The sequence below is a fragment of the Callospermophilus lateralis genome, chromosome 6 (assembly GCF_048772815.1).
Source record: "Callospermophilus lateralis isolate mCalLat2 chromosome 6, mCalLat2.hap1, whole genome shotgun sequence".
Classification (NCBI taxonomy): domain Eukaryota; kingdom Metazoa; phylum Chordata; class Mammalia; order Rodentia; family Sciuridae; genus Callospermophilus; species Callospermophilus lateralis.
The window spans coordinates 366,149-435,005 of NC_135310.1; the positions used below are offsets into that span (position 1 = coordinate 366,149).

General features: G+C 46.0%; 1 protein-coding gene across 5 annotated transcripts; it reads right to left on the reverse strand.

Moving 5' to 3' along the window:
* Positions 1 to 5,929: 5,929 nt before the first annotated feature.
* On the reverse strand, positions 5,930 to 58,975 carry Fam120b (family with sequence similarity 120 member B). 5 transcript variants are annotated; one of them, XM_076858002.1, is made up of 10 exons: positions 58,924 to 58,975; positions 50,521 to 51,990; positions 48,224 to 48,404; positions 38,925 to 39,026; positions 35,872 to 36,044; positions 33,001 to 33,093; positions 19,646 to 19,852; positions 18,368 to 18,476; positions 15,286 to 15,378; positions 5,930 to 7,713 (listed from the first exon to the last, which is right to left on the reverse strand). In XM_076858002.1, exons 2-10 carry the CDS (start codon positions 51,967 to 51,969, stop codon positions 7,673 to 7,675), a joined length of 2,448 nt encoding a protein of 815 aa, XP_076714117.1. In that variant the 5' UTR covers positions 51,970 to 51,990; positions 58,924 to 58,975; the 3' UTR covers positions 5,930 to 7,672. The 5 variants fall into 5 exon arrangements, with proteins under 5 accessions (XP_076714117.1, XP_076714116.1, XP_076714119.1 ...); XM_076858001.1 differs by lacking the exon at positions 58,924 to 58,975 and adding an exon at positions 58,848 to 58,867; XM_076858004.1 differs by lacking the exon at positions 58,924 to 58,975 and adding an exon at positions 57,399 to 57,432.
* Between the last annotated feature and the right edge of the window lie 9,882 nt (positions 58,976 to 68,857).

Below are 68,857 nucleotides of genomic sequence, written 5' to 3' on the forward strand. Positions count from 1 at the left end.
TGGTGAGCCACCAGTCTGGGAACTTGGGAGCTGGGCACTGCTGGCTCTCTTCACTTACCAGGCAGCTGCACGGACCCTGCCTTCCTTTGGCTGCAGGTGGCTGCAGCAGAGGACAACTTGGGGTCTATGTTCACCTGGGGCCTCAAGACAGCAGTGCAGTGCCAGCCAGAGGCAGGCTGCTCAGGACACAGGCTGGGCAGCTGTGGCTGGATGCTCCAACAAGTGGCTGGATGTGTGAGGGGGACGATAGCCCTGGTCCAGATGGCCTTACCTGGTCCACCTCCTGCATTCTTGAGCTGCCCACAGACTAATCTCCATCACCCTTGGCAGAGCTGCCAGTCCCACTGACTGCCCACCAGAGGGTTGTCACCACAGCTGGGAGACAGCAGGCCACACGTGGGACCTCTCTGCACACTGGGAGCCTGTGGTAACATGGGACTAGATACAGCCCATGGTTGCAGCTGAGACCAAGCAGCCTACAAGAGGCCACGCAGCCTGAAGGTAGGGTCAGAGACACCCCCTCTGGGACCCACTGGCTGTGCCAGGGCTCCACAGCCTGAGGCTACCTCTTTTTATCCACCCCACGTCCTGCAGGGTAAGGATTTCTGGGTTTAAATTTTTGGTGGACCCAGTTGGCCAAAGGGGAAGAGCAAAACAGCTGTCAGGGCCTGGCACACTGGCCGGAACCTCACGGCAGAATTCAAGCCAGGATGGCACATCTGGAGTCAGCCCTGGGGCAGGAGAGGTGGGGTTCAGGCTGCCTCCCAACTCCTGTGCTGCAACACAGTGCTTAAACTGGGTGACTTAGGGCCTGGTGCCATCTCAACTCTGGCAGGCAGTGGAGGGCAGGCAGCAGCTGTGTGCCTCAGGGCAGCTGCTCCTCATGACCAGGAGAATGAACCTGGGTCAGGTGAAGGGCTCAGAGAAGCACCTGCCATCCTGGAGCTCCCACGCAGCAGCCTCACTGCCTCCACGCAGGACAGGGCCTCAGGTGTGTCCTGAGTCTAGGAGGGAGTGAGCCTCTGGCTCAGCAACCCCAGACACCACGGCAGTGTCTCCAAGGGTCCAGACAGCACACGGCACTGCCGTGAGTACATTCTTCATTGCAAAAACATATTCACATTATTTTTTACTGATTTGTTTTAAAGAGTTGTGAGATTGTTTAAAAAAGAGAGAGAGAGAGAGAGAGAGAGAGAGAGAGAGAGAGAGAGCGTGACGCAGGTAAGAGCTGAGCCCAGCTCCCTCCGAAGGTGCAGTGCACATTCGGGAAAAGCCAGCCCGATTCTGAAGTTGTGGTGGTGGTCTCCAGCCTGCCTCCCTGCCTCCTGTTGCCCGCCGGGGTGTGCTGCTGCCTGGCCCCCTTCAGCTGTGGCTCCAGCTAGCGGGGCCACCAGCCACTGCAGCCCAGAATGCCAGCCTCATGAGGCAAGGCTAAGGGCAGAGACCACTCTGCATTGTGAGGGCTGCATCTTCCTCACTCACCTGGTATGCTGTCCCCTGCCAGGAAACCCGAGTGGGAGAGTTCTCCAAGGAAAGAGGGAGCCCAGCTGTGCTAAGGACGCCAGAGACAAGAGACATATGGAAGTCAGCCCACCAAAGGCCTGTGAGCTGGAGTGAGGTGAAGCGGAAAGGAAGACTGGGGCAGGAGACTTGCTGGAGGGCACCTTTGGAGAAACAGCGACCCCTCTTCCTGCGGCCTCCACAGGGTGCCCCCACGGCTACCTGCCCCCCCACGTTTCCTGCAGTCCTCCTGCACCGCTGCCTGTGACCCCTCCTCTCCCCACCTCTCTCCTCCCACCACACCACACTCCCCTCAGTGCAGTGTGGGAGGTGCCTGGAGTCCTGACCCCCAGCTTCCATGGACAGAGCGTGAGGCCAGCCCTGCTGAGTGGGACAGCGCAAGCCTAGCTTGCTTGGTGCCTGGGAGGAAGCCTGGCCAGCTTCCAGCAGACGCCTCATGGGCACACCACCCCTGCCAGCCTGGGCTCCGTCTGGCAGCCCAAGGTGTAGAGCACACCTTTGTGATGAATGAGGGAGTGACAGATGCTGGCCCCCGACCTGTGACTCTGACCAGCACCCTTGTGTCCCACTGGCTCCTGAATCCACCTTTCTCAGGGGCCAGACCTTCTTTCTGGCTTCAGCCTCCCCAAGTGCACACTCAGGCACACAACATGGTGGGCAGATGCCAGTGGCCCACAACTGGCACAGCCCTTGTCATCAGAGGCAGCATCAGACTCCAAGCTAGGCTTGCCCAGCACTGTCCCCTTCAGGTGCCTCAGGGGCCTGGGGGTTTCATCCGTCCTCTGGCTGGCAGCATCAGGGGATGCTCATGGCCCCTATGGGACTTGATGGAGGGCTGAGCTGCTCACACAGCTGCTCTACCACAGGGGATTTTTTAAAGGCACAGCCAGCCACCCAGACAAGGGGCATGTGGGGCAAGTCTGCAGGGCCCTGAACACAGGAGCTTCCACGTGGGAGTGGGGCACCTCTCCTGACTGGTCTCCTTGACTTTTGGGAGATCTCATGGGCAACATGACTGACAGGTCATGGGCTGCTGCAGAAAGAAGAAAAGAGATGGAACACTTTTGGCATCATTGACATCCTCAGAGATGCAGAAGAAAATGTGTTAGCCTGACAGAGTGCTGCAGAAAAGGGGCATCCTGGGTCCTCAGAGGCCACAAGAAGCAACCTGGAGGAGATAGATGAGCAAACTTTCCAGAGCAGAGCCAAGGACAGTGAGGCTGGAGTGAATAGGAAAGCCAGTCCCTCCACAATCGCACTGGTGCAACCTCCCAGGCGAGCAGCCAAGCCAGAGAAACAGGAGCATGACATCAGCGCCATCCAGAAAGGCTCCCAGACACAAGAGGTAGGATTTGGCTTTGAGCAGCCCTCCGTCAGGCACAGGTGTGCTGGGAAGGAAGGCAGGCTGGACCTCCATGGCTCCTTGTCCACAGGTGCCATGGAAGCAGAAGGAATAGCCACAGAGCATGAAGGGAGAGACAGAAGCTTGAGACAGAGACAGAAGAAACAGAAGCAGAGACAGAAGCCTGCCTGGAGCTGGATGCAGATGGCACACCTGGAGCTGGCTCTGGGAGGCAAGTGATGTGTGTGTGTGTGTGTACGCACGTGGACCCCCAGTGCATATCCCGCCCTCCTGATGACCTGGAGACAGGCGGGAGCCTCAGCAACACAAACAGTACTTCCTGCTCAGGAGGGCTTGGGATGCTTCTTCTTTTTTTTTTTTAAGAGAGAGTGGGGGGGGGGGAGAGAGAGAGAGAGAGAGAGAGAGAGAGAGAGAGAGAGAGAGAGAGAGAGAGAGGGAGAATTTTTTAATATTTTATTTTTTAGTTCTCACCACACACAACATCTTTGTTTGTATGTGGTGCTGAGGATCGAACCCGGGCTGCACGCATGCCAGGCGAGCGCGCTACCGCTTGAGCCACATCCCCAGCCCTTGGGATGTTTCTTATGCATTTCAAATCATGTAGAAAATAAAAAGCAAAGTTGCAAATGCAAATTACAATAAAGATAGCTCTTAATAATTGCTACTATGTATTTATCTTTCCTGGAGGTCTTTATTTCTTCAGGTGGCTTTAAGTTACTTGTGTCCTTTATTTCAACCTGATGTACTTTCTCCAGCATTTCTTGAGCAAGCTTAGTATTAATGAATCCTTAGTTTATGTTTGGGATTATTTTAACTTCTTCATTTTTAAAAGTTTTGCTGGATAGAGCTCTCAGTTTTTCAACTTTTCTCACTGTTGCGAATGTATCAACCCATACCTTCCACCCTCCAAGACCTCTGACAAGAAATCAATGATGAGCCTATTGAGGGCTCCTTGTGATGCTGCCTTCAAGATTCTTTGTCTTTGGGCCTTGACAGTTGGGCTACAATGTGCCTCAGTGTAGATCTCTTTCCAAGTCATTTTATTTGTAGATTTCCTTTATCAAATTTAGGGATTTTTCAGCAGTGTGTATTTAAATATTTTTTTTCTGCCTCTTTCTCACTCTCTTTAAGATTCTCACAATGTGTATCTTGGTCCACTTGAGGTCCTTAAGCTGTTTACTTTTCTTCATCCTTTAATTTTTCTAAGCTTGATATCCTTCTATCTTCAAGTTTGTGGATTTTTTTCCTTCTATCTACTCAAATCTGTTTTTGAATCTCTCTAAGGAATTTTTCGTTTTAGTTATTGTACTTTTCAGTTCTAGAAATTTTTAGTTCCTTTTTATAATTTGTCTATTTATTTAGTCTCATTTTGTTTGTACATCATTTAATGGACTTCGTCCATGCCTTCTTTTAGCTCTGTGAGCATCTTTAAAGTAACTGTTTTAAGAAGTCTTTCCTAGTAACTCTAAGGTCTGTTCTTCAGGGCAACTTCTGTCCCATGGTTTTGTTCCTTTGTAGGAACGACACTTTTCTGCCTCTTTGTGTGCTTTGTGACATTTTGTTGAAAAACATGTGAATCTTACAATGCACCTCTGGAAATCAAATTATCTACCACTTTAATATTTTTATTCTTTTTTTTTTAACAATCCTAATTGGCTTCATTTTTAATTTTTAAATCAGGTAACACTTCATTCCATAAAACAGAATCAGTTTTCCTATGAGCCAAGCACTCATCAAAAAATAATTTGAAAACTTAACATCAGATTATTTTGCTTACACAAAATAAGGACAAGGGAACTTCACTATTTCGCCAGTTGAGAATGGCTGTTCTCCCTCCAATCCATCCATGTTGTTGTTGTTTTTCCCCCTGGAATATTGTCTCTGTTGAAAAATTGGCTTCACAAAGAAGGTGGCAGCAGGAAAATTTCAGAATACAAAGCTTAAAAATAAGTCTTGGGCAGTGTGGGGTTATTTTCTGTCTCTGAGGGGGATCATCTGGTGTCCGAGGCCTGGGAACAGAGGCAAAGTCCACAGCCGCCCATCCAGGAGATGTCACTCTCAGTAGTGTCTGGTGTCCTGACCTTTGCTCGCCCAGGACGACGGTGGGTAAGGAGCAGCAGGTCACTGGGGCCCCCTGACCCTCTGGGAGACAGAGCTCTCCCTGGGCAGACCCCAGGGTTGAGGTAGAATCAGCGGCCAGGGGAGAATCATGTCAACGACAGTCCCCACCTATGGTCCCTGAGGTCCTGGGGCAGGGATGCAGGAGGCAGCCAGTGTCACAAGACGTCTCCATCCTCAGCCAGGCCGGGCACCTGGCTAAGCGAGGAGAAAGATGGTGTCCCTCCTCAGGGCCTGGCCCCTGTGCCTTGTCTCACTTCCTCCCGGGCACCACCTGGAAAGGAAGGAAATGACACCCAGGGGAAGGCCTAGAAGTGAGGCCACTGTCACATACAAGCTCAGGGTGCGACAGGTCAGTCTGCCCCCCAACAGGCCCCATACTCGGCTCCCCTTCATGGGCCAGATCCCTTCTGAGAGTCACGCCCTGCCCTTTATAGGCACAAGGACCCAGAAGTTCCAGGGACACGTCCATGTTTAGGCCCTCAGATACAGAAACATTCTGCATAGCTTTGGGTCCCCAACTTCTGATTCTAGAGGACATTTTTTCAATAATATGAATGCAGGAAATGAAAGTCTTGTGCAGTCTCAGGCCACGTCACACATACGGGGCTGTGCAGGGCCTGCACCTCCTCCATCTTCCTGGGCCTATCCCATAGGGACACAGGCCTCCCAAAAGCCTCTCTTTCTTCATAAACATCCCAATTTACTGAATGTTGAAATGTCTTCCAAATTTAAGAAAATGTAAATTATGAGTAAACGATCTTCGCAATTAAAATTTGATACATATAGATTCTATCAGAAAACTAAACTCAGAAATAACTTATAAACACACAATATTAAGTGCCCTGGTTTTCAAATGGAATGCAGGTCACACCAACACAACTTAAGCTTGTGAAAAGAACATAAATATTTTATTGATGAATTTTATTGATGAATCAGAATTTAGGTACTATGAAGGGAAATGTCTTTCTCAGAAGCCCATTTTCAGTCTAAGGGGTGAGAAATTTATTTCACAGAAACACACACAAGCAGCAAAAAAAAGAGGATTTCTAAAGGCAGCCGTGGTTTCAAAGGAGCAAGAGAATGAACAGGAAGTGGATACTCAGGTACATGGCACTCACAGGAAGAGCGGGAAACACCTATTTCCAAAGCCAGGAGGCAGAGCTGTAGACGCTGCAGACTCACATGAAGCATAAGCAGGCACATGGACATCCTCAGCAACAGCTGCACCGAGTGGCCACTGGGTTTTCGAACCTAAGAAACACAAATGTGCTCAACGTCTGGAGATCACACCCTGCTTTGCCAAGTACAAGACAAGCAGCAAGGGGGCTCCGTGCAGGTGGAGTTGCTGGGCAGGGCACTCCCTCAGGTGCAGAGGGAACCTGGATGTCAGTGTGCCGGGGGTTTGAGTCTGAACACAGCAGCAGCCAGAAGGGAGCATTTCCCAAGAGAACCAAGCCTCTCCAGAGCTGTGCCATGGCCTGGGAAGGACCCTGACAGGGGCAGCCAGCTCTCAGGGACCAAGAGGAGTCAGGCAGCAGCCTGAGGTTACACAGTCTTCTCAGCCTCACCCTGAATGCTTTCCACCTCCACTCCCCAGAGGTGAAGCTCCTACAGTGTGGGGGTCCAATTTCCAATTCTGGGGTTACTTGAAAATTCTGTGGAAAGAGCCACTCTGAACTTGGATTCATTTAAAACATTTTTTAAAAACAGAGGCTCTTCATTGCTCAGAGGAAAAGAGCAGTGGGTGTACCACTCCCAGGGTCAACGCCCTGGGCCTCCCATCTGGCTGTTGAGAACCAGCCTGCCCTTGTGTGCACTGCTGAAAGAACTGAAAAGGCAGAGTGACCAGGTGAGCCCCTCGCCTGCCCTGCCCCAGCAGGACAACTCTCACAGGGAAGGTATGTGTACTTGTGCCTTCCCTTTCTTCTTCTTCTTCTTTTTTGTTTTTTGGTACTGAGGAATGAACACAGAAGCACTTTACCACTGAGCCATATCCCCAGGCACCTACTTAATTTTTTTTGAATTTTTTTTACTTTGAGACAGGACCTTATTTTGGTTGTGAACGTGTGATCCCCTGCTGCAGCCTCCGTAGGCTGGAATTGCAGGCATGAGCCATCGTGCCCAGCTGTTCCTTCCTTTCTTTCAAACATTTCCAAGAACCAAGAGAAGAAATAGTTGGAAACTTGACTTGTTAGAATTTCCAATGAGAAAACAATTTGTGAAATGCCACATGACTGTCAGATACCAAACATCCAGCGCCTCGCAGGGACATGGGAAAGTATCCTCACAATGTAGTGTCCAGTTAAAGAACAGGTGAGGTCAGGCGCCAATCTCCTGGAGAAAGATGTCAATCACGTGTGACGTAACGCAGAAGTTAATGATGACTGTTCTGGGCCGTGCAATCAGGCACAACCTGGGACACATGGGGAGAAGCTGCTGGCAAGGGTCTTTTCTCTTTTCAAGTGAACTCTGGTCCCACAGCCACTTTCCCTGCAGGTGCAGCTGGGCAGGGTGGGGTTCAGGTGCTGCGTCCTCCTCATCGTAACTGCAGGAGACAACTTGTCAGGAGACAAAGCCAGCAGCATGTGAGCCCTGGGAAGCCGGGCACTCGGCAAGACTCAGGGTAGACGGCTTCTTCTGGCACTTCTGGGGGTGCAGGTGGGGACACTAGTACCTCCTCCACTGGTCATGATCCTGGGTTCTGCTCCCTGCACCAAACAACACGACATCCCAAGTCAGAAACCTTCCTCACAGTCCAACAGAAAGCTGTGTGTTTCTGAGTGCACACCAGAGCAGAACTTTACTCTCTTTCCAGCTGTGGCCACCAGGCATTAAAATTTTGTTCTATGATCATCCGTTAGAGTGGAAGCAGTCACTCCAGAGGTCGTGCTGTGAGTGGAAGCTGACCTCAGAACTGCCCTCTGAACACCAGGTCCCACCGTCTACACAAAGCCCACTGCCAAGATGGCTCTCCCATTCACAGGGCTCAGAGACAGAGTGTGTGGCTGCTGAGCCCAGAGCTTCTGTCCCCAGCCCACAGGGCACTGGCTGCTTTCTGCCCTTCTAAGAGAGAGGGAATGCTGAGAAAGGACCTGGGCAGAACCCACCTCCTGGTAAGAAAGGTCAGAGTTTTCCTAGCTTAAAAATAACACTTACCTACAAATTTCATGCCTACTCTTAGTTTTCTTCTGGCAAAAGGAAGCATAGCCCCACAGCCACACATGACAACCCCGTGGGAGGGCTCTGGCTCCAGAAGGAGGCTGGTAGCTGAGGTGGATTCCAGAGGGCATGGTTCCCACCATGCTGCCCGGATAAGCAGAGCCTTCCTCAGACCCACCACAGAGAAGAGAAGGTAACCTTCAGCTTCTGACTGGAATTCCACACAGGACCCTTTGCTGGTGGGGCTGGGCAGTGCGAGGGGAGGGTGCACTGCTTTGTGGACCATTTGTTCACAAAAGCTGGGCCCTAGGCTTTCATGTGCGCCACCTCTGGGGTGTAGCCCAGTCTTCCCAGAGGCCTTCCCTGCTAAGACCCTGGGGCCTCAGCTCCACACAGCACACGGTGGTCAGGGCAGAGCAGGGCGCTGGAACCTGCCAACTCTGGCAGCAACTAGACCCTTTAGTTACAAGGTTCTTGGTGTTTTTTCCTAACAGAAAGACTTTTGCCTACTGACACTGTCCTGGACATAGTGGCAACTTTCTACTCAGACTATTTCAATATTTGCAAGAAATACAAAAATGGGAGTTCAAGGTGGTCAAAACACAGCGGTTACCAGTGAAAACCTACACCCCAGTCCCAAGCCTGACTCTGCAGCAGCATCTCACACAGAACGTCTGAACGCAGAAGACACCTGCACCAGCGGTCAGCCTGAGGATTAGGAAGCCTGAGGCTGTGCCTGAGCCTCCCCTTGACACCCCCCAGCAGGTGGCTGCAGGAGCCCAGACCTGCGTGTCCTGGTGCCTGCCCGTCTACACCTTGCTGCCCACACTCCACCTCTGCTCCTCTCTGGGTTAGGAGGAACTACACCATTTCCAGTACCCAACTTTATATATGTGCCTGGAACCCTAAGGCAACGTATGTCAGAAATGAAATGTGAATATGTGTGCGCTGGAATTAAAGCCAGAACCTGGGGCCCGTGACAGTGGGCTGGCATTAAACACAACATCCAGCAAGAGAGAGCCAAGACTCTCCACCTCAGCACCGAGGCCTAGCTCAAGAACATGCAAGTCCACATGGTAAGAGCAGGACACGGGTGCCAGGCAGCCCACGGCCACACGGTGCTGCCCACTGAGCCTCTGCTTCCTTGGCTCAGTGTGCACTTAGTTCCTATAAAATGCACACCTGGTATGGCAATGGCACCAGGGCCTGGAGCCTAGGGAGGACCACACCCTGAGGGAAGAAGGGACATCGCAGGCAGAGAGAAGAGTTTCCACAGGCCAGGCTGAGGTGTGACCACTGATGTTCAAAGAGGAAGAGCCTAGTGGGGCTGAGGAGGGGATGGGGGAGGCTGCAGGGCTAGGTATAACCCTGGGTCCTGTGCCAGGTTTCCAGTTTCTCATGGGGGCAGCCTGTCCTGTCCAGAAAGGAGTACAGGACATGACCCCTTATGAGCCTGCTGGCGTCCTCATGGGACCACCAGGAGCCCATCCCTCCTGGGCCCACCCACTTTACCTCCACAGAGCCAGTCTGCCGGCTCCTTGCCTCTCTGGACTCTACTCACAGGGCTATCTTCTCCTGACGACCACCGCATGACAAGTGCCCACAGGTCCAGGCCCTGCAGAGCTGCCACCCCCACGGGTGCTCAGTGCCACCATCACCCTAAGCCTGCACTGCAGTATCACAGGCCAGAACAGCTGCCCACAGGTGGGGCCTGCAAAAACACGATGGCCCTGGTCTCCTGTGGGACCAGCAAAGGGCTTGGGCTAGACAACAGGCCAATGTGCACACAGAGGCCCAAAGAGTTGCTGCCCTTGCACGGGCGCCAGGTTGCACACTCCCTCCAGCCCAGGACATACCTGCTCTCTGCCCTGGGGAAGGCCACTGCTGTCTTTAACTGCCTGAGGAGGTCAGGGTTCTGGATACTATTGGCACTCTCTGCTAACTGCATCTGAAGAAACCAACTCTGCTTCCTACCAAAGCCGGGAAGAGAGGTTACCGCCAAACTCAGGAATGCTCCTGTCTCTCCACAACCACCCAAGGAAAAGAACAGAAAACTTGCAATGTGGGCTGGGGCTGTAGCTCAGCAGCAGAGCACTCGCCTGGCACACATGAGGCCCTGGGTTTGATCCTCAGCACCACAGAAAAATAAATACAATAAAGGCATTCTGTTCACCTACAACTACATTAAAAAAGAAAAGAAAAAAAAAAAAAAGAAAAAAAGCAAAGAGCAGAAAACTTGTCATGTTCTCTGGGGCATGCACACAGCCTGAAGGTCCTGCCCTGGTCAATCCTGGTGCCTGGAAGATGGCTGCTCATGGGGGTTTTGCTTTATTATTTTGAAAGCAAATACACTGAGGTAAAAGTGACTGTTTTGTTTTTGATAGGAAATGGTTCCACATAAACATTAGGTAAAACGCTATAATCAAGGCCAGGAAAGTAACACTGAAATGCTTGGGACAAGGCTCAGAATGGCGATGGTGATCCCAGGTAAGTGCTGATGAGGCAAGCACTGCTGTGCTAGGAACCTTGAGTGCTGGCAACACCTGAGGACCAGAGAGGTCTGCAGGCTTGCGGTAAAGGAGTGGAGCCCAGCCTGCAGATGGGACCTGCTGTGGAAAGCTATGGGCTTCCTCTGGAGACTGCAGCTGGTAAGAAAGCCTGCAACCTTCACTATGCCATGGGCGGCGGGCCCAGGCACAGAGCTAGGGCTGGGACTGGGCCTGTCTTTGATGGCCGCTCTATGACACCCACCCCACCTTCCTCTATTTGTCCCTTGGGTGTACCACTGATTATTGCTCACCCACTCTGAAAAATCAGGGTCAAAATTGCAGAGCTATGGGGACAGAGAAGCAATCCAGGCCAGTTTCCTGATGAAAAGCATGAAGAACCTGGGAAGTCACCCAAGATACTGTCCCTCTCAGGAGACCTGGTGACTTCCAAGCAGGGCTGTACTCTTCTCATCAGGGGTAGTGTGCTGACCCTGCCTGTAGCACACAGCCTCTTCCCTGCCTTGCTGGCCCGGTCACCACCTATCCTCACCTAGGATCTGGACAGAGCAAGGAAAGGGACAATCCAAAGCTAAAAAAGTGTAAGCACAAGGTCACCTTCCTCAGCTCTCTTGGGCAAGTGTGGGGACTGCTCATTGGAAAGGTTGGAAGTGGGGTAGCACCTCACCTGGCTGGGAGTAACTGTGGCTTCTGCAGGGGAGATCTATTCCCATCCTGTCAGATCAGCTGGCTCAATGTGAGGCCACCAGCTCCTGCCACAGTCTAGTCCCACCCAGCTTGCATGACTGGCTTCATCCAGGGGCCAAAGCCTCAGTGCATAGCCCTGACCTTCATTGGGTGCAAGGCATTAGAGCTCCCTCACCCCAAGTGGCTACTCCAAGCCAGCCCCTTGCTTGTTTCAAGCCATCGTGTATCACGACCAGCTTAACACAGCAGGCTTGTAGCACTTTGGATGGCCACTGGTAACTAAGGCCAAATGTCCCTCTGCAATCAATTTCAAGTGCTAGGTCCTTTCCTTCTGCAAACACAGACCTCCTGCTCCCTGCTGGCCCTCTCTGCCCCATGTCCCTCATACACCTGGCAGCTGCTCCCACCCCCATCAAGTCTTTGCTTATACATTGCTAGTGGGGAGCCTTCTCAGACTCCTCACTGAACTAGCAGGGGGCAGGTCAGCCAGTGAGGTCTGCATTTCATTTTGCACCCAGCTCACTTGGAACCCTATCAGCCTTACAGACCGAAAAGCCAAAACACCACACTCTTCTCAGGCAGCCCATACATGCTCTGTCCAGCAGAGACAGATGGATTCTACAGGCCAGCACCAGCTGGCCCATGTGCCCTGCAGCAGGACCCCAGGGCTACCCATGGGTTGCACCATTTCATTCTAGGCAAGTCAAAGGCCTTCTGGTCATTTGCAGGGTCCCTTGGTGCTTTAGTCCAGTGAATCTTAGTATCTCCTACATTAAGACCAAGCTTGGGCGAAGGAGGCAGCATGAGAGGTTCCTAATGAAGGTGATAAGAAAGAATGTAAGGCAGGAAAATTATTAAATATTTTTACTGTGGAACCATTGACATTAAGAGATGAGGTCATTGAGTTTTCGGAAGAGGAATGGAAATTCCTGGACCCCTCTCAGTAGACATTATATGGAGATGTGATGTTAGAGATCTGTAAAAACCTACTCTTTATTGAAATCACCCGTGTGATCATTTAAAAGAGCTTTACAATGAGAAAAGTGAAAAAGATTTTAATCCATACCCAAAATTTATTTATTCAAGCTTGTATAATCAAGAGACAAATTACAGCTATAAGAATTTGAATCTTGACTATGGGAGCTTCTGCCTGAACAATTACTAATAAGCCAAGAGAAGATCGACTTTTGAAAAAACCATAATGATATAGAGATAATAAGAAAAAGCATATGAAAACTAATACTGTGTTTTTAGACTGTTGATAAAATATTTGTATTGTTTGATGAAATGTATGATGTAAAAACTTTATTGAAATGGATGTGTGTATAATATAGATGATGAAATTCTCAAAATATGAAGCTTTATATACATCTGTAAGAAAATTTGAAGTGCATGTGCGAACCAGTTTTTATTGAGATGTTTTCAAACTGTCTAAATGCTAACATTTAAACTTCATTCAACAAGCAAACAGTCAACACTAATTTGGTGAATCTAAATATCACATTAATGATAGATTATTTGTATTTTAAAAAAAATGTATCCCTGAATATGGATCCAGAGATTTAGGTAACATTACTTTGGTATTCCATTACTATATTCACTAATGGGTTAATGTTTTTGCTCAATAGTTTTTTTCTTTTCTCTTTGTTTATACAATCTTGGAAAATAATAGTGAAGTTTCAGTTTCTAATATAAAGTACTTTTGTTCACTGAATAATTTTAAAGTGAATTGTTGACATATGCTGTCATTCATGATATTTTTAGTATTTTCTACAGGTCAGAACATGCTACATAACTCGAATACAACCTTCATTCCTTATGAATGAGTTTTTCAAATATTACCAAGTAACAGAATACTTGTTAATCATATCAGCTTTATAATAAAGGCTGTATTGTAGTTATCTAGCATGATCTGATTGTAGTAAAAACTAAATATATCATGGATGATGTCATATGTCAGCAATTCACTTTAAAATGTTTCAGTGGACAAAAGTACTTTATATTAGAACCTGCAAATTTACTATTATATTTCAAGATTGTATGAAGAGAAAAGGCAAAAAACATTAAACAATTGCCTTTTCTCAAATCAATAATAATACATTCTATCATAATGCCTTCAACCACTTAATCCTCAAATCATTTTCATTTATTGCTAGTAGCCTGATATTGTCCTTTATAGCAAAATATTTTATTCAGAGGCATGAAATGAAATTTATTGTTGTATTTTAGAGATGCCTTCAGATTCAAATGGTCCTTAGTCTCTTCTTTACCTTTGAATCTTTTCAGGGAGAAAGCATGCAGAATGTGCTTAAGATGGATTTTCTGGTTTCTTTATGATTGGAACTAGATTACATGTTTTCTGTCAAGTTTACCACAGAATCAATTCTCTGTTTTTCTCTTTGAGTCACATCATGTGACATATAGTATCCTCATTACTGCTGATGTTAATATTGATTATTAAGGTGATATTTGCAGTATTCTACTTTGTAATTAAATTTTTTGTAGGGAGAGAGTTTGAGACTATAAATATCTTTGTAATCATCCACCACTAAATTTTTTATTTAATTATACCTCTAGAGATCCACAGTTCATTTTATTGAGTATGCTTTACTTTTTAACATTTTAAAGAAATATTTTTCTTTCAGAAATATTCTCTTTTGACAGTTTCAGATTTATAGAAGATTTATAATGGTAGTGCAAAGAATCCCTAGGAAACATTTCTCAAATGTTACTATTTTATTAACTTGTTTTATCTCTTTTTCTCCATTTCAAAAAAAGGTACATAATAAGAAAATTAAATTATGAATATCTACTCTACAAACCTTATTCAAAATTTGACAGTTATTTCAACAATTGTGTTTGAACCAAAATAAATCCAATTTTAGGAAATTTTAATATTAAAAAAAAAAAAAAGAGCAAGCTCAAGTATGCTGAACAGGAAGTTATACTGCTCAGGCAGATGAGCAGATTGCTTAACTGGCAGTGAGGTGGCTGTGACCCTCATGTGTGTGCTACACTAGAGACCATGAGAGAAGGCAGGTGACTGAGGAGATCCACCTGGCCAGGGAGGCCCAGGTGGCAGGCAGGATGCGGAAGAGCAAGGTCTGCAGGTTTTAGCTCAGAGAAATGTCCAACCAATCTAAGCCTACACTGGCAGAGCCCTTCTACTGCCTGGGGGTGGGCCCTGCAGAGACACCCATCGGCTCTGGTGTTCGCTCAATGTGCAAACCAGGACAGAGGGCCGGACTCAGCACTGGGCAAGACTGCTGCTCAATCCCGGAGGCAAGCATCTTGGTGCCGACCTGCACGAGCTGTTCTCAGAGGTGGTGCCACCACAACAACTGGGCTGACGCTCAGACCTACTGTGCCTGGAAAGTGAACTGAGCCATGTGAGGAGCTACCACACGAGTTAGAGGTCAGAAACATAAAAATATCATGAATTAAAAGTGTGCATGATAAATTTTAGATAATTCTGAAGTCTATAAAGTTTGATTCTCTAAACTAAGGAATCAGACTTAAATAACAATGAGGTTTTCTATGTACTTAGATGTAAATATTACATACTAAATTCAGCAAAATATGTGCACTAGATACCTGTGCTACATGTACAAGAAACCAAGGATAAGGCTCATCTCCCACACCACATTTACGTGTGTGTGTGTGTGTGTGTGTGTGTGTGTGTGTATCCCTCATGTATATGACTGTGACATGAACATGACCATTAGAAGGGTGAACTTTTGACATGTAACTCTGTAAGAGCCTTTGTTAAGGAAACTCCAAAAGTTGGGTACTTAGGGTGATGAATGAAGTGGCCGGGAGCAGACAGATGCCCACACACGACGCGTCTCAGCAGTGAACCGCACACTCGGGACAGGAGGAGCAGTTCGGCCAGCCCCTGCATGGAGGCTGGCACACATGGCTTCTTACCTGGACCCTGGTCTCTCCACGGCTGTCCTTGCCCAGAATGGCCACACGCAGAGCTTGTCCTGTGGGAGCTGGAGCCCTGCCTTCCCCACCTCCCTGTGGGAACACAGTCAGCATGTCAGCATAGCACGCTTGCCCTGCCCCAGGTCTAACAACATGGCAGGTGGCACCGAGTCAGCAGTCCCCATGTGTTCAGTGGGCTTGCGATGGAAAGGCGCTGTGGGTGCACAGACAGGACTGCAGCACAGGAGCTGCTGCAGGGAATGTGATCCTGTGCCAAGGGCCGAGGGCAACGGCCAAACATGTTCCTTCCAAAGGAGGTCTCAGGTTCACTGGGGCCCCGGGGGCGATGGGGCCAGGAGCTCCACCCCTGAAAAGAGGTATGGGCCCCACCTCTGAATCCCTTGACCAACTCATCCTTAGGGGACGTTCTACCTAGGACTTCATGAGCTCCTCAAACTCATGGATACGTACTTCACAGTGTTCATAACTTCCCAAACCCTCTACCTTTTGCCATCTGTCTCTACTAGAAGACCTGACTCAGTATTATTTCCTTCAGTGTTCTGGTACTCCATAGTGATCTACAAAGACAGAAGTTGAGATGTGGGTGCTACACTGCTGCTTACAGCTCCATGCAGCATGGCCTTGGCCAGTGTTCCCTGATGTCTCAGGCACAGCCCCTCTCCTGCATGGAGCCACTATGGACACAAGGAACAGTCCGCAGCCCCTGGGGTTCTGATCACCAGTAAAGGAAGAAGACTGCACTCAAGGGTGCAGCCACATGCTGCCAGAGGCATCCTGGCTCCCCTTCCAGCACCACTCGTCTGGGCCCAAGAGAGCCTCAGTCTGCTTCCTTATCCCCATTCTCTGCTGCTGATAAGTACACCTTCCTAAATGGTATTTCTTTTTTTGGTACCAGGGATTGAACCAAGAGGCACTCTACTATTGAGCTAAATCCCCAGCTGTTTTTGTTTTTTATTTTAAGACAGGGTTTAGTAAGTTACTGAGGCTGGTCTTGAACTTGTGATCCTCCTACATCAGCCTCCAGAGTCCCTAGGATCATAGGCGTGCACCACTGCATCCAGATAAGAGCAGTATTTCTGACTGCATCACTTTAAAAGCCTTCAAAAGCTCTCTTGATTTGGACTGGATAAAAATGTCAACTCTTAAACGTGGCAATCAACAGTCTCCTGCATCCAGCTCCTACTAACCTTTCCTGGTTCATCTCCCACTGTGGTGATGTACCTAATCTAGCCAGTGGCCTTCCACCTGCTTGCCATGGCTCCAGCACTGGGCCACCCTTGCTGCTGAGCTACCTGTTTGTAACGTGTCCACTGTATCCGGCTATCACGTCACACCTCCAGCTCTGGAGGTTTCTGTGGGGGCAACGCTGGATCCGCGCCAGCATACTGAGCTGCGTGTGACCCTGTGTTCATGGCTGTTGACTCTAGAAGCCAACTCAAGGGAAGTGGGCTCTGGGGAAGCCGCTATGCAGCTGTGTGAGCAGGCAGCAACCTTAGCACCAGGCATCTTCTCACAGCACACATGGACAGAGTGACCAGAGAGAAGTCTGGGTATGCAAAGCCCAGTGACAATGGCCACCTCAAAACACCCGGCACACAGCCTTCAGCAAGGCTCTCTGCCATCTGTCCCACTCTTGAGCAGTTTGAATTAGGAACACATCCATCCATAGGCAGGCTGAGCCCCAGACTGTCGACTACCCTGAGAACATAATGCAGAGATGGTAGCACAATTATTCTGTAGTGCTTTTGGGTCTCAAATTCTACCCAACTTCAGCTGTTAGGTTAAAGCCAAAAAACGGAGGAAAGGTTAGCAAATGGATAAAGGCACCACCCTTTCCCGGTCTGGGGCAGCTCCCCACCCAGCTGTTCTCCCTAATGGGTCCACACTCAAAAGTCAGGAGGACTGGACACCTGAAAGGATGGGTGCTCCAATCACACACAGCCTCCAAGGTGAAGCCTGCAAGGCTGGTACAACTGAGGCTCATGAAGATAGCCTAATGGGCAGGGTCTGGGGTGAGCTCTCACTCCATCGACAAGAACATCAGGCTGCCAAGGGTTCAGAGACCAACCAAACAAAGCCAAGGAGAATAACGAGACACCCACCAACAAGATAAGCAGCGGGGTGTCCCACACCACGATACACAGAAGCATCCAATCAATGAGATGAATGAAAAGGAATACACCCTTAGGTGCTCTCGAGTGTGCCTCCTAAGACCTTCAGTCACTGCTGGTGAAGGTGCGAAGGGATGAAATGGATTACAGAACACACGCTGGCCACACTTCCCTGAATTCAACGACACTTGACCTACAATGCTCTGTTATTAACACACAGAGAAGCACTGTGAGCCACAAGAAAGATGCAAACAGTTGTGAAGCTCTGAAGGGGGAAACTGAAAGCCTGTGGCCATCTCAGAGCCACATGCTAGGTGCTGCATGGCAAAGCCACATGGAGAGTGGACCTCAAAGCTGAAGCACAAGAAAAGCTCACAGTAACCAGTCCTCAACACCTGTCCCTCAGGGTGACAGAATGAGAGGCTTCTATGTTTCCTTTCTTACTTTCTTTATACTCTTAAGCTTTTCTTTCTTTCTTTTTTAAGAGAGAGAGAGAGAGAGAGAGAAATTTTTTAATATTTATTTTTTAGTTTTCGGCAGACACAACATCTTTATTTGTATGTGGTGCTGAGGATTGAACCCAGCGCCGCACGCATGCCAGGCAAGCACGCTATCGCTCGAGCCACACCCCCAGCCCAATACTCTTAAGCTTTTCTTTGTTTTATAAACACTTCCTGGTGATTTCTGTCCTTGGAGAATGTGGAAGGCAGGATATGCACAGAGAGAGCTCCTCATCACTCAAGAACAAATGGCTCCCTTCTGAACACTTTCTCAATGGGACCGAATTTAAACCATTTGGTAAAGTCCTATCCCATCAAGGTTAACCTTTTCTTGCACTTCTATCCACCTCTTTTTGGAGTTCTTACCAAAAAACCACAGAAGTGACTGGGTCTATCCTGGGCCCACAACACCCAGTGACAGGTGTGCTGCAGTGCCCACCCCTTGCCCACCTGTGTGGTGGGAGCTCCAGTGCCCTCTGCCCACAATGCGTCGGTTCTCCTTCATGCAGGCCTTGCAGACCACTGCTTTCAGGTTGTGGAATCTGGTGAGCCAGGACCTCTGCAAACAGATCAGATGCAATTGAGAGCTAGTTCTGTGTCACATAAATAGCAAGGTCACACCCACGAGGGGCCCTGTGCCCAAGGACACTGCACCAGCAAGGATGGAGGCCTGACAAGAGGGCTTGGAAGTCTGCTCCCTCATACCCCCTGGCAAAGCATCAGCACGCAGCTGTGCCTGTTTCGTCTTCCATAGGTCAAACCGACCTGTAGCCCTGCTGTAACCAGCTGGGTGACTGCCACACAATCTGGCTGAAAAACCTGTGCAATTAACACACCTTGTTTCCCATCTCCGTGCAAGAGCACTCACTGGGGAGACCAAGGTCACAGATGGGGAGGCAGCACGCTCTCTCCTTGCAGCCTCCTCTTACTAGTGAGCACTCTGCCTTGTATGCCTAGATCCTTGGGCACTGGGTTCGATCCTCAGCATCATATAAAAATAATGATGTGTCCACCGAAAACTAAAAAATAAATATTAAAAAATTCTCTCTCTTTAAAAAACAAACAAAACAAACCTGCTGTCACCTGTGCTGGCCAGAGGCCTGTGACAGGACTCCCAGCAGCACCCTCTGCTGTCTCCTGAGCCTCTGTGGCAGTGATGCCCACTCCGAGGCATGCTTTTCCTCTTACTCTGCTTTTGCTTTCTGCTCTTCATTTGGGCTGCTCCCAAGTTCTGAATACTTAATAGCCCTATACCACCCTGGACGTTGTTTCTTTTTTCGTTGAAAAATGATGGTGGATGCATTACCGAATGTTTCCCCTGAAACACTCCACGTGAGCTAGGTGTGAACCTTACTTAGAAGTCTTGCAGGGATAGGCAGCAATGATGCTTAGAAATCAGGAGCAGCACATGACTTCAACAATATGGGGAGCCTCCAGGGGTCAAGGTTCCCAGGCTGGCCTGGTGTTGTTAGGCCCCTCTGCCGGGAGAGTGAGCTGCAGTGCACGTCTGGTGCTATGGAGAGCAGCCATGGAAACAGGAGTGCCCCGAGGTCAGCAGAGACTCCTCAGTGCCTGGGATGGTGGGGAGGTTTCTGGAGAGCACGTCTGTTTTCCTAAAGCAACACGCCCATTAGGACTGACAGCTAGTCTGTCTTCCCATGTCAACTCCAGGACTGTGCAATCTCAGGTTGCTGGATTTATTTTCGAACGTGCAAAACCAGAACTCACATTTTGTTCCAAAAGAGCCTCCACAGAATATCCTTTTTCAGACTGCAGGTACTTCAGATGGAAAAGCTTCCCATCAAACACGTTCCAGGGCATGAACTCACTTGTCTTCCAGGGGAAGCCACACGCACTATTGACCAGGGCGAGAGTGGTGAGGCCACGGACAAGAAGGGAACCCAGCTGCACAGCTCTGGGGCTGATGTACTCGAGCTGCAGAGACAAGTGAGCAACAGCAGTCAACGCCCGGGGCAGTCAGCAGTGGCCACCAGGTCAGGCCTCATGGTCTCTGCTGCCTTTACCACAAATAAATTTAATCAAACGCTTTTTGGAATCCATTCCACTTTTTTTTTTTTTTTTTTAAGAGTGAAAGAGGAGAGAGAGACAGAGAGAGAGAGAGTGTGAATTTTTCAATATATATATATTTTCTAGTTTTCGGTGGACACAACATCTTCATTTGTATGTGGTGCTGAGGATCGAACCCGGGTCTCACGCATGCCAGGCGAGCGCGCTGCCGCTTGAGCCACATCCCCAGCCCGTCCATTCCACTTTTTCCCTCATCACTGTGTTAAGAAAGCAAACTATGGTAATTTTTTTTTTAATGTTTATTTTTTAGTTTTAGGTGTACACAATATCTTTATTTTACATTTATTTTTTAAAAATATTTAGTTTTTAATTTTAGGTGAACACAATATCTTTATTTTGTTTCTATGTGGTGCTGAGAATTGAACCCAGTGGCTCACGCATGCTAGGCGAGCACACTACCGCTTGAGCCACATCCCCAGCCCCTTTATTTTACATTTATATGGTGCTGAGGATCAAACCCAGTGCCTCGTGCTTGCTAGGCAAGCGCTATGCCACTGAGCCACAACCCTAGCGCTCCCCCCGACCAACCATGGTAATTTTCAAGTGTTAAATCAACCTTGGATTACAAAAATAAACCCGCTTGCCTATCATGTCCCATAAGCTTTTACATATTATTAGACTCAATTTGCTTTTTTTTTCTCGGAAATTTGAATTATTTTTCATGAAACAGGGCTAAAATGTTCATTTTTCATCATGCTGCTGTTAGATTTTGGTATCAAGGTTCAGCTGAACTCATAAAAAGTGCTTAGTGAGCCTTCCCTTACCCAGCCGCTCCTCAGGGGTCTGGGAAACTCACAGGAGCCCTCTGGCCTGGAGGTCTCTGTGGCGCAAATTTTCTACAGACAACGGCTCAAGCAGCCTGTCTCCTCACATGTCACTGGCACCAGGCCCAACCCCCGCAGAGAGGGTTCCACTGCCCTGAGTCTCCTGTACCAGCAGGAAGTTCTCCCACTGCATCTTTATGTGAACAGCGTGCTATGTACACTCCTTCTACTGGCGACTGAACTTCTCCAATTCTTACAGATTCTCAGAGGTTACTGATTTTATTTATTTTTTTCAAAAAATTCTTTAGATACATGCTGCAACTACATGCAGAGCCAGCCCTGCTCTCAACACCCCACCAGGGATTGATTGTCTATCAAAATTAATGGCCTACTAACTCGCCAACCAACGTCCATAGCTTTCAGGAGAGCTCACTCTATAATGTAGATTCCATGGTTCTGACAGATGCATAATGACAAAATCCCACCAAGAAGGGTCACACAGAGCTGCTCCCTACTCTAGAACTCCTGGGCAGCCTTACTCCTCCTCCTCCTCCACCCTGAGGACCTGTGACCATGCAGGGTCTCACACACAGAGCAATTTCAATCAGCTTCAGTTTCAGGCCATTCCAGCCCTCAACAGTGAACAACAGGAAAAAAAGGGGAAGGGGTTGAATAGCACCAATCCTTTTCTTTTCTCTCTCAGCCCCAAAAGAACTGGAAAGGACAGTCTGGCATAGCAGTGAGCACCCACCCATCCTTGTCAAGTGTTCTGAACACCTCAGTGGGTGACCTTCCATTAGCCATGTGTCTCCACGACCTTGCTGTGCTCACTGGTCCATGGATACACATGTACATATCCACATTTGTTTCTCTCTCGGTTTTAGCATTTTTATGATGATTACTTTTTCTTATCTTTTGAGGGTTAGGGCTTTTGTTTTGTATTTTTTCCCTTATTTTTCTCTCCTCCTCTTTTCAGCTAAATTCTCTTATTCTTTCTCTCTTCATTTACTTTTTTTTCTATTTTTATCCTCCTACTTTATAATCACCACGTGCCACATCTCTTCTGCATTTACTGTTCACATTTTGAATACTCTAAACTCTTCTACCTTCTTACCACATTTTATTTTCTCTTAATGAATTTTTTAAATAGTTTTTTTAGAACTATTTGGTTTATGTGACTCCTTTCCCCACCACTCATGTTATTGCAGTTATCAGTGCTGTGGAAGACAACTGATACCTGCTTTTTATTTTAATGCTAGATCTAGTTCATGGTCATTTATTGTTTTTGCTGCTGGCAACCCTACCATTCCTGTTTTTGTGGTAATTGGTGTTGTAGATGTTATATTAGCAACAGGTATTTGTTTTAATGCCATATCAAGAGACATGAAAACACAAGCTAACACAACACTTCCTAAGGTTCACAATTCACCAGCAAGTGACTAAAGATATTGAAGTGAATGCAATACCAGATAAAGAATTTTAAAAAATGGTTGGGTAAATGATCAATAAATTCCAAGAAAACACACACATACAACTCCATCAATGAAGTCAGTATAGGGTATGAACAATAAATTTGATAAGGAGAGATACTGAAAAAGAACCACAGAAATCTTGGAAATGAAAGATAATAATAAATCAAATGAAATGTTCAGGTTAATGTCTAACAGAGTAGATCATGCTAAAGACATAACCTCAGAGCTGAAAGACAAAATGCCAATCTTGAACATTCAGACAGTATTAAAGAAAGAAAAAAACCAGACCAGAATATGCAAGAACTCTAGGACAGTAAGAGGCCAAACTAAAAATCAATGGAACTGAAGAGGATGATGAAACACAGACTAATGGCATGGATAACCTCTTCAGGGAAATAACAACAGAAAAAATTTAAACCTTGAGAATGAGATGGACCTCCAGATACAGGAAGCATTCAGAACCCCAAATAGACACGATCAAAAAAGAACCACTCTGTGATACACTAAGACAAACAAAACAAGAACAGAATCTTAAAGGCCTCGAGGGAAAACATCAGAACACATTCAGAGGCAAGCCAGTCAGAATCATTTCTGATTTCTCAGTAAAAACTCTTAAAGTGGGGCTGAGGCTATAGCTCAGTGGCAGAGTACCTGCCTAGCATGTGTGAGGCACTAGGTTTGATCCTTAGCACCACATAAAAACTAAACAAATAAAGGCATGATATCCATCTACAACCATTAAAACAACAACAACAACCAAAAAAAAAAAAAAAACTTTCAAGTGAGGAGGGTTGGAATGCTGGGTTGAAGCTCTGAAAGAAAATAACTGTCAACCAACATTGCTACATCCAGCAAAGATATTCTTCAAAACTGAAGGGAAATAAAAATCTTCCAAGATAAACAGAAACTAAAAGAATTCCTTGCTACTAAGTCAGCACTAAAAGACTTACTTCAAACAGAATAAAAAAACCTCCAGAGCTCACAAATGACAAATCTTATCTAAAAGGTGGTTAAGCAAATGAGAAACAAAACCAAATTAAACATTAGATATGAATCAAATGATAGGTATTTATACACAGCTCTCTCTAATAAAAATGAATGTAAATTTCAATTCTCCAATTAAAAGACGTCGGCAGAAGGGATTAAAAAACAAGACCCAACTATATGTTGTTTGCAAGAGATGCATCTTACAGGTAAAGACCACCACTGGCTGAAAGCAAAAGAATGGAAATTGATATAGCATGCAAATGGAGCCCCAAACCAAGCAGGAGTAGCTACTCTCGTATCTGACAAAGCAGGCTTCAAGCCAAAATTCCTCAAAAGAGACAAAGAAGGTCACTCCATACTGGCAAAGGGAACAAAGAGATATAACAATAGTTAATATTTATGCCCCAAACATTGGTGCACCTAGTTACATAAAACAATGTTCAAATTAAAGATTCAGACTCCAATACAATAATATTGGGTGGTTTCAACATATTTTTCTCACTGAAAGATAGGTCATCCAAACATAAACTCAATGAATAATCTTCAGACTTGAAAAAATATTATAAATCTGACTTAACAGATGTTAAGTCATCTAAGTTAAGTCTATCTCACTACTAATAAAATTAGTATAAAAAGCCTTGCAACAAAGAAAAGTCCACACTGAATGGATTCTTAGCTAAATTCTATTAGACTTTAAAAAAGAACAAATGCCAACATTTCTCAAATTATTCCATAGAATAGAAACTCCAAAATTCATTCAAGCAACATTTTCAAATTCATTCTGTGAAGCCAGTATCAAAAGCATATCAAAACCAGGTAAGAAAACCTCAAGGAAGGAAAAAAAAAAAAAAGAAAAGAAAAAAAAACCAACTATGAACCAATATCCCCAATGAACTTATGATGCAAAAATCCTGAATAAAATATTAGCAAATTATAATCAAGACTATATTAAGAAGATTGATCATCATAACCATTTGGTTTTAACGGAGAAATGCAAAGATGGTTTAACAAACGCAACTCAATAAATATAATGCATCACGTAAATACAATTAAGAACAAAAATCAATTATCTCAAAATCAGCCCCCACTCATGATAAAAACACTGAAACAACTAGGGACAGAAGAAACTCACCTCAACATCATAAAGCTATATATGACAAACCCAAAGCCAACAACATAGCAAATGAGGTAAACAAAAAGCATTTCCTTTAAAATCTGGAACCAGACAAGGATGTCCACTCCATCCATTCCTATTCAATATAGTATTAAAAATTCTAGCCAGAGCAATTAGGCAAGAGAAGGGGAGAAAAAAAGGATAAAAATAGAAAAAGAAGCAGTTAAATCATCACTGTTTTCAGATGACATGATCTGAAAATTAGAAGATCCAAAATGTTCCACCAGAAGACTGCTAGAGCAATATGCAAATTCAGCAAAGTAGCAGATTACAAAATCAACCACTGAGCTACATCCCCAGCCCTTCTTGGTTTTTGAGATCGGGTCTCATTAAGTTGCTGAAGGTCTCACTAAATGGTGGAGGTTGCGATCCTCCTGCCTTAGCCTCCCAAGTTACTGGGATCACAGATACACACCACTGCCAACTGACAATTCTGTTAACATTCTTGCCCTCCCTCTCCAACTCAAACTTCAACTCCACTGTCCCAGTTCATGTCCCCACAAGCCCTTGCATGCTCAGCTCGGCTCCACCCTCTGGTGACACATGCCCAACACGCAGTCCTCAGAGTCCTCTCACTTTCCTGCATGAAGCTCTGAATGGCCCCGGCCCCAGCTCCAGCCCCAGCCCCAGCCCCAGGACAGGCTCTGCTCTTCCATGTGCCTGCAGCTCCATGAACCCTAGGCTTCCTCACTACAAACTGAACCATGAAATATACTATTCAGAGTCGCCCACCTGCGGCTCCCAAACCTCCATGGAGTTTCTCTGCCCTGTTTTCTGAAACATCCCTGATTTCCTGAGTGCTGCCTACATTCAGAGAGCCAGGCCAGGAGACACGGCCCTGTGGCAACCACTTAGCCAAGGCAGGTGCCAGCGCTGCTTCTATGCCTCCTGCAGTTTTCACATTAAACTCATTTCTTACTGGCAATTTAGACAAGTGGAGGGTGCAAACCTGGATATGGAATCCCATCCTAAGCAGGCTAAGGAAAGACAGTTTCCAGGAATGCAAGGTGGCTATTGATGGCAGGACAGGAGAGGCACAAAGCCCTTACAAGCCAGAGACCACACCAGAGACAAGCTCCACCTCGTGAGGTCACAACACGAAGGTCTTATTTTCTTGTCCAAGTAAATTTTATTATTTTTGGCAATGAACTCCCATTTTTTTTTCAAAATTCTTGCTTTCAGAAGGTTACTTATTTAATGTGATTGTTTAAAAATCTATAATAATCATGATATTTGATAAACTCCAACACATTTCACATACTGGTTCTTTCAAAAATTTGTCTTGCTGTAGATGGTGGCACATGCCTGTCATTCCAGTGACTTGGAAGGCTGAGGCAGGAGGGTTTCAGCCTCGGCAACTTAGCAAGACTCTTGTCTCAAACTTGGGAAAAAAAAAAGAAAAAGAAAAAGAGCTGGGGCTCAATGGTAAAGCACCCCTGGCTTCGATCACAGTACCAAAAAAAAAAAAAAAAACCCAACAACAACAAAAAGTTTACCTTAAGACCCATTTTAGTGAACAAATTTTCATGCACTAAAAAAAATATATTACTTAAAGAAGAGGGTGGTCATCTCCCCCTGGGAATCACACCATGATTTCTAAGGAGTGCAATACATTCTCAAAATTGTGTTTATAATTTGTATTTAAATAATGAATGGGTCCATAACATATGTGTCAGAATATAAAACTAAAATTAAAAAAATTTAAAGATTTATATAAAAGCAAACAAAAAACCAAACTAATTATTAAGTTTGAGACTTTGTCATCGGCTCCCCTAATCTGAACGGTCATCTTCTCTGCTTACACATCAACTTAAAAGTTCTGTAGCACTTCCAAGGCATTCTGTTTCTGTCAGTATAGACCGCAAGCTCCCTGGCTGAAGCCTGATCCATCCCGGTGGGCCAGGATCAGGAACTTCCATCCTAGGCCACTACTCCACCACCAATCCATTCACCACGCAGCAAACCTGTGGGAGCCTAGCCTGGAACGTCCAGTCTCCAGATCCACACTGTGCAGGCCCACACCCGTCTGGCCACAGGCTCAGGGTTGTGGGGCTTCGCCTTGGGTAGAATTATGCCTATGTTCTAATTAGTTATGCATGACAGTAAAATGCATTTTGACACATAATGGAGTATAATTTCTCATTCTTCTGGTTATATATGATGTGAATTATACTGGTTGTATAGTCATAATATACACTCGTTGATTCTAAAATGAGTTAAGAATTTTAGCACTACTTTTTAAATAAATATGATTTACATGTGAGTACAGAAATTTTGGGGGGTCAGAAGCAGAACACTGTGGACTGTTTGTATCCTTGTTGTTTGCAATCTCGCCCCGACTGACGGCATGGGGAGAGGGTGATGACGAGGTACAGGTGACTTCTCCAGGCCCTTGAGAAGAGACTAGAGTGCTGGAGCAAGGAAACTGGAAGGCCCTCCCCAGACACCAAACCCAGGGGTGTCTCACTTGGGATTTAAGTCTTCAAAACTGTGAGAAACGAAATGTTTGTGGTTTAAGCAACTCTGTCCACAGAAGTTTGTTGTGGCTACCCAAACTGACACACATCTATTGTTTCATTCCTCCAGTTTTATTGAACGATGATAAAAGAAAGCACTTTCCTAAATGCCTCTTAAGTACATGTTTAGACAATTCTGATTGTGCTGATGTTTTAGGGTTTATTCAGGAAAGCACTACTCTGAGGGTTTGATTAATGTATTCCCCAAGTATTTTGGTTCTATCCACAGAATTGCAGGGTTCACCGGCAAGAGCAGCACTAGGAGGGACCTTCACACAGAAGGGTCCTAGGCATACCTTCTACACACGACATCCTTGAGCATCATTCAGAGGTGCTGTAGAAGGAATGAAACCCAGACCCTAGCCTCTTCCTCATTTCCCACAGCACCAGTACCTAGACCCTGAGCTAATGTTTCCACCAAACTGGGTTGCAGAGCCTCCTATCCGTGAGACTGAGGAGCTGGGCAAGGTAGCCTGGCATCCCACTATGCCAGCAGTACTGCAACTAGGTACTTGACAGGAATAAGGCAATCTGGAGGAACAGAGCCTCCACAGGTGGCAGAGCCACATCCTCAGTGCCTGTGGACTTCTGAATCAGGTTCTACTGTACAACTGGGTGGAACTGAATGCAAGAGTTAGGAACTCAAATTCACAGCTCTCTGACCTCCTGGGGACCACTACAAGATGCAGAGCTCTTGATGACTTCTTTTCTACCTGCAAAACAAGATGAGACTCATTCACCTCAAAAGAATGACATCAGAACTGACCACAGAAGACCTCAGAAACATCACAAACTTGCCCACCTCATGCAGGGACTCAAGGTGTCCTGGGGTGTGTTTGGCTGGTAGATCCCATTCAAGGACGTGGGTACACTCCTGCCCTTCTGCAATCCCTGAGCCTGCTGTCCTACCTGCTCACATGAGCCAAGAACCAGCGTATCTGCAAGAGCACATGGCTCCTTCACAGTGTCTCAACTCTGCATCCCAGACAACACAGCTCAATGAATGTGAACTGCTGAGTGCCATAAAACTTGATTTCAGGCACTGAAACGTTCATTTAATGTAATTTTCACATCATGATGTATCATTCTTCTTTTGACTTCTCCCTTACCATTTAAAAATGTATGGTGTGGGCAGGTTCTACTTCATGCTTTCTCTATCAGGGCCTAAATGTGGAGACAGCACTTAAAGGAAAAAGAGCCCCTATCAGAAATGACCCCAAGCTCCTGGTGTCAGGCTGAGAAAGACCTGTGGGGCTCTGTGTATCACATCCACAACCAACAGGACTAAAGGCAGAACAAGGCCGGAATCACTGTTCACTTGATGTGTTTATTTCAACAAATTACCTATTTGCTGGTAAACAGCAAAATGCTTTTCAACAGCATGCAATGACAGGGAACTCCTCGCATCCATGGTCCTTTGGTCTCCTGCAAATCCTACTCCTCAGTGAGCTCAGCACAGCCCCCACACCTCATGCATCTCAAGAGCATGATCTTCTCTGATTCTCCTCACCCATCTTCCTATCTGATGGGCAGGTGGCCAAGAGTCCTGGGAAGTGTTCCCTTGTGCCCTCCCCACTCCAGCAGGTTCCAGTGGGATGGCCACCCAAGTCACACCCTTTCCCTATCGCCCCTCTCCCTTTGGGCAAGTGAGACAGTGTGGCAGTCCCCCATCCCACATCACAGGGTTGCTTTGGGGGCACTCTGCATCCCACGAGTCTTTGGGCAGCAGAACCTGACTCAGTGGTTGCAACACAGTGCCCCTTCTAACCAGTGGAGAAAGACTTGATTGTATCTCAAGCCTGGACTCTGGACCTATCACTGAAAGGTTGCATTCCACACATCTCCATTTTCTTTGTTTCTTTCTTTTTCTTCTCTCTTTCTCTCTTTCTTTCTCTCTCTTTAATTGATTTAGCCCCCAGGATGTTCCCCCAGATTTCAGCAAACACATTGCTGCCTCTCACTGGAAGCAGCCCTCTGACTGGGTGGCATGACTTCGTTCTCCTAGTGGGCCCCCTGAAGTCAAAATGGCCCCTCTCCTACATTAGTTCTCCCACTGGGCCACCTGAAGTCAAAATGGCCCCTCCTCCACGACCCTGCTAGGCTTGGAAAGTCATCTCCTTTCCACAACCCAGCTGGGAGAGCCAGCTCACTGCTTAGCAAACAACTCTCTGAGACAGATCCTCCCCGGGAGCCCTCTGTCCCACAGGGGACTCACAGGGTCATGGCCCAGTGTCTATCACTGAAAACACTGTTCACAATCTCTTTTTTCAGACATTATTTGAAAACAGGGACAAAATATAAAGGTAAGGTCCAAGATCCACCTCTAGTTTAAAAGGCCAAGGATGCATCACCCAGGCCACCACAGATGCCCATGTGGCAAGGCAAGGATGCAAGACCAGGCAGTAAATAGATCCCAACTCTCCCACCCACTATCTCGGAAAGCCCCAGGTATCACCCGCACCCACATCCTCAACTCACAGGTGCAGCTGTGCAGACCCACACCTCCCACTGCTTTGCTTTATGATACCTGGTCTCAAAATCCGGATGGCCTTGAAGTGCTCATGGCTTCACTCACATGAAGGTGCTGAAATCAGAAGAGGCAGCCTCCAGATAGGAACCACAGGACATAGGCAGAATGCGGTGCTCAGCCAACACGGATCCTGGCAGCAGGGGTGCGCTGCCACAGGGCACATGTTCTTCTCCCTCCCTTGACACCATCAACACCAGAGCCCTAACTGGCTTTCCAACCTAGGAACCCACCAAGCAATCCCCAAATCATTCCAGTTATCCACACCCACATGTGCCCAGGGGCTCCTGGCTTCACCAAGTTAACAGACCTGCAGCACTTGCATGCAGTGGAGTGGGTGTCTCCAGAGGGAGGAAGGGCACTCTCTTCTGACTTTCTGGGATCCCAGGGCCAGTGCCACACCCCGCAATCAGCTCTTCCAAGGGTACTGCTGGGAACCCCACAGGGAAGGTCAGGGAACATTTGCAAAGGCAGCTTCATGCAGCACTACATGCAATTAAACAGCCGCATGACTGGACCAGATGGACGCCGCCCATCTCGGGAACTGCTGGTGTACCTTTCAACTGCAGAGGATAATATTTGATGGCAGTGTACAGGGTACTGAAAATAACCAGGAGCCAAACATGGGCCCCTTCCTTCCAAGAGTCTTCACAGTCTGGCAGAGGAAGGCACTCTGAAAACCACCAGTGGGCATTTGGTTCACTGTCTTGACCTAGGATCCCACAGAGCAACCAGCCCAGGACATGCTCCAGACCCACCTTGTGGGAGGTGTGTGTGTGGAGCGGGGCAGCACGCGCCCTCAGAGCAAGAGCTGCACTTAACAGAGAAGTAGAAAGACAGCACAGGCTCAGCAGAGGGAACCCCAGAGGTGCAGAGACCGGGTGCCTACTTGAGTGGCATCGAGGGGCTTTTAACTTCTGCCTTGGTGGTTCTGTGCAAGGGGGAGCAGAGTTTCCATTAGAAGGAACTGAAGGAGAAATGAAGGAGAGAGGGAACATATACCCATGTCGCAGAGCTGGCCTGATGACCAGAGAGGCCCAGGAGTGGAAGCAACGCTGGAGAACACCATCCTAAGTTGAAGACACTAGGGTTTTCCAGCCAGGAGGCAGAACCAGCAGAAGAGATGAGGGTAGGATGAACACAAAGAACAGTCACGTGAGGGACTGAGCCCCAGGGCCTTGATGAGAGGCCCCAAGGGCTGAGCGCAGCCCTGTCACTTTGGAGAGAATAGTGGAGATGACATATTTTAAGAGATCTTCCAAATCATTCCTAGAATCTTTACAGCCCAAATTATCAGAGTGTGAAAGTTTCAAATGTGTGTGAATCATGGGAGATACAAAGATTGTTAGAAACCTGAAGCTAACAGATGGCAGTTTCAACTCACCTAACAGAGATACCAACAACAAAGGTTCAAGAGTTTGGTGCAAGCTGTGAGAATGCCTGGCTCAGAGGGCTACAAACTGTCACAGCAAAGTTGGTGTCAGGTGACTGCTGAGCACACAGGGCCCTAGGTGAAGGCCTGCAGAACCACCGCTGGTGATGCGCCAGCCTGGACAGGTCAGCACACAGCTCCCTGCTTCTTCATGCTCCTCTCTGCCCTTCAGAGTACCCAGAGCTGAAGGGACTCTGCTCCACACCCATGAGCAGTGGGGGACTGCCTGGGCTCCAGCGCTCGCCCTGGGAGACCTGGGACCACCTTCCAGAAGCAGCCCATGCCCACAAGCCACTTTTCACCAAGGCACAGCTTGGACTTTGTGAAAGGATTTCTCTGAACATCAACTAATGTTTTTTTCTTCTAATTCCCCAATCAAAATATGACCAAGAACTTCTTAAGGAGTGGCCATGCAAAGGTGGCTAGCCTCTTGGAGACCCCAGCTCACTGAGCTCTCAGTGTGAAAAAAAGATCCAGAAGTTTTCAGCTTGGGGAGTCTTCCACTTGACAAGAAATTGGGGACAAAGCTGCAGGGGGTGGGGGCATTCTTGTACAGAGACCCATAGAGATGACAGGAGGGCAGAGAAAGCTGGAGTTCTGCTGGTCCTCCAGGGGCCACAGGGAATTTTAGATGGCCACTGAACCCCAGGCCAGGCACAGGCTCAAGAGGCATCCCAGAGTGTGGACGCCAGGGCTGGCCCCAGTGAGGCTATATCTAAACCACCACAGACCTGTTTTATAGAGGAATTTATTCTGACCAAACATCAGATTGCTACAAAGCACTGTGGGGTGGACAAGGTGGCTATCACCCCCCTTTAAATTCTGAGACAGCAGGTAGCCCACTTGAGTTAGAAGTTACAAAGTGAACCAGCACTCATGGCTCCTCCCACTTCACAAAGGCAAGACCCGGGAAGTGAGCATTAAACACCAGTGTCCACAGCATTTATGTCAGAGCACACTAAGACACTGCCCAGCCAGGGGACCTGAGCCAGCCAGTCCTTGGCCCTGGCAGAGCTCTCCTCAGGGGCCAAGACCCAAGCTCCTGTCCTCCGAAGAAGGGAATTCTTGGTGTCTGTTCTTATAACTCTGTGCTTAAGTAACTTACTTAATATGAGTAAAGACAATTACTCAAACTCTAAAACATCGGCGTGTGCACATGCTCGTTTTCACACAGGCTGTTATCAACCATGTGACCCTACTAAAGGGTGAAACACAGGCATAGCCCCAGAATTATAAGCTAGAAGCCCATGAGGCCAGTTACACTGGCAACCTGCAGACCAGAAGATGTGGTTTGACCTTCCAAGGGAAGTTCTTGTTCCTCCTCAGGCCCAAGAGCAGTGTTCCAGCATTCTCAGGACTGTCCTTCACACAGCATGGAAAAAGCCATGTTCTGTTCTCTGCTAAATGGAAGTACTCCTTTCTCTTTCCTTCTCCTGGTTCTCCTTATGTAATTACTGCAGCTCAGGACTTGTATTTCTTGATTTCCTATCTTGGGTATTTCTACATGTGTAAACAAATGGGTGAATAATCGTCCTTCAGCACCTGCAGGGGACTGGCCCCAGTGCTCCCCAGAAACCAAGCCTGTGGATGGTCAAGTCCACTCATGAGATTATGTATGATTTTGTATGTTCTGCACCCATGTCCCTACCCCTGTGTGCTTTCAATCATTTCTGGATCATATATAACATCTAACACAGTATAAATGTTATAAAAATAATTGCTGCACTGCATTGTTTAATGCAGTGAGTAGTGACAAGGAAAAGTGTGCATGTGTTCAGTCCACACATATGCACACATGTGCAGCATGCACATGGAGGTAAAGAACAGGTGCTACTTCCCCACAGTAATGCTAACCAAGAGTCCAGTAAGCTCTTCTCCAAAACCATGAGACCATCGGGCCAGGGCCGAGAACCCATGGGAACTCAGCAGCACCATCAGCATCTGGCCTGGGGCCCATCTCAGAGCCATGCAGGAGGAAAACAAGCTGAGAAGAGCCCTGGGCACATACAACTTCTAATCCTGTCAATGGAATACCACTGCAGTGGAAAGGGATGGAAGCACACAGCCTCTGGTCACAGAGTGGCCATCTCAAGACCGGGGCACCTGGCTGGTGGGGTCTGTACCTGCAGGTCCACAAGCTGTGCGGTTGATTTTCCCTGGAGGCACAAGGCCTGGGCAACAAATGCATGCAGATCCTCCAGGCAGAGTGTGTCCACCTGAAAGCAACAGAAAAGGTCTGCATTAGGTCACAAGAAAAATCCAAGGCTTCGGTAGTTGACCTGAGTCACTGAACATGGGCATGCCACATATACACAGAAACACAAGTAGGAACACATGTGGGCACACAATGCTTCTTAAGCTGGGGAAGCAATAGGGCCTGTCTGTGGGAAAGCACAGCTGCTCCGCTTCCCATACACAGCCCCCGGCTCAAAGCCCTCTGGTGTCCTCAGCTGTGCACATGACTCAGGTTAGGCTGGACAGGGAACCTGGATTTCCAGTAAGGTCTGGCTCCTCTCTAGCCAGGAAGAAAGGCTCAGACTGTCTGGGAGTGATCAGGAGGTGCCAACCCAGTCGAGTCGTAGAGCAATATGGCGAGCACTTTGGGCACACACCACAGAGCAGACCACACAGGTTCTCCAGACAGCACCACAGCTAGGCAGAGCTGGGGTGGCAGGAGGGGCACATCCACCTCCGACAACCTGAACAGAGCTGTGTTCTTGCCAGAGTCCCACAGCATGAACCCTCTCATTTTTTGTGGATTCAAAAGGGCTGACAGAAATACAGAGAAGAGACAGAGAAACAAGGGACAGAGACAGAGTGGGAAAGCTGAGTCTCAAGTGAGCCGTGGTGACGAAGAAGCCGGAAGAGCAGAGACAGACTGTGCCTCTGCCCCTCTCCTACCTCGCACACACCTGAGATGCCACTGTCCTCGTGGCCACTGCACTACCCAGTTACCCCCGACTCCACTACCACACAAGAACGCAAGGGCTTTTTCCAGATGGACAGCAGCACAAGGTGAAGTGGACATGATGCTAAGCTCTGGGATGCTGGGCTCTTCCTGCCTGCACAATGAAGGGGAGCACAGGAGAGCTGTTGCATGACCAGAGATGGATCACAAAGCCATCTCCACTGGGGGAAAAGGTGCTCAACGTGCCCATCCCAAGAGTGCTGATGCATGCCACTCCACTGCACACAGTACTGCCAGCAAAGCACTCATTGTTATGGGTGAGAAAAGTCCACTTTCTGGCTATCCACTGTTTCCCAGTTTCACTACGTCTCAAATTCAACCATAGACATATGAAGATAAATGAAAAAAAGTAACCAATGATATACTGATGGACCGTTAACGTGCATACCAAAGAAATTTTAATACTTAAATATTACAAAATTCCTGACATCTATATAAATTTATGCTTTTCTATCTTGTACAAAGAAGTATTCTACTCAATCCAGTAACAAAAACTAAAGTTTCTACTAGTATATGCTATAAAATCAGTAACAGAAGATCTGTCTAAACACATCCTGTTTTTACAAAATGGTAGCTACAGAATGGGCAGAGAATACTTAATAACTGAATGACATTTCACTCTACACGACTAGAAGCTGAACAATACATGCCAGAGCAGACCCACCCCAGAGGGAGGGCAACAGGGAGATGGGGCCTGATGTTCACAGGGCCAGTGACTGTCCTGACGGCTGTAGAAGAGACACACACCACAAGCAGGAATGATGCTTCTGAAGACAAGTGTGGGAAGGAGACACCTTTAACAAGTGTCCACCACGATCACAAATATGGGAAAAAAAAAAAAAAAAAAAAAAAGAAAAGCCTTTTTGTTAGAGTCTGTAAACAAGACTGGATGGTGCCTGGCAAAATGCCAGAGGGAGTGGTTTGTGAGGTGGAGCCAGGGAGCCATTAAGTGTGGAGATTCCTTATTGGTTGACTGCTGTATCTATTTTATGCTAATTAAGATAAGCTGTGTGGAATGTATAAATACTGCTCTTGTCCTACAATAAACGGCTCCCACTCCTGCTGTATCAATCTACACAAGTTGCTCGTCACCCCCCGGTTATTTTGCTGCAGCCAGACTGTGGCACCTTTTAATTGGCTTTTATGATTTTCTTACATAAACTAAAATGTAAGACTACTGAAAAACAAATAGACCAACTTGCTGAGTGACACTAACATGAAGGATCTGGCACTGCAATTCTTACGGCGCAGTCCATAGCCAGGGCCACATGAGTTCCTTAAGGCAGGAGAACATTAGTGTCAAGAATAGCAAGGACATCAGTGGACATCTTACAGGGCACTACTGCAAAACATTTCACATACTCTAGAATATGGCTTCCAATAACCCCAGAAGCAGCTATTGCTATTAGCTCGTTTGCAGATTGGAAAAGGAAGTTATATACTCAGAAAACATTTTTGGATAAAGGAATGGACATGACCTGAGGAAGCTGCAGGGACTGCCCAAAGGCAGAGCAACCAAGGGAGAAGCCAGCCACTTTCACCCACCACTCTATGGGACCCAGGAGCAGAAGGGACATAGAAGCAGAAGCCACCCACTAATCACAGGAGGACCAAGGGCAGGGGTGACAGCCTGAGACAGTGAAACCAAAGCACCTCACCTTTCCAAAGCTTCTGACTAATATGTACCATAACTCCTGAGTTTAGAGCAGAGACAGCCCTTAGTCACATCTGAGCACAAAGTCTTTTTTTTTTTTAGATGTTGATAGATCTTTATTTTATTCATTTATTTATATGTGGAGCTGAGAATTGAACCCAGTGCCTCATACAGACTAGGCAAGAACTCTTATCACTGAGCACAACCCCAGCCCTCACAGAGCCTTCTTCTTCTGTGAGCAACTCGAAAGACTAACAGTGTTCCATGGAAGAGACACTGGGAAAAGATACCCCAGGGACAGCCATAGCACCCCAGGAAAAATGGGCCAGAGTGAAGATCAGCTTCAGACACAGCAACAGAACTTAGTGTTACCTGGACAAAGAGGTAGATCAAGAGGCAGCACAGAGCTCTCAACGGGCTTTCGACAGCCAGCAGCTCGTCTCTTGAAGAGGAGAGGTTGAAACAGGCTAGGAGAGCATCCAAACGCCGGGCCTGCACTGCTGGCTCTTGGTTCAGCCACAGTGATTTCAGACTGGGTGTTCCCCCTAATTTAAAAAAAAAAAAAACCTTCTTACTCTTTTTATTTGCAGCACCAAACTACTAACAAGCTTCCTCTGGAAACACAGCAAGTGTAAACATCTCTTCCTTCATTATATACTTGAGGCCTCAAACCTTAAAAGAAACTGGAACATAAATATGGACACAGCTTCCCAGTTTTAAAAGAGAACAATACCTGAGGGGTCAGTACACATATTTCACTGAAAACCTTCTTCTGTGGGAAGCTGGGACTCTAGCTCCCACTGTTGGAAATGCTTCTGAAAACAGACTCCACTGGGCAATTCCAGGGTGTGACAAGGGGTGCCACCCTGTGGTGGCACACCTCTGGGTGTGCTGTGAGGGGTGCAAGAGAACCGGCTGCAGGACCACTGGATGTGTTTTCCTGGGATCTGTGGGGATGTTCTGCTCAGGGGAGGCGTGCCAGGGATTCTACAAGCCAGGACGTGGGCATCTCAACCTCACGCTTTAGAAAGCACTGCCCTAAACTTCAGAAAAATTCCTAAAAAACTAACTTTTAGTGTTTCATTTCTGTACTTTACACATACATTTCTTTAAAAGTCAAAAGAAAAACCCTTCATCTACTGAAGTCAGGAAAAGCAGCAGTGAATGTGGGGAAGACACAGCAGACATGGGCACTCCACCCCGAGCAAATGAGAAGGTGCCGCCATGAGACTGGTGCAGGGTAAAACCTCTCCATGATGCTCAGCAGCTTTGACATCCTGTCAGGCCACTGCTACACAACATATGACAAAACCACAGGGACGGCTGGGGTAAGAGTTCCCATGTGTTGGGCTGGGATTGTGGCTCAGCAGTAGAGCGCTCGCTAGCACGGGTGGGACCCGGGTTCGATCCTCAGCACCACATAAAAATAAAGGCATTGTGTTGTGTCCATCTATAACTAAAAAAATAAATACTCTTAAAAAATATATACAAATTTAATTTAAAAATTTATATCCCCCTAAAACTGAAAATAAAATTTGAAAAATGCCTAATAGGCTATGAATAGGTGGTTGTAGATAAGTTCTTGAATGTCCAGACTAGGAAATATGTGTTTACCAAGAAACAAAAAAGGCTAACCAAAAGGCACCAGAACCCAGGGTCTCAGAAGGAAGTCTTCACTCTCTTTTGTCCCTTGAACCATCCAGTGTTCTCAGGGGTACTTCTCCCACAGTCAGAAGTGAGGCACTCCCATGTGCTAGGCGAGTGCTCTACCACTGAGCCATAACCCCAGCCCCAAGGTCACCTCAAGGACAGGAAACTCAGGCAGCGCTCAGTTGAGGGCAGCACTGCTGTCTGCCTGGCATGACCACGAGCAGAACAGGAGGCAGCAAAGCACCCTGCAAGCTCTTCTGATGGGGCAGGAAAGGTCAGTCTGCAGGATCCCACTACTGCTCCCCAATATCACACCACCAAGAACACCTGTGATGGGGAACAGACACTCTGTCTGCCCCTCTAGTTCAAAAATCACTCCACAATATTCGTCATGCCTATTAAAGAGCATTAAAATGTTAAAATCTTACCTTTTTTACTGATTGTTATCAACATAACTATAAACAAGGAGCCACAGAAGTTCCCAGTCCTATTTTTAGCTTTCTAGCTATGGAACACACACGTGTCTGAGCGGAGGCCTTTGGGGACAGCAGAGGCATCAGGCCATGGTCCATGGCACTGCACACACCATCTGCAGCTCCAGATGCCAGGCAGAATGCTTTCAAGACCACCAAAAGGAATTTTTCCAATACTTACCTGATTTCTAGAGTTTATATACAGCAGACTTTAAAATTAACACATGATATGATGAACAGCCAAACATTCTAATTTGAATCATGAAGAAAACTGTAATAAGCCATTTCCATGTAACTTTTGGAAAGATAACATAAGATGGAAGTTATACGTATAACAAAGCACTCTTGGAAAATCATTTTGGCTACCCTATAAAAAATTCTTCTTACTGTAAAATCAAATGTCAATGTGCTTTAATCTATTTTTGTGATAACTTCTTTTTTAAGGTTGAGTCTATCACCGGTAAACAGCTCAACAAAAAAGGAAATATGTCTTACAATAACTTTTCTCAACACTTCTCCTGGTATAATTTCACTTATTAAAAAAACTACTTGCAGGGCTTGGATCCATATTTGGTAATATACACTCATGGAATGTAAAGTGGCAATGCCAAAGAATTAGCATATGAAAATAGAGTATCAAAATTTTAGAAAAAATATTTGTTTCTGAACTAATGACATGGGCTACTAAATATAAATTCTAAAACCCACCCTTCCTTCTCCAGAGCTATCAATACGCAGGACACAGCCCAACTGCTGGGCGCCCCGACCGTGTTCATATATTGAGAATTGTGCAGAGAAAGGTTCATGTTTGGATTCACTTCGGCTGTTTTTTCATGACCTTTGTTTTTCCTTCCTTTTCACAAAGCTCTAAGGCATTTGCCATGAAAAGAAAACTTACTTTTCCAGATCCAATAAGTCTCCTTGATCTCCCCTTTCTAGTACTATCCCTAGAAAAAATATGCTTCTGAAGACAGGAGCTTATTGAGGCAGAAGATCAGGAACCCTACCTTGTAAATTCAGAGGTGCTTTTAGCACCCAGAGGCAGGCAGGGCACGGGGCAGCAGTGGCCTCTGATCACAGCCTCACGTTTCTTCCTGCCACTGCTCTGGGCCTTGAGCAAGAAGAGGAAGAAGCGGAAGCATGCAGCAGACAGGCCCAGAACCTGTCCTAATGCATGAACACCTTACCAGAGGTGCGCTCATCTAAGGCCAAAGGCTGAAAGGAAAATCAGTGTTCGTACAGCACCGCAGAACTCCTCGCTGGGCGTACATCCCACATCGAACAGACCACGGCTGTCTATACCTGGAATGACCACCGGCAGAGGCCTGACGAGGTCCGCGTGCCGCAGAGGGTTCCCAGGGTACACGAACCACTCCTTCACAGCCAGGCTGGTGCTGAGGTCATCTGAGGAAAGACAGCAGGTCAGAAGGCAGGAGGCCACTTGGTCTGTGGGCATGTGTCTGCCCCAGGAGAGGTCCTCTCCCTGAGGGGACCTGACTTGGTCAAGGCCCTGACAGCTTTTTCCTTCCCTGGCCTGAGGGCAGCCCTCATTCCAAGGAAAGCCAGAACCTGGGGACCAGACCTGCCAGGTTCCTCCCCCTTTATTCATACTCTGGCAGAGAATACTGAGAGAAAAATGCTGGGAGAGAAAAGTCCTTTCGGTCTTTAATAGACTCTGAAAAAAGTTGGTACGATAAGCCAGGCATATTGGTGTAAACCTGAAATTCCAGCACTCAGGAGGCTGAGGCAGGAGGATTACAAATTTGAGACTAGTTTCAGCAAACTTAGTGAGAACCTGCCTCAAAATAAAAAATAAAATGCGTTTGAGATGTAGCTCAGTGGTAGAGCTCCTCTGGTTCCAGCCCCAGTACCAAAAAAAGAAAAGAAAAAGATTGGTACAATAATCCAGAACAAAAGGGCTTACATACAACAGATGAAGAACTGTAGGAAAACTCAGCTTGACCTCACTTCTGTGTCTCACTCAGCATGCCAATGTGAGGGGCACTTTCTACTCAACACTCCTGCTGGTCTGGAAACCCTCAGGCACAGCGGCAGGATCTCCATAGCAACAGAACAAGCCCCTGCTCCATACCTCCCTCCTCCTGCCCCATACCTCCCTCCTCCTGCCCCCAGGGCCACTGGCTCCCTGGCTCAGAGGGCTCTCTGCACCCAGTATGATATGAATACCAGAAAGTATAATAGGATTATTGACTGTGGATTATAGTAATTAGTGTGTGCGTCAGATAAAGACTCTAAGTATTATGTCCATGGTGTAATGTAAACTACAAAATTTAGATACTAACTGCAGAACTTAGATATGACTTAAATTAGTGTTGTAAGAGTCTACATCCAGGGGGTAGACCCCAGAGCTCACCCAGTTATCAGCTACAAGCACAACTGAACTCGGACTTAAAAACCCAGCCTTCTAGGGGCCAGTGGGACTAACAAGACCCGGACAGAGAGACGGAGACCCGTCTCTATTGTTCCCCTTGCACTAGACTCCTCTGGCATGGACCGAGTTCCAATGACCTGGACTTAAAACACATCACAGGTGAATGCCTGGGACCCTTGTGTGTAGCCTCACTTAGGACTCAGAATTAGGATGTGTATCTGAAGTGTAATGAGCGTTAATAAAACAGATTTGGTTAAATCTAACTGCACCTCAGACTGAGTCTGTAAAAACCACTTGTGACACACTGCAGACATTGTTCCTGTCTCCTGAGCCTCTCACCGGAGCTCCTTTGTGTTCAGGTCTGAGTCCCCCACACCCCTCTGGGGTCACTGCTTCCTGCTGACCTGGGAAGCCAACGCCTTGCTCACTGCCCTCACATCCTTTGTTCAGGTTTGCCCCACCCTGCTCTACTGAGATGTTGCTGCTGTGGCACCCAGCAGACACTGTGTGTTTATTCCACTCTCCCTGCAACTGGCCGCTGCCTATCAGCACCCAGTCCCTCCTAGGCTCCTCCCCACTCCATCTCCTCCTTTGCAAAGCTGCTCTCTTCTTGCCCATCCCTAAAGCTAGTGTCACGGGTTCAGTCCTGCCCTGGTGCACAACTAGGCCTCTGGGACTGCCTCTAGCATGCTTCCTCGAGCTCCAGCAGGAGCTGGCCCTCACTGGCCAACAGCAGAAACACATTCTGAATGGAGTCCTTACAACTGCACAACAGGTAGATCACACAACAGGAACAAAAGGCCAGAGCAGGGTCCGAGCAGAAGGCTTGGGCAAGCCAGGTGCATCTCTCCAGGACATGCGCCTGCCCTACACTTGCTTTTTTCCACAGGTACCAAGCATCAACAAGCCTGAGCCTGACCGTCTCTCCACACATCGTTTCCTACCCACTTGCAGTACCCAGGCATGCCCATCACACCTAGGCTGTGCCCTGCCTGGGAAGAGAACTGCCCCTGAGATTGCCCCCATCCCCTGTCCTGTACACTGGCACTGAGGAGTGCTGGCTTGGTCTTTGGCCCTCATCTGCAGTCTTAGCCTCAGCCAAGCCAATCTCCAATGCAAATGGAGGGAGGTTTTTTTGTCTTTTGCTTTTTTAAGATGAAAATTTAACCAGGCCTAATTAAGATCTCCCAGTGGCTATACTCCTGAATACAAGTGCCTGCTGCTTGCTTCTGCCCCAGAACTCTTCTGGGTGCTGCAGCAGAGTCGCCTACCTGGCTGCAGGTCCTCAGGGCCTCCCACTCACTGTTCCTCCTTTGCTGGCTACAGTGTTCCTTTGCTCTGGAACTGTCCCTTGCCACCTCCCTTGCTCTCCACTTGGTTACATCCTCTCTCCTTGCGTCTCAATGTGGCCTGTGGCCTTGAGTCCACACAGCAATGCCTTCCCTCCTATCTTCTCTCCAATGCAGAGCTTTGGCCAGGTACTGCTCATGCCCATTTATTAACCACAGGATACAACCCCAACTTTAAGCTTGCCATAGCAAACTCTGTTCTTAGCAGAAGGCCAGACCAGACGCTCATGAACTGAACTGAATGAACACTTCAACTCATCCTGAATTTCACACACACACACACACACACACACCCTGAAAAATATTCTTACAGCTGTTAGAAACTGGTAAACCCCAGGGAAGGGCGTAGAACTGGTAATAAATAGACAGGTGTTAAAGTTGCACTGTCCCTTGGAGTACAGGTGCAGGGACATTTAAATCAGAGCCAGGAAGCCAGACAGTGTGCCAGACTCTGCATTAGCAGAAGTCACATCTGACTCTGCTGGCAGGCTCTGTGCAGCTCTGCTTCCCCCTGGCTGAGAGGAGGAAATACAGAACTCAGGGCTAGCCCTGTCAGCATCCATGAAGAATGAGCTTGTGTTGTCAACATCCAGTTTGACCTTTCAGATGCAGCATTTTCAATCCTTAGTCCAGATCGGCACTGTCACACAGTCACACCTAAAAAACTCTGCTAGACATTACACACACACACACACACACACACACACACACACACACACGAGCTCTTAAGTACCAGCTCCCACCATCACCGGCAAGATCAAGGAGTGGAGTGGGCTACATTGGGCAGGGGGAAAGAGAAGGAGCAGCAATGTCAGCCCTTCATTATTGGGATGTTCTAATTCGGTAATAATCTCCCAACTTTTCAAAAGCTGTATCTTTCCTTTTGGTTCTATGATATATTTATATTGCTGCCTTAGTCTATAATTGTGTATGGCCTCAGTTCATATGCTAGTTTTTACACACATCCGAGAAGTTACCTATTGAGTGGATATTTAGGATGGGCTGTACTCAGAAGGCCAATGGCTGCCCTCTGACAATATACCGACCATCCTGAAGTTTCCCTGGTTCCTGGGATGTCTGTTGGAAGGAAATGAGGCAAAAGGCACAATGGGTCCAAGGCTGCCAGCATGCATGGGCTCCCCCAACACCGTCAACCACGGAGAGCTATAGGAACAGAGCAGACAGACCCCACCTCTTACGTGGAGTCTCTTTTACACCCTTCCGTTTAATGGAAGCTTTCACTGAATGATTCAAGCTATGATATATCCATTAGAGGAGACTCAAAAAGAGATACAAAGGCAAGAATGGGTATGAAGGCAGGGACTTTAGGGCTCCCACCCTGTTGACCACATGCCATCTAGGACATTCAAATACCATATGCTCAACTACACAAAGCACACATGTGGCAATACCAACACACACTCCCTTGAGGCTCCCTGGGAGACATCAGGTGAGCTGACATGCCCGAGATCAGGATCCAAAATGTATCCTTAGTGGGAGCTTGTAGGACCAGCACGCCAGCCCACTGCCTGAGACTTGAGATTGCCGACTCAGACCACGTGAGGGTGAGCTGGGCTCTAGGCTGGGTCTGCACCATGAGAATGAGTGGTCCCTCCATTTAGTCAGGCTGGCCTGGAGACTGCTACTAACCTGAGAAGGCTGAAGAACATGTCTCCCACCTGAGTATTAAATCTAATCACAAGTTACCTTCTCTGCATTGCTAACTGTAGACACCCTTGAAAATCTAATATTTTAACTAAACATTCAAAACCCTTAAACTCAATACCTGATGCACACCAAGAAACCCACCAGGGGCAGCAAAAAACCACCATGCCAACATTTCAGCCCAGCAAGAAGGACAGACAACCAGGCACAAGAATGAAAGCACAACTGTGAAAAGTCTAAGCATGAGAGAGCCATCATACGCTATAAGAGCGATGGACTTTTGACTGACAATAAGAGAAGATATGGGGGAGTCAGTTTTAAGGACTTGAGGGATAAACAGAATTGATCAGACCTATGCCTAGGGTTAGCATGGTTTAAGCCAGAGAAAGATTCTGTGCTGTCAACCTGGGCAGTTCCTCAGGAACTGCCAGAGAGAGCTTGGGTATAAATGTGAGCACTCTGCCATGTGGAGTTTGGCAGACAGCTGGAGCCCAGAGGAGGGAAGGGGGCTCGATCCCAAAGCCAAAGATGCCAGCGTGATTCCCATCCCCAGGCTAAAGAGAGTGGAGGACTTCAGAAGGAGCGGAGAAGCAGTGAATTTCATGTAGGTCAGGGCAAGTGGTCTTGGGAGCTCAGGTGACTGCCCAGGAAGGCCCTGCCTAAAGAGCAGGGTGGTACCAGCTCCAAGGCGTAAACTTTCAAGGACTAGAAAATTAACTGCTAAAATAATAGACCTCAACAGCCATTCTAGCACCTAAACCAAAGATGCCTGATGAGAGAGTAAGCAGAAGATGAAAAGTCAAGGCAGACTTGAGGAAGCCGCGAAGGGAGCCACGCCACAAGCAAATCTTGATGAAAGGAGGCTCAATTTCTTTCAAAAACAGACAGAAAATAAAAGCCCACAGATCCAAGGAGCTCAAGAAACTCATAGGGAACAGAAACTCAAACAATGCAAAGCTCTTCCTCATAAAACTGCAGAAAACCAGAGCAGCTCAAGAAAAGATGGAGGACATACAGAAAAAGCAATGTGAAGGATCTGTGATGTCATAGGAGAAACATACCAGGACCTTTCAACACGCTGAATGCAAAAACAACACGCCTGAAGTTCTATATTCAGCAAACCAAACCTTGAAAATAATAAATTTTCAGGAAAAATGCTCAGGATATCTAAGGCTGCACCATCAACAATGTGGGACAAGTTCTTCAGATGAAGAAAGGCAGCACTGACTGGACCCTGCAGCTGTGCAGAGGGATGAAGAACTGGCAACAGCACAGAAACACTTTCTGTGACTTTAAAACACAGCTGTTCGGAACAGGGGTTGGAAAGCGACATTCATGGCCAAACCTGGCCTGCTTATTTTCACACAGCCTGAAAGCTAACAATGCATTTCATATTTTAAAGTGGTTGGAGTTGGGTATGGTGGCACACACCTCTAATCCCAGCAACTTGGAAGGCTGAGGCTGAGCAACTTAGTAAGACCCTGTCTCAAAAAATAAAAACGGTTGGGGATGTGACTCAGAGATTAAGTGTCCTTGGGTTCAATGGCATCAATAAATAAATAAATAAATAGGAAAGAAAGAAAATGGTTGGGAAAAAGGAGGGCACTTAATGACTCGGGAATGATGTAAAATCCAAGAGAGAGGTCTGCTGGTATGCAGTCACACCTATACATCCCCATCACCGGAGGCCTCTCCCACCACAGCAGCAGACCTAGGCTGCAGAGACAGACGGTGGTCCTCAGAGCCTAAGATGCTTTTCTGCCCTTCACAGAAAAAGCTAGCTTGGCTTAAACTAACAGTCACAATCATGTATTGTGGGGTCCAACCCTGTTTGCAATCTCCAGAGGTTATATACCACAGACCACTGTATTCTCGAGCAGAAACAGGAGATGGAGAGCAGCTCAGTAGCCACAGGGGAAGGATGCTAAGGGCCTGTCAGTGTTCTGTGCCTTGCTTATGGATCGGCTCACAGGAATCCTAGCATGGGAGACAGCTACATGGGACTGCATATGTGCATGTTGCACAGTTACAAAGAAGCTTGTGGTGCAGGCAGTATGATTGCAGCAGGGTCAACTTCCTGGTTTTGATGTATATTAGGGTCAAAAAAATATGCCACCTGGGTCAGGGTTGTGCTCAGTGGTAGATCGCTTGTCAAGCATGCATAAGGCACTGGGTTCGATCCTGGCACCATTTAAAATAAACAAAATAAAGGTATTGTGTCCATCTACAACTAAAAAAAAAAAAAAAAAAGGACACCACCTTTAGAGGAAGCCGGGAGATGGTGCATGAAAATCTCAGTGCTATCTCTGCAACTTCCTGTGAATCTATAATTATTCCAAATTTGTTCTTAAAAACATACAGAAGACATGAAATAATAATAAAAATATTGAGAGGAATAAAAGGTCTTTATGCAGAAGGTGAAGGTGGCAAGGTACTATGTGAAACTAAAGTGTAATGTTAAAGATACACATGATAAACCCTAAAGCAACCACTAAAAAACCAAAAAAAAGCAAATACTCCATATGAGAGCATGAGAAAAAAATACTAAAATTATCCAATGAATCCTAAAGTCAAAAAAGGAGAAAGTATAGAACAAAGAACAAAGTTGAAGGCAACTTCAGAACGTCAGCGATCACACTAATGCAAACAGACGGACCGTTTCACTCATAGAGATTGTTAGACTGGACCTGCTATGCACAAAAAGTGCACTTCAGATAACAAGAAACACCTTATAAGGAAAAGAACAGAAAAAAGACACTATAAACACAGTGACACAAGTTGAGTGTATACAGTGATCCGACAAAGCCAACTGCAGAAAAGAGTATTCCAGATTAAAAAATAAAATAAGATCTAATTTTCAACTTTTTACAAGGGTCAATTCATTAAGAAACAATGAACTGGTGCAATGTATGTGCACCACACAACTGAGTTTTAAAATACTTAATGCAAAAGCTGACAGAACTATAGGAAAAAAGATGAATCCATGGTAATAGCTGGAAATATCAGCCCTTTTCTCTCAGCAACTGAGAATGAGCAGACAGGAAATCAATACATCACTGACATTCATAGAACATTTCAATCTGTAACTAGAACACACAGCACCTTTAGGTACACATGGAACAATAACTTAAGTCAGGCAAAAAACAGAGCACACTCCACTGTTAATCACTGTAGATAAAGCCAAAGCATTTTATTTTTATATTCTTTTTTTTTTTTTGGTACCAGGGATTGAACTCGGGGCACTCGACCACTGAGCCACATCCCCAGTCCTATTTTGGATTTTATTTAGAGACAGGGTCTCACTGAGTTGCTTAGTGCCTCACTTTTGCTGTGGCTGGCTTTGAACTGTGATCCTCCTGCCTCAGCCTCCCAAGCCCCTGGGATTACAGGCATGTGCCACTGCGCCCAGCTTTATTTTCGTATTCTAAGAAACTAAACTTCATGTGCAAATCCATAAAGTTGAGGGGGAAAGAAAGGAAGTAAAGATAAAATATGAAGACAAGTTCTATTTGAGTATTTTTTCTTATTTATGTGATTATCTAATAACATTATCTGTAGGGTTCTAAGTAAGTTAAATTAAGAAAGAAAATCTAGGTAGTAAATATCACTTACCAAAATAGTTTAAAAACAATACCTAGTAAATATTATACTATAATGTAATTTTTTTTTCTTGAGAAGATATCACCTTTTAATCACTAGAATATAGAATTATTAAAGTTAAGAAAGAATATGGGGGCTGGGGTTGTGGCTCGGTGGTAGAGCGCTTGCCTATCATGTGTGAGGCATTGGGTTCGATTCTTAGCACCATATATCAATAAATAAAATAAAGATCCATCAACAACTAAAAAAAAAAGAAAGAAAGAAAGAAAGAATATGGGCAGAAAGCCACATCGGTGGCGCACGCCTATAATCCCAACGGCTCAGGAGACCAAGGCAGGAGGATTGGGGGTTCAAAGTCAGCCTCAGCAAAAGTGAGGCAGTAAGCAACTCAATAAGATCCTGTCTCTAAATAAAATACAAAATAGGGCTGGTGATGTGGCTCAGTGGTTGAGTGGCCGAGTTCAATCTCTGGTACCCCCCACCAAAAAAAAAAAAAAAAAAAAAAAAAAAAATTCAAGTTCAAACATTTGGCATTTGGTCCTAGAATTTATTTCTGTGCTTCAGCACCTTCCTTGTGCCTGCACAGCACACAGGAGAAGGCAGTGCATGCTGTGTGGCACTAGGAGTCTACTCAACCCGGAACTCCAAGACCCTACTGCCTCCTCCCAAAAGAATGACAGGGAGATGTAGCTCAATGGTAGAGGGCTATATGCCCTACCCAAGAGCCTGGGTTCACTCCCTAGTACTAAAAAACAAAACAGAAACCAAAACCAAAAGGAAGACAGCTTTTTCATCTGGAAATTGCATCAGTACCTTTAGATCATGCAAACATCTACCTTCTGGAATAACAGACTGATCTTAATAATATTGATATGTCTGGAAATATGGTGCTCAGTCAAGCAAATGAGCCCCAAGCATCCTCTTATTTGCTAGTTTTAGACCATGTTCTTAACCAAAGCTCTGTCCAATCAGAGTACCTGTCCAATCATAAAGTACCTGCCTAAGGTCTCCTTCTAAGAGGAGCAAGGCTTCATACAAAGAACTAAACAATTATGCACCCCGGTTTCTAATATGTGGAGCTCTTCCTCACTCCTAACTCCCTCAAACTACTCCTAATAGTGAGTTATGGGACCTGATTACCTTAACACCTGGTATACAAGTCCTTTTTACCATTCTGGACATTCATGGTCCTCTACTATCAATGGCTAAGCATTCAATGGAAATAAGAGATAGAAAAAAATATAAACTTAATTACAAAATTCTAAAGGAAAAAAATGACTAGATATTGTAAACTTGTTTTATGAAAAATCAGTTTGAGCAGCATCTAAGTAGACACTGTCTTCTAACAATAAGTACCTGTAGTCCTCAGGCAGGAAAGAGGGTTCATTTAAAAAAACACAAGTCCTTTTAAGGAATAAACAATCCATTCTTCATTAATGAGTGCTGATCCACTGCTTGCTAATTAAAATAGACATCTCCTGGCACTGTTCCTTAATTATTTACAGATGTTATTCTCAATCAATGTTTTACTGAGAAACAAAACCTACTTAATTGTCAGACGGAACTGTGACTGAGAAAGACCATCCAGCTCTTACCTCTGCAGCTGCCCAGGAGCAGAGTATAAACACGCTGTCGGACAGGACGGTAAACGAAGGCCTGGCTGGGCAAGGCCTGGTCAAGCTCATCTTCCAAGGTGTTACTGCACTCGATCTCTCCACTGCTGACAATGCTGTATACCAGGTAGCTTTCTGCCTGGATGTGATGCATCCTGGCGACCTGTTCAAAATTCAGATACAATGGATTTCTCCTTAAAAACAGTGAGTGGCCTTCAAAAGTAAGTCAATAACTTTCATTTCATGCCGGTTTTGAGAAGGCACTAAGAAATGAGTGCCGCTCAATATCATGATATCAAGTAGCATTTGCTTTCTTTCCTTTGAGTTTCCAAGTTTAAAACTCTGTTTATATTCCTTTTCCTTTACCTTTCTCACTCCATCCACCAGTCTTACCAGTATTACCTCTTCAGTGATCATTGCTTTTTCCACTTGACACCTCCCAGGAGCCAGGTGCTCGCTACTTTTCACCAGGGTCACGGCTTCATGCCTGTCAACACTTCCACTTGGAGGCCCAACTACACCTTCCTCAGTTTCTAGCCCATCCTTTTCCATGTAGAAAGCACTTACAAATGCTTCCCAGTAAAAGTTGTCATTCTTTTCTTAAATCCTCATCCTTTTCCACTATAACTCTCTTCAAGAATGAGTATAACACAAGCGCTTCTGAGAAGTGACCTCCAACTTGTGAGAGAAGAGAACATGGACAGTGTCGAGGAGGAGGTGGGCAGTGGGAGCTTCCCAGAAGGAGGAGGACATGTGTGAGACAGTGATGCTACAGAGCCGGAGGGAGAGGGAAGTCGGTGGTGGCCAGGGGCCAGGGAACCGCGGCCACCTTCAAGCCATTAGAGTTTGTCCTGAGAGTTACAAAGTACAAACAAAGGGCTTTATTTCTACACACAGCATGACAAACAGACTGGAAGGGGCAAAGCGCTCCAGAAAACGTCCTTAAAGGTCATGACAGTCATCCTGACAAGAAGTAGCTGGAACTGAGGTGGCAGAAATGAACACTGCACAAGTTCACAACTCATTTCATAGGTAAGAGTCAGAAGTCATGAAGACTGACTATGAAAAGTGAGAGAATTCCCAGGTCCATAGCTGTGTAACTAATGAAAATGGCAAAACTCAGATGCTCTGAGCAACTAAAGGTTTTGGGGGGCTGGGGATGTGGCTCAAGTAGTAGCGCGCTCGCCTGGCATGCGTGCGGCCCGGGGTTCGATCCTCAGCACCACATACATACAAAGATGTTGTGACCGCCAAATACTAAAAGATAATGAATATTAAAAAATTCTCTCTCTCTCTCAAAAAAAAAAAAAAAAAAAAAAATCAAAAAAAAAAGGTTTTGGGTAAGCACAGGTTTGTTTCTGAACTTGTTGAGATGCCTCTGTACTTGCAAGTAGACAAATACCTGTGAAACCGGGGTTAGGGGTGGGAATATAGGTAGGGGTAGAGCAAACGACTAGCATGTGCAAGGCCCTGGATTCAGTCCCCATCACTGGAGACTGGAGAAAGGTAATGCTTATCTCACAGGGCTGTTGAGGGTCAAATGAGAAAAGATAAGCATTGTGTCAAACAAAGAACTCTATACAAACAGTACTTATTAGTGGCCCTCCATCAAAACTCTTCCAAGGTTCTATACCATGTTCAGATTTAGTGCAAACTCCTAGTGTGGCATTTAATAACCTTCACAGTCTGGCTGTACACCACCTTCCCCAGTCCTTCCATCCTTCACACCCATACTGCAGTAACAGATTCCAAACACCACATGCTTTAGGGCTCTTACAACCCCAAGTTTTGTCTATTCAAAGCAAATGCTGGCCTCATGGAGATCTGGATCTGGTTTCACCTCTTTGGGGAACTTCTCCCTTAATCTTTTTTTTTTTTTTTTTAAAAAGAGAGAATTTTTTAATATTTATTTTTTAGTTTTCGGCGGACACAACTTCTTTCTTTGTATGTGGTGCTGAGGATCGAACCCGGGCCACACGCATGCCAGGCAAGCGCGCTACCGCTTGAGCCACATCCCCAGCCCGTCTCCCTTTATCTTAACCCACAAGTCTCTCTCCTTAGAATCCCCACAGTTCTTGACTGTCATGTTCATGTGACAATATCAAGTATACATAAAATCTGCCTTCCTATCTAAACTCAAAGGTTCCCAATCTGTGCCTCCCCAAGTCCTTAACCACTGCACCAATCACTAAATATTTATTAACAAATCCATCAGTAACAAATATTTATTAACAAATCCAATCATAACATCTTTGACTGGACTAGGCACATGCACCTACCTTTAGGATTTCAGGGTCTGAAACCAAGGTTACTTGTTGTTTTATTTCAGAATCCATATCCATGGGGTTATCTTCTTTAATTTTAGGATGGGCATACATGGGTACTTCTAGATTAAAGTCAGAGTCTGTTTCTACAGGTAATTGTTGCTTGATTTCAGGGTGTGCACATGTGGGAACTTCTTGTTTGGATTCAGGCTCTTTACTCATGGGAACTTCTTGTTTGGATTCAGGCTCTGCACACATGGGAACTTCTTGTTTGGGTTCAGGCTCTACACACATGGGAACTTCTTGTTTGGATTCAGGAACTGTACATATGGGAACTTCTTGCTTGGATTCAGGAACTGTACATATGGGAACTTCTTGCTTGGATTCAGGATCTGTACTGATGGGAACTTCTTGCTTGGATTCAGGCTCTGTACATATGGGAACTCCTTGCTTGGATTCAGGGTCTGAACTCATGGAAATTACTTGCTTGTCCAACATTATTAAACCTTTGGGTTTTTGGAAGAACCATGGTGAGCTCTGTCCTGGCAAGAGATATGATGCCACTCCTTTATAAAAAAGAGCCCTGTTTGGTCCCAAAGGCAACATCTCTTCTAATTTTTTCTCCCCTTGATGCAAATGAAGAACTTTGGATATATGATCTGACACAGCTAAGATAATGTTACCTTTTTTATCAGAGTTCTCTTTTACAGAAGTGTAGGAAGATAAGCACTTGAAACGAAAGCTTTCAAACATGCCCTCTGGGATTATGTCATTGCCAAGTAGGCAGGCTAGCAGGGGAAGGTCTGCCACACAGAGGCCCAGACTCTCGCAGAGCTTCTCTCGACAGAGCATGATGGTCTCGAGGCTCTCCAAGCAGAGCTCGCTAATTGAAAAGTAGGGGCACGTGTCATAAATTAAGTAATCAGTGTCTTCCCCAAGAATCCCAAGACAATTGTACTGGAGACCATAGGAAGCCACCTCATAGTCTGCTTCCTTCAATGAACACAAAGTTTCCTGACCCAGAGTCTTCAGAGCGAACCGTGTAAATATAGCCAACCCCGAGGGGATGAAGAACATGTTTCTGCCGGGTTGCTCCCTGTGTGACCTGATGTAATGGAAAATCCTAGAGATCTCCCTGTTGTTCTTAAGTCTTCGTTTCACCCACTCATTTCTCTTACCCTGTTCCACCATACCATCAAAGAAGAATACCAACTTGATGCCAACAGATGCAAAGGAGTCAACAAAATCTCGCAAAGCAGAAAAGTATTCTCGCCATTGGCCACCACAGACCCAAGACTCTGGAGTATACCAGTATCGGAGACAACACATGGCATCCACCACAACAGTAGGAGTACATCCAGGGTACCTGCTTCGGTGATGTTCTGCCAGCTCTCTGAAATTGACTACTGTACATATATGTGGGCAGGTACTTCCCACAAACCCCTGCAGACCTCTCACACCCATAACTGGACTCTGGAAAAGGATCTGCAAAGAAAAAGAAATCCATAATTAGCAACTATGGCATTTTCACTAGACATTTGGCACTTTTCAAAGCAAACACAAGGCAATATTTAATATTCCAAAAGACTCGTGTCACCAAACATGACATGCTGGCTAGGAGCCTAAAGAGTGTTCAATTAAAACAAGGCACTTTATCTAATCTAAGCATACATTAATGACAGGAGTATCACAAGGACAACACATGTAGCAATCTTTTAAATCTTTAAAATTTAAATTTTCACTATTATTTAAATATTAAATATTTAAATAATATTAAATATTTAAATTATTTAAAAATTTAAATATTCACTATTATTCAAGATATTTCTCAACCACATTCAAAGAGAAGTCAACACTTTCCAAAAAAGTAATTATTACTCATCCAGAAACTGAAATAGTATTTTAAAAATCTACAACACATACTACAATACACAAAATGAAAAAATTTCAAAATACATTTGCTGACAAAAAAGGACATACGCATGACTCAACATGTAAAAGTTCTAGCTCCCTTAGAGCTAAGATAGTCTGCAGTGGCAGAAAGCAGAGCAGTGGTAACCACCATGTGGGGAGCAAAGCACAAGGAATTCTCAAGGGGACACTACGTGGTCATAAACAAGTGTACTACTTTGTGCTGAGAGTGTTACAATTGTATAATGCTATCATAAAACTTGTCAAACTGTATACAGAAAACTGTTATCAAGCAGATCTCAATAAATGAATTGAAAAGAAAAATTCATACAAATTCACCATATTAAGCATCGTACTATCTGAATTTGTGACTGATGAAAAATAGCCCATTCTAAAAGCTAAAATCAAATAGAAAATGCTCAAAGAATTAAAACTAATAGTTTATAAAAATAAAAATGGAACAAAATACATTTATATCATATGATGTCCTCCTTTAGGCAAGGAAAAATCATCAATGCTCAGAAAAAATATTCTAGGAGGACCTCCTGGATTTCAATGTCTACATATTCACTATCATTTCCTCCGAGCGGTCAGGGTCACACACAAGCACACAATCACTACAGTCTCCTCTGAGCTCTCAGGTCCACATCCAAGCACACATTCACCATGGTTTCTTCTGAACCATCAGGGTCATGTCCAAGCACATATCAGCAGCCCTCATTTTTCAGTGCACTTACCAGCTACCATGCTGAATGGGCATCTACACATACAAACTTTAATCTATAAGGCAACTCTAATGAAACCCTTATAGAAGGGCTGGGGATGTGGCTCATATGGTAGAGCGCTCGCCTAGCATGTGTGAGGCACTGGGTTCAATTCTCAGCACTACATAAAAACAAAATAAAGTTATTGTGTCCACCTAAAACTAAAAAAATAAATAAATATTTAAACAAAAAAAGAAGAAACCCTTATAGAAATCAAAAGTTCTAATTCACAAGTGAAGGACCTGTAAACAAATCACTGTGATGACAACAGACACCCTCATAAGACTATCTTAAAAAATATACTTATTGCTACTGGACACTGACCTGTAATGGTTTAATCTGAAGCTATCTGTTTAATAGTCATTAAAAATGAAAATATATAATATATGGGCAGAGAATAAATATCACCTATTATATATGGAAACTCATCAAAGTCCTGACCATATGTTATTAAAGAGACTATATGAATACATATGCCTCAAATCACTACTCACTATCACTAGTATAGAGTTTGCTATGGAAACAAAATCAAAGTATTGAGCTACTACAGTAGAAACTGGACCTCATAACATAATTATCTCTTAGCTGTTGGGTTTCTGTTGGATTCATGGACATGGATCTTTTCTCCACGATGGTTACACTGCTTTTTCATGTGCTAGAGATCTAACATATAGCCTCACAGGAGCTAAGCAAGAGCTCTACCACCGAGATATATGCCTGGCTCCTAAAGATATTCCTCAATGTTGTTATAACATAGTAAGCAGGGGACAGACTCTGGGAAAGAAATACAAATGCTGGTTAGAATAGACTCTAGACTATTATTCTATGCCTTACTTGGAATTAAGCAGGTCAAAGATAAATCTTATAAATCAGAGACTGACTCAGTTCTATGTCCTTCACAGGTCTGTGCTGAGTGCTGGGATATCACAGAGTGCATGGCTAGCCCCTGTTGATTCCTTTCCCATAAGCCCTCAGTTCAGACAGCTCCTGGAAGTTCTGGCTGGGCCACTCAAGACACAGGAGAAAACAACACATAGGTGGAGAGAGAGCTAAAAGTTGGGCACAGAAACCCCACCAATCGCTTTCCAGAATGATACCCCCACCCGCACAGCAGGTTTTGTCACATTTGAACTTGTCTTCCTTTCCTTGACATTAAAAAAAATTTTTTTTTGATGCAATCGTTTTCTACTGAAACTGTAAATGACAACAGTAAATTTCTCAAAATAACCACTTTATTTTGCAAGAAGCCAGACTCTGCTTTTATTCAGATGTTTCTGCCCCTTTCTCACACTAGTAGTGAAAAGCCCACTGTTTCACCTGAGCAAGCACAAGCTTTTCCTGTCTTTCACACTGCCAATTTCTCACATTTTGAGTCACAGATAAACCTCAGGTATGCAACATGAAAAAGTGTTCTCCTTTGGCATTTACAAAAAAGAACCAGGGTAGGAAAGGAGTTGGGAATACATGAAGCTGAAGGAGGCCTTCCCATACTTCCATGAATTCAAGTGCTAAATACTCGCCACGCCCACTTTGTAGAGCAACTTCCTGATGGCCAGGTCTGGAAGCATCACCCAAGCACAAGTGCAGTCAGCATGAGATGACAGAAGTGTCCAAAAGGACAGGAAACTGCGCCTATCACCTCAAATAATTATTTTTTGTTTTCCCTTTACTGCTGAGTGCATATATGGAGGCTTCTCCTTCTATAAAGGCAGTTATTAAAGAATGACTGAACAAATACATATAATTTAGATTTCAATTAATTCTCCCTGCAATTCATATAGGAACTTTTTATATGTTGATCACTGCCATTTAGAAAGAAAGTAGAAATCTTGTCTCATTAGGTAGGAGTCTCACTGCCCTAAATATAGTGTGGGATACTGGGGAATCACCACTATTAAGGTGGGCCACTTGGGACAATGACATGGTTATCTGTCTCATCCCAACATCTAGCACAATGTCTCATATAAGGGGCCCCAAATCTATTTGAAATAATAGATAAATGCAAGGGCAAATGTATAAAAAGAATAGAAATCCACAAGGATTTCTGAGATCCCCCATGTATCCTAGGATAGAATGCGAAGAAATGCTATCCTCCAGCAGCCCAACAAAATCAACACCAACATCAATGCAGGAAGTTCTGAGGAGCTACAAGGAACTGCAGACACAGTGATTCTGGAGGCTTCTGCTCCTAGGCCAAGCAGCACTTTCCTCTGACAGCGAAGCCTGTCTCAGCTGCTGGGCTACTAAAACGTGAAGTGGAAGGAAAAAAGACAAATCCAGGAACTCCTTTACTCCTAACTTTCCACTTCTAAACATCTGTGGAAACTGACAGAGCAGCACACCTCAGCCTAGCCCCACCTGATGCTGATCTATGCAAAAGTTCCTCTAGGTCTCTTGGGCACATGAACAGTTCACATGTGCCTGACCCCTGCACAAGGACAACTGTACTTGGCCGCCTAACCAAATTCCCACACTCACCTAAGTAAATGCCCAAGGAGTATTTACCACACTCCAGAGCCCTGCTAGGGCTGTGGATAAAGTATGAACCAGATGGTGGCTCCTGCAGGACAGAAGAAAATCTGGAGGCATACACATGTCAAAATGTGACCAATGGGACACTTTAAACGTGTACTTTATTTCAAAAGCCCCGTGGCAGATGAGCCCCCTAGTCCCACACACCAGTTTTGTTCAGCCTCTTTTCTCAAGGACACATTGCAGTAAAGACTAGTACAGGTGTAGTTATCGGGGAGGAAATTGACAGTGTGTGCTAGGTGAAAACAATCACTTGCTTAAGGCCACAGACATTAACTAACAGGAATGGCAGCATCCAAGCCCACCAATCTCAAAAAGCCTGTCTTCCTTTCCTTAGGCCTCATCCCTCCACTGACACAGATGCATCTGAGGGTGACCTGGTCACTGCACACCAGTAGGGCCTACAGTCTCCTACCAACAGATTATTCCCAGTCATTCCCAGGGCCCTCCAAGGATAACAGTGACGAGAGGGTCTCTGGCTTTTCCCAACAGCCCTTTGCCTCTCCTTACCCAACTGCAGTTCTACAAATCTTCTTACAAGTACAGGAAGCACTGTGAAAACAATGTCACTCAACACACACAAAAATGTGAGTATACCTACAAATAGTTATGCTGCCTCACTTATCCAGGATTCAGAATAAGGTCTGATATATATAAAAAAATGCACAAGTTAAAGCTAAAACAAAATTTTCAGGAGAAACTCCTTCAGGCTCTTATCGGCTATGGACCATTTTTCTCCTCAGTTCTAACAAATGAACCCAAAGTAGCAAGTAGAGAAGAATACATGATGGAAAGGGCAACCTTAGGCAGGTATACTGACAGCAGTAAGAAGTTCTGACAGCTGACACAGGGAAACTAAAAGAAAAAAAAAAAAAAAAGAAAGAAAGAAAAGAATTAAAACAACAACAAAAAAAAGACCCCACTAAAAAAAAAAAGCAGAGACCTAAAAACTCCAGGAAAGATCTGCATCTGCATCACTGTTTATATCACAACATTAAAAAACTACATACAGGAGCTGGGGATGTGGCTCAAGTGGTAGCGCGCTCGCCTGGCATGCATGCAGCCCAGGTTCGATCCTCAGCACCACATACAAAACAAAGATGTTGTGTCCGCTGAAAAAAACTAAAAAATAAATATTAAAATATTCTCTCTAAATAAAAAAATACAATGAGTTTTTTAAAAAAAATAAAAAATAAAAAACTACATACAGTTCAATATTCATTTGAGACCACTGAGGAATGTTTGTCACACTGGGCAGAAAAGGAACCTATTATAAAACAATTTCCATCCTAAATGGGTTATCTTGGTGCTTAATGAGCAAAAACCTAAATTGTCCCAAAATCTCTATTCAGGAAGTTGCTTCTCTGTTTCAAGTTGGCAATGGTTATATTGTAAATGACTTTGTAATAATTTGCAAGAATCTGTAGTGAGTTAAATTTGGGTTCCTAATGCAACAGTATTAATACTGACCACTTTTACAGAACCTGGCATACATATGCAGATGTGTGCAAACAGATACACTAAAGGATATAATGTGGCCCACTTTATATTAAAAGTACTAAGGGGTTGTGGCACAGTGGTAGAGTGCTTGCCTAGTATCACATAAAAATAAACAAAATAAAGATATTGTGTCCATTTACAACTAAAAATATATTTTAAAAAAGTTCTATAATAAAATTGACTTACATAGTCTTTCTCACTGAGCAATATTATGTCTACCAATGGTGCTCAGGAGCTGGCTTTTTTTGGCTAACACATGTACAGATTCACTGTATGAATGAAGACAAATCTACGTACTCACTAATAACTTATAAAAAATAATAATCTACCTCCTAAATCTGGTAGACTCTAAACTACTAAAAACTCCTCTACAAATACTTTAAGCATTATTATTTTAATAACTTAAACTTTAAAATCCCTTAAGATTTTCCAATAAAATACCTTACAAAGAAACATGTAATTATTTGTTTATTATTATACTCTATAAAAATAACTGATCACATTAGGATTGCCCTGTTTTCAAAGTAATAAAATAAAGGTTGCAATAAATTCCTCTGAATGAATTCCCAGTGTACAACTCTAGTTTCTATGGAGGTAGGAGTGCTTTTATGACTTCAGCTAAGTAGATTCCTATGCATTTCACCATCAACCTCTCAAGGAGGTAGCAACTCTGTAGGGAAATGAATCTAGCAATACCTGCACTTACACTTGCAAGGCAAGAGTTATAAGGTCCTGCCCAAGGAGCTGAGTTAGCTCATGCTTAACACCCTTCGTCCATATGAGCACCCCTAGAAGATGAAGGAGCACGAGTTAGGGAGGGGAAGGTCGGATGGACAAGAGGGTAAATCTCAAGGCAGCAGAATATGACAAATGGAAAGTTATATAGGGAATGAAATATACAACTTGGGGTTCTTCTTTGTAAAAAAACAAAATACAAATTATAAACACAGGACAGCAGAGTTCCCAGGGCCTTGGAAGCAAACCATGCAATTGAGGGACATGAAAGCCTGAACTTCATTAGTTTCAAGTAAATCTGCCCCATAAATGATACCCAGATTCCAATTCAGGAATAGGGTAGAATCTTGGATTGCTATAAAACTACAAGGGACCTCAGATGTCACCTACTGTATTCCTCTCCGTGGCCAAAGGTTTGAAAGACTAGGTGGTGAGATTTTAAAAACTGGTGGGCAAGGAGGCCTAGAAGAGCAGCGAATGACCTGACACCGCTGTGCTGGTGGCGCTTCTTCCCAAGAGCTCAACCGGCAAAAAAGCGCAGCTATAGCTTCTAAACTAAAGGAACAACTGGGTCAGGGGAACCCAATGGCGATGGCGGGAGATGGGGGAAAGGATGAGAAAATAAAAAATCAGAGAATGCATGAAGGCCGCGAGCGAGGCAAAGGGACCAAAAGCAAGTCCCAGGACCGGACGGTCAGAGATCATGCACAGAGTTGGCGTCAAAAAGGAAAGGCTCTGCACACCGCGGCAGACTGGCCCCCACCGCGCCCTCCCGGCCTCCGCTTCCCCCTCCCCCCGGCCTCCTGGCTGTGCACGCCCTGCACCCGCGCGAGCCTCCGCCACCGCCCCCGACCATCCCGGCCGCCCCCCGGGCCGCCGCAGAGGGCCCCTCGTCCGCACCTCCGCCATCCCTCCGGACCCTCGCCACCACCCCGGCGGCCCACAGGCCACTGTCAGGTCCCTAGGCCCGCCCTACCTAGAGACGCGAAGAACAGCCGCCTACACACCCACCCCACCCTCCGCCCCGCGGCCTCTGCTTCACTTCCGTTTCCGCCCAAGTGCTTCCGCCCGGCCGTGGAGGCGGGGCGGGGCATGGACGGCCCGGACGAAATGCGGGGTGCGTGGTGCGCAGGCGCAGGGACAGGCCGCAGCGCGAGATGCGCATGTGTATGAGCGGGGGCGGGCGCGAGGTGTGTGTACGGGAGCCTTGGGCGAGGAGGGGAAGGACGCCTCGGCCTGTTGCCCCGGCAACCATACAGCTTCCGGCCTCACTTCCTCTAGCGCTTAGCGGACTTCGCCATTTTTCCTCTTTTGCCCTGCAGATAGAGCGTCCTGCGGGATGGAGTGCCAGCTTGGCGGTGGCAGTTTGTTCTTCGTAGGCCTAGGTCTCATCGCGAGTGTCCGGAAGCCAACGTCCACGTCCCGCAGCTCGGATCCTGGCCCGCCGCTGCACCTTGCTGATCCGGGCGAGGACTCCACGCTGGCGCTTTGGAGGACGGCGCGGCCGCTGTGCCTAGTCACTGCGTCGGGTAGAGGGTGGGGGCCGCGCTCCCCCGGAACGACCCCTAGTTTCTATTCCACTCTTTACAATCAGGAGAACGTTTGGGTATCTACATGTATGACAGGACCTTGGAAACAATGAAATTCATTTTTTAACTTATTGACACATTCCAATAATAATCGACCAAAGAGGATGTATATCCGACTTCCTGGACGCATACTGTGTCCTAATAAGTCTGCTCTAAACCCTGGTGAGCTAATGAGGCTTCTACCAGGGGAGTAAGATATCATTCTGGGATACACATTTTGTGATTTCCTTCAGAATCTCTGGCAAAGCACTTGATAGAGAACTCAAAATATAATGCCAAATTGAGGTGACACCACAGAAACACTGAAAGATTTGTGAAGGAATCTTTCTAGCCAAGAGGCTGAGGCTTCATACTAATTTTTTTTTCTTCCAAGTAAAATCAACAAACAGTGCATAGCACTCGTTGCAGACTGAGGATGGTGGCATTCCATCACAAAAGCAGGTGAAACAGCATCCAGTCTTAAGGAGTACAGATTGTGGTAGGAGACAAACTGATGGGTGAAATGTTAGAAAACAGGTGAGGCATATAGCAAGGGCCATCATGTTATGTTGAAATCTAATTCCCACAGTGATGCCATTTGGAGGTGAGGCTTTGGGAGATGATTGGCTCATGAGGGTGTAGCCTTGGAGAATAAGAGTAGTGCTCTCTCACCTTCTTTCTTCCAGGTGAGGACACAAGGAGAAGACAATCTGCAATCCAGATGGGGGCCCTCAGAGAACCAGCCATTCTAGTTTCAGTCACCAGTCCCAGGACTGTGAGAAACCTGTTATTTCTAAACCACCCCCTCTACAGTACTTTGCATTAGCAGCCTCAGTGGACCAGGAGGGAATGAGAAACACCACAAGGAGATGGTAAAAGAATAAGTGGGTTAGGAATGACCTAAGGCAGAAGGTGCAAACCTAGGAGAGAAGGGTAAAAACCAAGTGCTATGGCCCAGCAACCAGGAAAACCATCCTCCCAAGAAACAGGAGGCTCATTCAGCAGCGGCAGGGTGTCAGGGGTGACCAGAAGGCAAAGCCCACTATATTATAATTCTCAGGTACCACATAGAGTAGAACATTGCCTTACTCCTGAATGTACATAAATAACAAGGATCAACAATCACTGGAGGAAGAGAAAAATCTAAAAGTAATCCAAAAAAATGCAAGGGGAAAAATGTTATAAAATGCTTTATAGTTGGCAGTCTCTGAAGATAATATTACAAATGAAAGAGAAGTCCACCTAGAGAAGAAGAAAGACCTCCCCAAAATTAAAGAAGCAGTGAATTAATAGAAGACAGATTCAACAACACTCTTAGATGATGGAGAAAGAGCACAAGAAGATTAGAAGATAAACTCAAGGGGTCTGACATGAAAAATAGGAATTACATGAAAGGAGAATAGAGAAAATTATGAGAAGGAGATGAAGAAATGACGCAAGAAAACTTTCCAGATCTTGAAGACATTTTCTCATGGAAAGGAACCACCAAGGACCCAGCACAAAACTTACTTCAAAAGGATCCACACCAAGGTATATCAGTACAAAATTTCAAAACATCAGAGAGAGAATTTATTAAAGCTTCTGGAAGGGGAAATAAAAAAGCTCACATTTAAGACATACAAAATTACAATGGCATGGAAATTCTTTATAGAATCCCACTATAGTGCATACCTCTAATCCCAGCTATTTAGAAGGATGAGGCATGAGATCTCAAGTTCCAGACCAGCTTGGGCAACTTAGAAAGACCCTGTCTCAAAAAACAAGAAGGTCTGGGGATGTAGTTCAGTGATAAAAGGCCCCTGGGTTCAATCCCCAGTACCAAATAAATAAAGAAAAATCCCAGAAAGCCAAACTATGCTAGACCATTAACTTTAAGATTCTGAAGAAAAAAATCCATTAAAATCTTAAATTCTCAGCAGAATAAAGATACTTTAAAGTATGCAAGCTCAAAAACGTTGTCTATCAAATATCATAACTCAGAAAGCTGGTGGAGGATATTCTCCAAAATTAATAAGTCAAGAAGAAGAGTATTGAGGGCCTATAAAACAGAAGAGAAGGGGAACCCAAGACAAAAGCTTGGAGAGTGTAGGCCTCCAGAAGAAACATCTGCAGTAAAGAGTGAAGCTGTGAAGCACCTCATGTGCTTGAGGTTTAAACAAGATCTTCAGAGTTTGGTGATGATCAGTAAAAGCCACACAAGAAAGCTGATGAGCAAAAAGCTAGGCAAAAACTGAAACCAGCAAAAGTGGAGATGTAACTGCAGCCTGTGCCTCAGCTGTGCATGATCATCACATGATAAGGTGGATACTGAATGGTGCATTAATGGACAAAGCACGACCACAGCCATTTTTAAAAAAGAGGGTGACCCTAACTCTGTGTAGTCTTGGGTTTTCATTCAGGAAGTGAGGGTGCTAGAGCTAGGATCCAGAGTCCACACATTGGAAATAAAGGCCTTATAAGAAAGATCTTTTCAAAATCAGAGTAAATTCCAAGTAAGTAACTAAGAGATAAATGTGGTGGAAGGAATTGGGAATGGGAATGTGTAGTGTGGGCAAAGACTATTTTTGTCACAAACTAAGCAGCACTATTTGAATTTTTAGATGAGTATATTTGTTAAAGGAAAATTTTAAATTTTAAAAGTACAAATGGCACAATTAATCTGTCTACATTCTAAATTGTGATTATTAGAGTGTACTACAGTGAAGGAGAGGAAAAATCAAGCACTACCTCAAGGTCTCTTTCCTGGGAGACTAGAAGAAAAGTTGTGCATAGAAATCAATGTGTGTGGGGGGGACTAAACCCCTTTCCTTCGTCTCTTGCTTCACATCATAGACATGCTTTCTATGCCTTAGTATATGCACCCAATCTGCTAGTTAGGGAGAGAATCTAAAAATAGGGAATCGAAGGTTTATATAAATAAAAGAAAAAATAGAAAAGAGGAAGAAAAAAAGCCAGGACCGATTGGGGACTAAGGGAGGGTAAAAAGTTGAAGAAAAAGATGAGAGAAATGCGAAAAATGAGATGGTAGGGTAACAAGTTCATCCTCTCGGTATACCTATTTATTAGTGATAGTTTCATTTAGATGCTGAACTGAATTTCTTTGAATGCAACAACCACATATGCCCAATATTTATTTGGCTAACAGTTCATCTAAATGGGAAAGAAGAAATGCCACAACTGAAAATATGGTTGGTGCACATTACATGTTACCGGAGTATTTCATTGCTGATAAGAGTGGCATCTAGGAGGAAAATGGCCATTGCTCTGTGTAAGACTTCAGAACCTTGGCAGATTTCCCAGAGTTCAGAATGGAGCTAACAGCACAGACGCAGAGGGAGGGGCTTGACCCTGGTGGAGCCACTCAGTCACCCACACTTAGACCCCTTCCTTCTGATCTCATGAAATATTTTCCTTGTGAGAATCAGGTTTTGCTGTTACTTGGAGCCAAAAGTATCTTACCTGTTTCAGTTTCCACCCAAGAAAGAGCATTTCCTATATAAGTTGTCCATAACTTTAAACAACTAGGAAATTGGACAGAAGTGTGGAATTACTGTTTTCAGATGATAGAAAATAGGAAGTAAAGAATGGTGATTCCTGACCAGAAGAAAACACAAGTGAGTCTAATGGCTGCCCTAATTTCTGCCTAGAGCAACAGAGAAAATTAACAAAAAAGGAAGGTCTGTTCTTTGACAACATACACACACACACACACACACACACACACACACACAAATAGCTGCACTGATCATGATAATGAGGATATTGAGAAAGTGCAGAACCTATTCCTTCAGATGTCATCACAGTAGAGTAGGATATCTGAATAACTTCAGATGAAAACAGAATTCCTAGAACCATGCAAATCACCAGACCTGAACAAAGAAGAAATAGAAAAGCTGAGCAATCCCTGTATTGATTAAATAAATTGAATTTGTAAGTAAAAAACTTCCCACAAAGAGAATCTCAGGTATTGATGCCCCCTTGGTGAATCCCTCATCCTTTTAAGGAACATTCTTAATCTTGCACAAACCCTTTCAAGAAATGGAAAGGCAGAAGAGCCACCTCCAAGACATTTTATCATTTGTATTGTGGCAGACCACAGGTCCGATTTCACATTGGTCTCAAGCCCTGTGTGATCAGTAAGGTAAAACCAAAGAGGAGCCAAAGGAGCCATTCTTCCTGCCATGTCTGACCATACCCCTTGCTCTAAGTCATTTGTGGCTTCCCATTTGCCTGGACATGGCTGTTACCTCCAGTGGTCTGACTTCATGTGGCTCTGAGAAGTAAGGGAGGACCTGACCTGTTGGCAGTTGATGGGGTGGTTCCTACCAACACACCCTGAGCCTGGAACCACCTCAGACAGTTCACCAGCAGGAACAGCCCCAACCACCACAGCATAGTGTGTGACTATTCCTGACAGACTCGCAAGTGTTCCTACTGCCTAGCAGTGGTTCAGTGCCTCCTGAAAGCACGTGCAGCCCTGTGTCATTAGAATGGCTGATGAGCATGCCCAGGCCCATGTTCCTAAAAAGAAGAACATATTGCACTTTGAAAACAAATGTTGAGGGTGACCCAGTGCTGCCCCTAGTTTCCTGATGGAAGCAGTGGAGGGAGGGGTAGGAATTTAAGACAGCAGGAAGGAAGCTGAAGTGTAAGGAATGCAAGGTTAGCAAGTATGTTTTACATTCTGAGATTAAAGAAATGTGTTGACTTGAGGTGAAAAAAGGTGCCTAAATGTGTCCCCTGCTTTTCCTCTCCAAACTCAAGATGTTTATTGGGGTCCCTTTCTCCTAGCCCATTTACTGGAGCAGGGCTTTGCAAAGCTGGTCTCCTAGCAGCCAATGCAGAAGGCCCATTCATATGACAATGGATGGAAAGGAAAGAAAGAGCTTGGTTTGTTTAAACTGCCTCTGTCTTCATTCACAGCCTGATGTCCATGTACATTGTGACGTCCACAATGGCACTAAAGGACTCATTGTGGCTGAAAACAAATCAAAATAGAATAAGGGATGCTAAGATAAAAGAGTCCTGCAACAAAATTGCTAAAAAAAATCTAAGTCTTACATCTGAGATTTATGTTACCTTTTGGCTGTGTGGCCTATTGACCAGTGTTTATAATAACCACGAGTTTAATAAACAAAAAGATAAATGGGAACTTTATATACATTTTTAAAGGAACTCACATAGAAAGGGTGAGTATGCTGGGTTGCTTTGGAAGCTGTTCAATAATTATTGTTCTTTGTTTGCACAACATTTGGGGAGCCACACTCCACACTTGGTGTTTATTTTCCTTCTGATAAACACGCCCTGGCTATGCCCATGTGGCAGGCAGCACCCCATACAGTGCCCCCACCCACTACTCACCCCCTCCTGGCCTGATCCAGCCTTGGATGTTGCAGTGACCCAGCCCAATTCAGGCAACAGGTGGAAAGTTGAATAACTTCACACGTTTTTCGGTAGAGGGGGTGGGCGGGAGGCGAGGCTTTGGGGAGCCGATTTAAGGATTAGATCAGATGTTATTGCTAGTGAAAAATTAAACAGCCCGTGCTCCGGGGAGTACAGATTAATATATTTAGTGACTCTCTGCACACAAAGGCCGCTCATTGTAGCCACGTTTGAATGCCTGTGAATAGGACGGAACATATGCAGCCTGTCACCGCAGGTGCCCACATCTGTTCTTCCCCGGGCAGATGCTCACAGAAAAGGGGAGGTGGGGGAGGCCAGGGAAGGACAGCGCACTGGAAAGCGTCCACGGTCGCCTTGTCAGGGCTCTTCCATAGTGGCCTTGGGCGATGGCCTGCCTAGTGAGGACACTCCTGGGGAGGCCGGGAGGAAACTGAAACGCGTGGGTGGGACCATCCCTGCCTGGGGAGTGACCCAGAGGAATCCCAGGGGCCCAGTTAGGCCCTTTGGCGCACGCCACCTTTCGGGATTTTTAGGTCCTCTGTGAGCCTGGGCTTTAACCACCACCCCATACCTGCCCCTGAGAGAAGGGTACAGCGTGAGAGATTGACGGGACTCCCTGGGAATGGGGACGACAGGTGCCCACGACCTCCCCAGGGTAGGGGCACATACCGGGGGAGCGTAGGGCTTCGCTCCTACGACCCTCTCAACGCCTTTTCCTTTCTTGGCGTCGTCTTTTTACATAGTCACAGGCTTGCCATTTCGAGGTGGAGTAGTGAAAGGGGCTGCCACGCGTCCCACAGATGCCGAGGCCTGACCATGCTGGACAGGGCGAGAAGCCCACCCGAGGGGGCGTCCGCAGCACTCGTGTGTCTGCCCCTCTGGGGCGCAAGGTTTGCGCGGAGAGCTCACCCGGGGCGCTTGCCACCCCGACGTCTCACAGCCGGCCCTACCCGGCTGCATCAGCGAGGTAGGGCGAGGGCCGGGGAGCGGCCTGGTAGAACGGTCCTGACTTGGGCTTTAGGCGCTCGGAGGCCCCGTCCCTCGCGCGTGCGCAACCCCCTTCGGTGGCCAGGGATGACCAAGGCTTGAGCCCCAGCTTCCGCACTGGCGCCCTCCCAGCACCCGCCCGGCGCCTCCGCCTCCTTCAGGAAGCCCTCGGGGCGTAGGCTCCCCGTCGCGAGGCTCCGGGTCCCGCACGTACCAAACCGAAAGCAGCCTCTCCCGGGCCATAGGAGCCACCCGACGCCCCCACCCCCATCCCATTCGGCTGGGCACACTCGGTGACAGAGTTCGCTGGGGCAGTGCAGCCTCGCGCGGGAGGCTGCGCGCAGCTGCCGCGGTAATCTGATCCCAGGACAAAGGCGCGCCCGCCGGTGCCGCGGCCGCAGGTAAACACGCGCTTTGTCATGGAGATGAGCGCAGGACAGCCCGGAGCAGATGACCCGCGGTTCGGAGGAAGGAGCGGCGGGCGGGGCCTGGAGGGGCAGCGAGCCGGGGCGATCTGTCATCTGCGCCGGGGCCGCCAGCTGAGCCACGCGACTCGCCCTTTCTCATGCAGATCAGCACATGCCTTTGCAACTTCCGCGGACCTGCAGCCCCCACTCGCGGTCCACGCATGCAGAGTGAGAGTCCCCGGCGCACACTGTGCGCAGTCTACCGACCTGTACGAAAACCAAACCATCCAGTGGATGGGGCACTCCTCCTTTTTCACAATACAGCCGCCTCTCCCATTAAAAAATAAAAATAAATAATTAAAAGTCGAGACATGCCGTGACCCCACCGCACAGGGGAAGTTGGCGGTTGATCCACTCTGGAGGCCTCCACCGAACCCCTCCAAACGCGCGGCCACTCGAGGCCAGCCTCCCCTGCAACTGAGGATCAGCGCGAGCAAAGTCTCCAGTCTAAATAGACCGGGAGCCCAGTTGGGCTGCGACGAGTGGATGCCCAGGTCAGAAGGGAGGGCCAGACAGAACTGAGTCAGGTGTAAACATAGGTCATACATACAGGTGGGTGTGCAAGTTAAAGGAGACGCTAGAAGTGTGTCCAAAGACACCTAAGGATGAGGAGTTGGGCACTACCAGAGCGGCTATGTGGGGGAGAGGTTTGCCACCAGGCCCTCTGGCTACCAGTGTCTCAAGCATGCAGCGGGAGTCCTCCGCTATTTTAACTGCTTTGAGATTCCACAACTGTGGCTGAGAGAATGGGCAGAAGGGGTGTCGGTGAGATGTGACACTAATGCTAATTAATAAACAGGCTTTCCTCCTCCTCTCCTCCTCCTCCTCCTCCTTCTCCTCCTTTTCTTCCTCTTCCTCTTCTTTCTTCTTCTTCAGGCAAGATGGAATGTTTGATCAACACCAGATTTGCTGCCTGGAAGGTTTTTTTTTTTTGTTTTTGTTTTTTTTTTTTGTTTTTTTGTTTTTTTTTTTTTATCTTGTTGTTTTGAACAAGGACCCTGATTCTTCTTGGGAATAAGAGAACCTCTCTGTTGGGTATACAGCATTCACTTGGTCTGAGAAAACACAAACCCCACTCAAGTCTCCAGACTTGTTTACACAGAACACTGAACCTGCACGAGGTGGAATCTGAAGCTTGTTTGGGATGTTCCTTGCAATCTGCCCAGACCCTGGGCACATACTTTGGGAGTTAAGCCTTTCTTGGGTGAAGGGGACTGGAATTGGGTGATCACAGTTTTAGCTCACACACTGCTGAGGATGGACATACCTAATTGGATAAAATGATGAACAGGAACTTTTATTCCCCGGTGAAGAAAATAATCTCTATGGAACAGAGAACTGAGGTGTGTTGTGACCATGGTTCTGACTGGCACCCAATCCAGCCTCCCCTCCACACTGGAGTTATTCAGACCACAGGACCCCCACCAGGCAGCAGAGTCCCCGCCCCACCGCCCCTGTGTCTGATGTAAGCCCTAATGAGCCTCACTTTGTACAGTAAATTTGCTGAGACATCAAAAAGTATTTAAAAGGAAGTTTTCTGCATTCTCCTAACGAGCAAGGTGAGGATTTATGGTGGATGGGGGGAGGGAATCTGGTGGCAAGGGCTGACACTGCGGCAAGTCTATTTAACACACTGGAGCTTAAGCTCCCTCCTGCATTTGGGGGGTTCAGAGTACTTGGTTGTGGGAGTACAGAGACATGCAGCTAGGGAGTGAAAAAACGCCATTTGGTTTGGAGCAGATGGCTGGCTAGGGGGCTGATGGCGTCTAAAGGCGTGTCATCCCCCTCCAGCTCGAATCCCTAAGGGCTCCCCTTGTCTTCCCAATCAATGAAAATTAAAGTGCAAAGAAAGGATGAATAGTTGGACCTCGAGTCTCTCCTTTGTTCACCCCAGCTACTGGTGCGCAGGAGTTAAACTACAACAGGCTCCTATAGAAACGCTGAAGTTAAACAGTCTCCCCGTTAGCTCAGCCTTTAAAGAGAGGGGAAGAGGAACCAATTTGGGTTGCAGGACAGAAAAAAAGGTAGAGAAGAAAAGGGGGTGAAGGAGGAAGAAAAAGAGTAAGAGGAGGAAAAAGAAGAGGAAAAGAGAAAGAAAGGGGAGAAGAAGAGCAGGAGGAGGAGGGAGGAGAAGAAAAGGGCTTTCTGCTTGATTTCCTCAATACAGAATCGCGTGGCATAAATTAAGTTGGGAAAGAATGAACGCTTTGGGCAGGATTCTGATGGATTTTACGATGCCTTTCAGTTCCGCTTTGCCGCTGTAATCGAGAAATCTGTGCCATGTCAATTTAACAAATACTTGATACTAAGGGGGGTTTGTTAAAGATTTGGGGCAAGTCTTTTCTCTCTCAAGGTTTAAGCCCTTGCGCGTGGAACTTTTTATTTCCAGTTTTCTAAACAGGCATTCAAATGAGACTGTTTTCCATTTCCATTTTCTAATTAAAAGGTTCCTGATATTTCATTTCTTCCTGAGATCTGTGCTCAG

Bases quoted from the DNA above. Each gene is read 5' to 3' on its own strand.
- Fam120b (XM_076858001.1), bottom strand. The intron at 36,045-38,924 runs GTATAGACAGCC...TTTTTAAATTAG, and splicing joins TCTGCCGGTGGTCATTCCAG to GGGGAACACCCAGTCTGAAA. The intron at 15,379-18,367 runs GTGGGCAAGGGG...GTGTTCCCACAG, and splicing joins CTGGAGCTCCCACCACACAG to GGAGGTGGGGAAGGCAGGGC.